Source organism: Ixodes scapularis, unplaced genomic scaffold (assembly GCF_016920785.2).
Source record: "Ixodes scapularis isolate PalLabHiFi unplaced genomic scaffold, ASM1692078v2 PGA_scaffold1__304_contigs__length_218370807, whole genome shotgun sequence".
Classification (NCBI taxonomy): domain Eukaryota; kingdom Metazoa; phylum Arthropoda; class Arachnida; order Ixodida; family Ixodidae; genus Ixodes; species Ixodes scapularis.
In genome coordinates, this window is record NW_024609846.1 from 71615475 (window position 1) to 71687563 (window position 72089).

General features: G+C 42.1%; 2 protein-coding genes and 4 non-coding genes across 6 annotated transcripts; 1 reads left to right on the forward strand and 5 right to left on the reverse strand.

The window, feature by feature from the left end:
* Nucleotides 1-709: 709 nt before the first annotated feature.
* On the reverse strand, nt 710-1399 carry LOC115331376 (the record flags this gene model as incomplete). Its single annotated transcript, XM_029993498.2, has 1 exon — nt 710-1399. A coding segment is annotated over one exon (690 nt), but the record flags the coding sequence as incomplete, so codon positions are not given.
* Nucleotides 1400-22583: 21184 nt separating this feature from the next.
* On the forward strand, nt 22584-26487 carry LOC8043689 (keratin-associated protein 19-2-like). Its single transcript, XM_029986980.2, has 3 exons — nt 22584-22779; nt 24962-25439; nt 26354-26487. Coding segments are annotated over exons 1-3 (663 nt in total). The 5' UTR covers nt 22584-22596; the 3' UTR covers nt 26356-26487.
* A 9679-nt stretch (nt 26488-36166) lies between these two features.
* Trnag-gcc lies at nt 36167-36237 on the reverse strand. The gene has a single exon. It is a non-coding gene; the product is annotated as a tRNA-Gly (tRNA).
* Nucleotides 36238-37231: 994 nt separating this feature from the next.
* On the reverse strand, nt 37232-37302 carry Trnag-gcc. The gene has a single exon. It is a non-coding gene; the product is annotated as a tRNA-Gly (tRNA).
* Nucleotides 37303-38487: 1185 nt separating this feature from the next.
* On the reverse strand, nt 38488-38558 carry Trnag-gcc. Its single transcript has one exon. It is a non-coding gene; the product is annotated as a tRNA-Gly (tRNA).
* Nucleotides 38559-64743: 26185 nt separating this feature from the next.
* Nucleotides 64744-64816, reverse strand: Trnag-gcc. The gene has a single exon. It is a non-coding gene; the product is annotated as a tRNA-Gly (tRNA).
* Nucleotides 64817-72089: the final 7273 nt, after the last annotated feature.

The window sequence follows — 72089 nt, forward strand, 5'->3', positions numbered from 1 at the left end:
CCGACATCCTGGAGTTTATTATCTTCTCTATTACTTTTGAAAATACTGGCAATACTGATATAGGTCTGTAGTTGTTTAAATTATGAAGTGGCCCACCTTTGTGTATTACTGATACTCGGGCGATTTTTAATTGAGCAGGAAATATCCCGGTGCTTAATATTTTATCACAGATTGCTGATAGTGGTTGACATATTACCCCAGCAATTGCTTTTATAGGTTTAACTTTCAACTCATCATCGCCGCATGCGCCGCTGTTTCTTAATGAATTTATTACGTTAAGCACTTCAGTCTCTGTAGTTGGTGACAAAAATATAGACTGTTGTAAACATACGCGGGTATGAAATTCAAAGTTTCTTTCCTGTTGTAAGGAGAAGGTCGGAGCGCCCGAAAGCAAAAAATGAGCATTAAATAGATTTGCAAGTTCTCTACCAGAATAATCCACGTCATCTATTCTAAGGACATTGGGGATGGTACTGCTTGACTTGGACATCAGTTCTTTTGCCGTCTTCCATACTTTCACTGGATTATGTTGAATTGTAATGAATTTATTTTTATAATAGTTTACTTTCGCCTTTTTTATGTCGGAGTTTAACTTGTTCCGTTTCTTTTTGTATTCAGCCAGTATATCGAGGTCTTTTGTTTTTATGAATGTGTCGTAAAGTTTATTTCGCTCATTAATTCGTTTGGGAAGTGTTACGGTAATCCAGGGTTTCCGTGATTTCTTGTGTCTTTTGGCTTTCCTAAATGGGAACGCATCTTCATAGGCTTCTTTTATCTTTTCTATAAACTTATCGTAGGACTTACTAGGGTTTGGCTCATTGTATATATCATTCCAGTGTATGGCCGATACAAGCGTAACGAAGCGTTCGATACTATAATCGTTTATGTCTCGATAATAAGGGTTAGTTATATTCGTTTTATTGTAGCCGACGTTTGCGCATGGAAGAAAGCAAAAGAGAGGTAAGTGATCACTTAAATCCACCGTCAGTACACCAGATACTACGTCATTTCTCATTGCATTGGTCAAACATAAATCAATTAAAGTTTCCGTCTCAGATGTAACGCGGGTAGGACAATCAATTACATTTTCATAACCATGTGATTGCACGAGATCTAAAAATTGTAATTGCCATAAGTCAGACAACATCAGATTAATATTAAAATCACCAACTACTATCATAGGAAGTTTACTCTCAGATGCATACTGAAAAATTTCTTGTAAGAAGTCTAGAAAAACACTAGGTGATCCGGATGGCGGTCTGTACACAACACCTATAATGTAATCACGACACCCTACAAGAAGACACTCATAATTCGCAGAGACACGAGTATATTCAGAGATAACACTGCATGCCAAGTAGCTTTTATAGTAAAGGGACACTCCTCCACCTTTTTTCCCAGTTCGAAATATTTCTGTATGGTAGTAACCGTTAAATTCAGGAATATGTGAATCATTCGTAAGCCATGTCTCAGTGAATGCTAGGATATCAAAGCGTAGTTCTAGGCAGTCAAGTAACTGTTCAATTTCGTCACATTTGTTTCTAATGCTTCTTGTGTTTAAATGAAATACAGATAATCTATTGTCATTGCGTGCAATGTTTCCATTAACAAGATTTCTGAACGAATTGTTATCATAATAACTGTGTTCTGTGGAACAACTACCCATTATCGAGAAAATAAAAGTAAAAGTGAACTTCGCGTTTCTGATTAACGTATCAGTTCCAGGTCATCTTCGCGTTCTATCCTGATAAGACGGTCACCGGCAGCTTTTCTCACGAACATCTTTCCTTCTTTGTGCCATGCAAATTGATAGCCCTTTTCAGCGGTTTTGGTCCTAATCTGCCAGAATAACTTTTTGTTTTGAGCTGTCGGGTTTTCATAGATTCGCACTGTTGATTTCATCTGCCTTAGGCGCGCATTTCCCTGTAGCCACTTATCTCGGGTGAGACGTGACGCAAATCGCACTAAGGTGACTGGAACTTTGTCGGACTTGGGGGGGAGTCTGTGTGCTGCCTCGATATCTTGCTGGAAGTGACGACTTTCTTACACTTGCTGTTTCTCAAACATCAACATATTATGTTAAAAAAAGAAGTGCAAATAAAAAACGAAGATTAATAAATACCTCTTAGATTCTAAAAGAAGCTCCCGAAACAGCACACGCACCATGTGATTAGCGGCCCCCAGGACTGCTATACTCCGCGACAACTTTTCTTGGCAATGCAGTGGAAGGTACGTCCCGCGTCCCCTCTCCCATTTTGAGTGTATGTAGGCTCTCCTCCTCCCCCATTTCCGGGGAGTGGAAGAGAGCCTTCGTACACTCAAAATGGGAGAGGGGACGCGGGACGTACCATCCACTGCATTGCCAAGAAAAGTTGTCGCGGAGTATAGTGCCACTTTTATTCTTGCTCCCGCTGGCGCCAACTGCAAATTCGCTTTACGCCGTAGTTATAGCTCTATTTTTTATTGTAAATTTATTTTATGTCTTTTTTTCATCTAGGTTTCTTTCATTTTTTTGTCCTTTACACGTGTCTTTTAAAAGGTGAAGAGAGCTGGAGTAGTATATTTCCGATCTTCTAGTCCAGGGAAAAGAAACGGCGCCCTCGTACATCTTTTGAACAAATGTTAGTCTTTACCCGAGTAAAGGTAGTGCGTTATAAAGTAAAACATTAAGTAATAGTCGTTGAGAGTTCACTAACGTAACATAATCTTTTAAGAAGATAAATCATTTTTACTTTTGATGTGGCTATAGCAGGATTTGGGCGATATTGCTAACTTAATTAATGTTTCATGAATAGGAAAGTAGTAGGTTGCCATTCTGTTTAGGTAGTTTTAATTCGATCGTCAATTATAACTGTTTTATGGAGATGCTTATAGAACTTGAGGTTAGACAGCCCCAATTGCGAACACGTCTCTCAGCAGTAGATGAGCATTTTAGCCACTGCAGTACAACCGCTGGCCCTCTGTCTTTAACTTGAACCGCGCAGTAGTGATACACGACCGCACGCCGGTACGACGTACATCCAAATGGAAACGGGCAGGGGTGCGGTTGAATATTCCTGGGTTCTGCAGCGCGAACTTTCGCTCCCCGTAATCCGAGCTGGAGTGCGACTCGGCCACCGCTTCCCCCTTAAGCCCCTCGATGCGTTTGTGGTTGTCTTGGAAGTAGCGTTATTTGTAGGGCCCAGAAAATTGCATTTTGAAGCATGTATGAATTCATGATTCATGACTTTCCCAGAGGGCTTCGTTTTGTGAATGCGATGCAATATTGAAGTCTGTGGAACACAGGGAACAAGTTATAAGCGTTGCTTTGACATATAGGCATGGTAATTTTATACTGGACTGTTTGTTGAGTCAAGCCATGACTAAACATCTCTTTACCAACTGTGAAAAGTTAAGTCAGTGAACGTTCCCATAATACAATGTCATGACTTCACGACCAATTTCAGAAAAAACTGCAACGAAGCTTAGTTCCTTTGTACTAGAGATGTAACTGGCACAAAAACTTGGAGGACGCGTAAGCTTCGCCTTTAAGAATGGAACGCGTTAGAGTTATCAGGCCCCGTTCGCAAAGCCTACTCATAAACCCGCGCCCGTTCCCAAGCAGGCGCAAGCGTGTGTGCGTGTCCTAGTAAGTCGCGTCACGTGTCTGTGTGACGTCACGTGTCACGAGACATCACACAGATACGTGACGTCACACGGGACCGTTGGGGGTTGTTCGAAATCTCCGCGCCAGATCAAATGGCTTAACGTCACACGTGTGACGCCACACCTGACGTCACGTGTGACGTCAGGTGTGGCGTTACACGTGGTTGTGACTCCATAACACTATATACCCGCTAAATTAAGCGAAAAAGCTTCCTGCCAAATTGTCCCGTTAAACTTCCCGGAACAACTTCCCAATATATATGACGGGTAAATGGTCCACCAAGTTTAGTTGGGAAATATTTTGCTAAATTTCGCAGGAAAATGTTCGGCTAAATTTAGCGAGAAAAATTTCCGCTAGATTTGGCGGTAAAAATTTCTTCTAAATTTAGCGGATAATTTCCAAGAAAATTGAGTGGGTAAATAGGGTCATCACGTCACAACCACGCATGACGTCACACGTGACGTCACGTGTGGCTGTGGCATCAGGACCCTATCGATCAATCAAGATTTTCCAGTCCCACCGACGCCGACGCCGGATTTCGTGTGACGCAAGCTTCTTAACGCTGTCGCGTTAAAACACAGTAAAGATATATACTCATGCGTAATTTTCTCAAATTTGACTCTTGGAAGTACAGTTGTAATTGAAGTATTCTGAACGATTATTTAACAACTCTTTTTGAAGCCTTGCATGTAACTCGTTGGCAGTGCCAATTTATAAAACTGCTTAAAATTTCACGAACTACCGGATCGAATTACGGAACACTTTAACGTGAAAGTGAATTTAAAACCCGCGAATCTGTTATTATCGGTACGGCGTCCCATAAAAATAAAAAAAGCGTATTGAGCGCTGCGTACTTGGTTTTAGTTGTGTCAACATCTGCTATTTCAGAATAATTAGTGACAACTTATGTAAGAGGATGCCCAGTACACTAGTGGCTCTATTTCCTCGGCCGGCGACGTGAGGGGTTATAAAAAATAAGAAAACAAAAACGCTTTTCAGCGTGCACTGAAACCAGAATACCCTGGTATTGCGGATTCTTGATAAAGGTGTGGACCGGAACTCCACCCCGCAGTAAAACTCTAACACGAAAAAAAAAAAAACATGTGGAAACTACTTCAAAATTAATTTAAAATTTGAAGGTCGAAGGATTTCATCAGGGGAGGAAGTTCTGTTATTGGTTAAAGCAGACCGAATGCATTTGCAATTTCTTATATAAAAAGCCTTTCGTCGATAATCAACATCAGTTCAAGCCTCTCAGCTAGACTAGAAGACTCAATCATGGTAATTTCAGGGGTGATCCATTAGCTTATTATATTTTGTCGTGGCAATTCACGTGTTTTATTTTCATTGATGATACCACACGCCTGTATTTTATTATCATGTTCTTACAAATAAAGTACTCATCCTGTAATCTTAGAAAAGTGCATTAGCAATCTAACTGGATGAATTATCTGTATAATATTTGAGCTATATCGGTCATGTCGGAGAAAGTAAAAATAAGTTTCGCTAAGCGCACCTTACCTATGAACTGGAATACTATAATTCTACTCAACTAAAGAAAAATAAACTTAATGAACAGCGTCGCCTATAGACATTGAATTACATAAATTGAGCCATATTTGGCTGAGAACTGTTCAACTCTGTTCAGCTATTTTGATGAAAACAGCGTTCAAATTTGAGCCTTTTCTACACCAAAAAAGGCGACGAAGATTGTATCTGCTCTTTACCCATTTCTCTTTCCTCCTCGTTTTGCAGTTCCGTTGCGTTCTTGTCCTGGCCCTGGCCACCTGCGCCTTCGCCGGCTACCTCGGGTACGGGGGCTACTCCGTGGCTGCTCCCCTGACCTCTTCCTACTCCACCGTCCACCACGCTCCAGTTGTTTCTACCCTCGGCTACGGTCACAGTCTTGGTTACGGACTCGGTTACGGCCACGGCCTCGGCTATGGATACGGACTGTCCGGCTATGGCCTTGGCTACGGCCTTGGCTACGGGTATGGACTCGGCGGTCTCGGCTACACCGGCTTCTACAAGAAGTGTAAGTGCAAAGAAAAATGTTAAAATATTTAGGTTTTTTTTAGTCTAGTTCGGTTTTATAATTCTCAAAGGCACTCAAGGAAGTGGTCTACACGAGAGGGGGTTCCGTACAAATATTAACAGTGAAGTTTGCGGAATAAGAATTCTGTTGAGGATTTGATTTGCTGATTTCAGTTGAGAATATAATACGAGTTTAACGAACAGGGTGTGTACTCACTGTTCGTTAAACTCCTATAATATATGTCACAATTTGATTACAGGTATACTTGAAATATAAACGACGCCTTGACTTTCATTTATACTGATGACGTCAGTAAATAAAACTTGCTTTGAGGTTGTCGACGTTTTTTGATATCCTTGCATCGATTCCCTAACGACAGCAGTAACACTGAATTGTTTTTGCTTCGCAGAATCTGTACACCTGACAACGCCCGATACAATCTTCTCTGGGCCTGCACCACACGCCATCTGGAGGGCTAACGAAGGAATGTAAAATAACTAATAAAATGATCTACATGTTCTATTACTCCGTGCGTTTGATATTTTATGAATAATTAGATTAACTTTACCAGTAAATCTAACTTCTCAGATTAAGAACATTAAGAACGAGAACACGACAACGCTCTGAACCAGTCATTACCGCTAAAAGATTGGTCGTCAATTATTAAAATTCTTTAAAATAAATTGTTCAATTTTGTTTTGCAACAGAAAAAAAATATGAATCAAAACTATGTATATTTTCCGGAGGCTAGCCTCAGCGGTGAAATCCGGGTGAGATGCCGACATTTTACATCTTCGTGATTCCAAGGGCCAAGCTAATGTGTGCCCTCAAAGCAGCCAGTTACGCCAGCCGAAAATAGAGACTCACAACGAGTACCATCATCATGTTGCTATCATCAGCAATTGCTCTTTAGGATTGCGCCTCTAATTTAGGCCTTTGCAAAAGCTAATACGAGGAATTAGTACTCTGTAAGGAAAGAAGGTAAGAGTTGTTGATCTTGTATGGCCAACCTTGTCCCCTATAGCGCCAGGAAACGTCATGAACAACCGCCGTCTTATTGACGTGGCCAAGTAAGAAGGTTCGGAATCCCTCAAGGAAACATTCCTGGTTATATCGAATAAATAAGCTAAGCTACTCTCTCGCGCAACACAGCACCGGAAAACAACCTTTAGTGTCTGTGACGGTTTTCCTCTATCCGAGCATGGCTCAGTGCGTACCGGATCGTAACCACGCTGTCTTCCAAGCGTGTTTGGTGTTGCCGGCGACACTAGCGGGGGCACATTGCAATTCTTGCCAAGCGCTTCTTATGCTTGGCTACAATGACGGCACTTCTATACTGGGTAAAGTTTGTACCCTCAGCTTTAGCATGTAACGGCAAATGTTAGGAAGCTTTTGTAGATCGTTTTCGCCGTCCCGCAGCGCTCTCCGCAACCCGCTATGGTACCCGGAACTCAACAGCCAAGGCAATCGGCGCTCAGGCGCAGTAGCGGCTTCTTCGTTGCGGAGAGCTTAGCGGAGAGGGAAACGCGGTCTACGAATTCCCTACTATGAGCAAGTCACGCCATCTATGAGCTACCAAAAAAGTTTACGACAGCTGCCGATGGAGCACGTAGCTTTGTTACTCAAATAGTTGAAGAAATTGCTAGGCTCTTTTCATAGAAGTCATATTTTATGGAGAAGAGCTCAGCCACTTCAAGCTGCAATACTTCATTTGGATTTGGCACTTCATCTTGTCCCGATTTGCTTTGGAGCTCAAATAATAATATCTAAACTTCGCATTTCAGTCCCACTATAGACGCAGGATTCACAAAAGACTTGTGAGCAGGTGAAAGGAACGTCGAGCGCTGTTGCAGCTTATGTTGACCATGATAATACACTCGGCTATAGTGAAGAAGTTGCTGTGTTATTAGAGCTATCATTCTTCGCCATCGTGCTAAGTAAGGTCATGCCGGGTTTTATATATACACTATACCCTGAGTTGCCTCAAGAAGCACTGGCACTCTGCAAAACGAACACATTTCACTTATCAGGTAGAAGATAGTATATCTGTTTATGGACTCGGTAGACGCCAGCAACATAGTGTTCCGCCAAATAAACTAAAAAAAAAACAAAAAAAAAAAACACCAGCACCGTTTACAGAAAATGAAATTCAGTGGGAATTTAGGCTTTTTATTATCAACTATTTCAACCTCCGACATCAACTATTTCAACCTCCGTAGTGATTTGTTAACTTGTTATTGCCATTTAACCTTTGTACCATGTTTTTCTTTTTTTGTGTGATATTTACTTTCGTGTTCAAACAAGTGCCTTTTAACTAACCCACCCTTGTGTAATACCCGGACACGGGTCCTCAAGGTAAATAAATGAAACAAAATAAAAATGAAAGAGATGGAGAAGTGCAGTCGGAAACACGAGAACACAACAGAACAGAAATACAATCGGAAACACGAGACAAAAAAAAAAAAACAACATGGTAGGGGCTGTTGGTCCTCTGCGGTGTAGCGGCTCTCCTCAGCCAAAAAAGTTATTATAATGATTAGTATTATTATTGTTGATATAAAATGGAATGGAGCCATCGTGTTCGTGGTGACTTGACACGTAATTTGATGCGGATATTCAACTAAACAGAAAAAGTGGGGAATGCAGACGTTCAGTGGGACATATGTAATAAAAACATACCAGTAAAAAGAATGAACTATCTCCTTGCTTGGCATTGTGACCGAAGTTTGTCTAATACAACCATCCCGTTCTTTTTTTTTTTATCGCGTAAGTTTTTAGCATCTTCCTTGTCATTTTATTTGTGTCGCTTCCTATCATGGCGAAATGTTAGAAGTTACGATGACGCCTGAAATCTGCAGAGTGGGGCGTTAGTGACCCTCAGTCTTTGCTTACACAGACCAGTCATGCTCGCAATTCTCATCGTTAACACATCGGCTTGTTTGTCCGATGTAGGCTCTCCTGCACGTAAACGGGATCTTGTAAACGATGTCATCTGCGTGGGTTAATTACATGTTTATTTATATTTTTAGCGAAACATAAGTCCCTATTCCTGCGATTCTTAACAACTGTTCAACACCGTTGTGCGAATATGACATCGCTATGGTAATCTCCCCAGAGTTGTGGAGATCCATAGTGTAATATAGGGTGACTTAAAGAGAGGCCAACCCCATAGGCCCCAGCGGCTCACTCGACTCTCAGCGCAACTAGCGGCTGCTGTGAAGTTGGTCTGAGCTTCCTTATTAGGCACTTCCGTCCACCACATGACTAGAGAGAGAGATGGCTGCTATACCAACGGATGGATAGCTAACATCTGTGCATACATCAGAACTAGGCGGTAGTATGAGTCACCTGGTCTGCCGTGAATAATTCTAATTTTAGATTTACGTATGAATTATTGTTGAAACGCACGCGTAAATTCTACAATTCTGAGCAGAATTGGAACCATACGGAATTTCCAATATATAATTAAAACAGCTTCACTTATCCGAAAAAAAAAGATAGGTAACCGAATAGAAGATTTTATTATTTCACAGATACTTTCTGTGACCAGAAAGACAACCACACAAAAACAACTGGTCCGCAGGCGTCCCCAGACTCTATTTCACCGTATCCAAGCAAAGTAGCAGCTACGTGAGCGAGCTCGTCGCATTAAACGAAACCTACAGTGCACGCACGCTTGTGAAGTTGCGTTTGTAGCGTCAGCTCAGTTGAATGTACGGAAACCAGAAAATAGCTTTTCAGCGACGGAGCTGACGCTCAAGAGACGCTTAGAACACTCTCCACATGGTTGCGCTTTAACCTTCAAACCTTCACGACAAAGAAAAAACGACGAGAAATCCACATGACGGCAACAGCACGCCGCATCCCCCCCCCCCCCCCCCCCCCCCCCTTCGGCACCTTGGCGGGGGGCGGATGCGGCTTGAAAGCCTTCATAGCTACCGCTCTGAAGGCTTTCAAGCCGTGCGTGTTGAGAAAGTTGATATTATTGACAACTTTCGAAGCTACTATTAATTAAAAAAATTGTAAATTAATGTAGAATTATTTCTTAATGTTAGAAATATCACGAATGCGTAAATAACTAGGCAACACGGCGCCAGCAAGCGAGTGTTGTGAATCCTAACAGCTGGCCCGCTATAGGGCTTCAGTGGCAACTTTTCGTGTATTTGATATTACATTACGGAAATCCTATTAAAGATAGCGTCCAACTTGCTGCCTCTTCCTAGTATTTTCCTTCTGATGGTGTGGTAATTTCTTAATCTCCTTGAGCAAAGTCTCTGCTATGGCCACCAAAGCTGTAGATGCAAACTGGGCTGACGTCAAGTACCCTTCCCAAATCCCGAAACTGTCATGCACCGAATGACGGCAAGGCTTCTCCAGGGCCGCCTGGAGAAGCCTTGCCGTCAATCACCCTTTGCCGAACGCGGCAAAGGGTGCGATATTTCTCTCGGAACGAGGGTGGTAGGACAAACCTACAAGTCCAGCTTAGAGCTCCAACCCACACTATTCGAAATAGTCAAGGGTGAAGCGGCACAAAATGGGACAAGGAAAAAACTGCCACATTTTGTGTTAAACGCCATATGTGTTTGGGAATTTTAAAATTTGGTTAATCGGTTACTTTGACGACATGTACTGGCGTTTGTCCTCTGTACTTCAGAGACAATATTTAATGATCGGTGAAAAGGAAACACGCTGGAGATCAAAGAGATGTGGAGTCATTCTTCGTGGGTCGAGGAGCAGCAAAGGTGTGGTAATATGTTGAACTCGTGTACTTTTCGAGGCGTGCAGCTGACTTATGAAAAGCGAATGTACCAGGATAAGCTGTATTATCTATCTATTTTTTGGTGCAAACTTTGGATAAAACTTTATTACTCTAGGTTCTAAATGTTATGACGATAAAAGTGTTTATGTAAGTGAGAATCCAAGGGAAAAACGCAAAATATTACAAAGTACGACGTACACCAATGTTATGAAAATTCAATAAATGCGAAAACCCATCCATAACTTTACAAAAGTTAGTCAGGATTCAAACGACCAGTCCTTTCCGACTAGCAAGATAAGCAACTCATCTGGCATAAAGGGCGTATGGAGAAGTTCCTTTTTGGGTTCACGCGCAAGGATGTACAATGGATAGCTGGGGTAGTGTACTCCTGCTGTGAAACAAATCTCACCGTAGTGGAAGTCTATTCAGGCTGAATGAGATGGTCAGCAGACCCTTCGTTCACTGAATAAGCCGGTCGAGCGAAAGAGTTCTGGAAACCGCGCGACGAGAGTCAAGTGTGACTGGCAGCACCGGGTGTGCAAAAAACTATGAACTAAAACAGCACTCCGTTTCATGCGGATCCAACGCACGCCGTGAGAAGAATGGGCTCATGCAGATTGCGTAAAATATCACCGAGAATATTGGAATTTTTATGAGTGCAAAAACCAAGCTCTCTTTTTTTTTTTTTTTTTTTGGCAGGGTGTATTATTTTGGATCACCTGGGTCTGGCTGTCTCGTTTTGCCTTAGCGGTCGGGGCAAAATGAGATATATGTTACTTTTAATTATCAATTAATATATTTTAGTTCTACAAGGTCGAGCCTAATAACGTTTGTTGATTGTATGGAGAAGGCGCCAACCACAATTTCCGTACAACTCCTTCTCAAATCGCAATAAAAAAATAAGCTTTAATTTGCAAAATTTCGGTTTACTTTGCTCCGCCTTACCTATATGCTTCACAACATTTTATTAACTGTCGGTTCATGGATTATATGAAACTTCATAGTCATATACATTTTATGCAAACGCAAACTGGTACGCGGTGTACTCTAACGGCAATTAATTTGTCACTACTCTTTGTAGGAGAAGAATATTTCACACGTTATATTTCATATATTTCGCCCAGTCTGCCTATTAGAGAGAAACGTTTTAGACGACTCTTGGAATGTACAACTTTTATTTATCTTCCCTCCATTAAAATGTACAAAAAATAAAAGGAAGCATAACATATTTATTTTAAAATACTTGCTCTAAGGGATTATGACATTCATCAGCTGTCTCACAGTGTAGACAAATATTCTGTGGAAATATTATTCGGTATAAAGTTTTGCCATTTATCTAAGCCGACGCGCTAGATGAAGCTTTTTTTTAATAAAAAATTATATTTCTGCGTGGCAAATGAAACTATAAATAAAAAGGAAAGAATGCTATTTTCTTTGAAGGAATTATGTGTTCATTCCTATTCTTTAATATATATTACAAATCTTCATCGACACAATATTTGAAATATTTTCGTTTAATTATTAACAAATATAAATTAGTTAGAAATTAATAGATTTAAATCGCAATTTACAACGCTCTAGGGACTGCCATTATCGTGATCCCCGAGGACAGCTGCAGTAGGCAGAAAAGTACCGACAAAAGCGGCTATGCATGGGAGATATATCTAATCATCGTTTTGCTTCAAGTCCGGGCGCAGTCAAAATCACGAGTTGGTGGAACCAACGGAACGGGCCCGGAAACGAAAGTCGAAGAGTCTTTCTTCCCTGTACACACGATTGGTTCGGCGATGAAAGAAGATGTAGCGCACGACGAACACCACGTGTCACGATTTTTTCGCCGTTTGATTCGTTTCATATTAGCTCGACGCGTCGGCCGAGTCTCGACTTACGGCAAAACGATGCATAGGTGAATATAACGTCTATCTACATCCGTTGCACAAGTCGAACCACAGTGGACGCGGCGACGCGACAGAGCCATTTATAAGCGGCAGAAAAAGTTCGTCCTCCTGGCGCCCGTTGCTTTTGTGCGTTTGCTATCCGTGAACACACACGAATCACGCACAGTAAAAACGCCGAAATCCCGCGTGTTTTTTTTTTTTTTTTGTCTTTTTCTTTGCATGACTGGTTTAGCCGGTAATCGGAAACTCACAAAGACAGCGAGCGCCGAGGCGATGGCTTTTTCGCTTAGAGTGAAACGAAGTTATATATACGTTTGCATGTACGACCCCTGGACTTGCTGCAGGTGTGAGTAGATCGTCTGATACCCTCCGTTTTCAAACTGACACCGAAACGAAGCGTTTTCTTGTTGTTGTTTTTTTTTTTTCCTTTATCCACGGAGGCCAGGCCATCGCTCGAAGCACGGGTGCTGTCAAAGGTCTATATATAGTTATCGCTTTCTCACCACTAACGGGCTTTCGCCTGGGTGAGACAAAAAATAAATCGATAACTTAGCGCTGCTTTACTCTATATGCCATATTTCCGTTCGAAGAAGCGGTGTGTTCGCCGGAAAATTCCCGGCAACGTACCGCGCATTGCACACGCTGGTACCGCGTCAAGTTGAAGGTCAGGGCGTTTCTGTATGAGCAGTCATGCGATATGGCTTATCCATGTTTATGATCGGTCCCCTCTTCGAATAGATATTTCTGTTGATTTTATAAATGTTTTGAGGAGCCCCGGGTTGCTGGAATGTGGTCTGCTGCGCTATGAGCAATTGAGCCCTCGCACCCGCCAGCGCGGGCGTGTGTGTGTGTGCACCCTTGTAAGTGAGTGCTCGAAAAATAGAAAAAGTACAAATAATATCAAATAAAACTACGCGCAAAAAAAGAAAAAGAAAAGGGACGATATTATTTTATATTGCACGTGCAAGAGGCGAATTTTTGTGTATAAGTTTATAACAGCCGGAAGTTAGTCTGCCTCAGTGGGCGTCTGGTCTCTCCGCTGTAGATGAGCAATTTAGCCAGTACTTTATAACCTCTAACCTGGGGTCTTTAACGTGCACCACGCAGTGTTATACATGACCGCACGCCGGTGCGAGGCTCATCCAGATCGAAACAGGCAGGGGCGGGGATTGGGTGCGAGAGGCTTGTAACATGGTGTAGGTGGAATTCTGTCTGCACGCATTCTGATTTCATTTCATCGCTATTAGCGTCAATACGTATAATCTAGCCTGAACAACGAAAGATGCACCTTAAAATGTCGTAGAGCCATTATATATATATATATATATATATATATATATATATATATATATATATATATATATATATATATATATATATATATATATATATATATATATATATATATATATATATATAAGGTGTTTCACGAAAAGTGGACAAATTTGGTATTGCGAAAACTACGCTTTGCAACAAAAAAGGCATCTGTCATTTTGGTACTTATTAGGTTCTTAATTATTTTTGCGGAATTAACTTTTTTACGACGCTTCGATGGGGACCACTCTTCATCAGATGATGAAGAGCGGTCCCCGCTCGAAACGTCGTAATAAACTTCGATTTAGTAACTCCGACAGTACGCATCTTTGACGTATAAATAAATATATATATATATATATTGGCAACCGGTTATATATCAAGGTCAAGACCGGTCCACGTTTCGACCGAGACCATCAGCGCCACCACCGCAAACAGCCGAAACGGAGCCTTGGACCAGCGGCCAGTTTTTTTTTGGCAGCGGCGGCAGCGAGCTGTTCGGAGGGCTTATCATCCTACTCTGTTCACAGGTTGGAAGCAAACGTTCTTTATTTTTGTAACTTGCATGCCTAATTCTGTATTTTGCGCCATATTGCTGACGCTGCTGCCATTTAGTGTGCTGTTTGCTTAACCGTTTGTGCAATGACTGCTGATTTTGCTAAACTGTGTGACGACCTAAAAAAAGAGATAAAACAAGAGTTCAAAGATTTCCGTAGTGCTTTCGAGAGACAAATTCGGAAAGAGCTCAGAGAGATCAAGCTGAGTCTCGATAATTTCAACAAAGACTTTGAGGATCTGAGGGCTGATGTCGCCATGCTAAAAAAAGAAAATGCAAGCTTGAAAAACAACAAGGGTGACCTCCGAGAGGAATGTAAAGCCCTAAAAAGCCAAGCCGAACAGCAAGAACGTCGGCTCACGGCCTGTGAACAGTACTCTAGAAATCGCAACATAGAGATTAAGGGTGTTCCCTCAGTCCAAAATGAAGATCTGGCAGCAATCCTACAAAAAATTGGCAATTTGATTGATGAACCAATCCTTCCGTGTGATGTCGACGTATGTTATCGCGTTCCTGCTGGCAATTCATCGTCATGCCCGCTCATCATTGCACAGTTTAAGTATCGTTCGAGACGGGACGCTGTAATCGAGAAAGCGCGGAAGAAACGGGTATCAACGGCCGATCTAGGTCATGCTACACGCGCCCCTGTCTACGTCAACGAACACTTGTGTCCGGAGCTAAAAAAACTGCTTGGCATGACAATCGCCAAAAAGAACGAACTAAAGTGGAAATCTGCGTGGACGAGGGGAGGAAAAATCTACGCACGAAAAACAGATGAGTCACGGGTTGTCCATATCTGTAGCACTAGCGATCTTGCCAAGATGATGTAGCAACTTTAGCATATCTTTTCTTGTAGTCTTGTTCCTTCATCATGGCTGCTCACACACATCTTACGCCAAGTGAAATAACCGCTCTTTTTACACCCACTAAAGGAAAATCGATATCTTTCTTTCATTCGAATCTGCGTTCTGCGCGTAATAAAGAGGACGAACTGTGTGCATTGTTCCAAGACTTTGGATTCTCGTTCGACGTAACTATGCTCACCGAAACCTGGTACCAAAGTGAGGAGGAGGTACTGAAACTGAATAAATACATTCACCATTCTGATGTTAGCCTGAGACTGAGGCAGGAAAAGAGGAAGTTTCAAAGTAGAAGAAAAAGGAACAGTCGAGGATACGTCTCTAACACAGCTAAAGACAAGTTTATTCGGTCACCCTCTTATATACACTCCACAATCTTCACCACAGAACCTTCGCGACCTCCAAAGCCAAAAGATAACAAAGAACTCATCTCTTTCCACCACAATAATCAAACGACCTTGACAATCCTACAAAGCCCCCTCATCAACACAACCTATCTCCTCTCTCCCGGAAGACGATCGACCTTCGCGTACATAGCACACCCTCCTCCTCTCCTCCCCGGCCCACAATCCCGAAACAACCCGGCAACAAAAGATACCAATCCACCTGATCCAAACCAAAAACACAAAGGAGGAAACCACTTACACCCTTTCACAATCAACAACCACTTAACAAAACTCTCAAATCCGCAAGAAGGTTTTTGCACTGCTGCTAAGCTGTAACGACACTTGACTAATGCAGTTGCCAATTGATTTCATTCTTATTGTTTCCTTTACAACCCTTTTGATGTCGTTTACTTCCCTGTGTATTATTTCTGTTTCGGACCAGCGTGGTATACAATTATTACATTCTTGAACATGTTTCGCTATTTCCGAATCAGTCGCGTTGTTTTTTACATTTCTTTTGTGTTCAGTCAATCTATCATTTATACACCTCGACGTTTGACCCACATACTTAAAACCACATTCCAGGGGAATTTCGTATACCACTCCATTATCACACGGAATAGACTTTTCTCGGTGCATTTTTGTGCATTCCCTTACACTCTTGTGGAAGGGCGTGAGCTTACTCAATTTATAGTCGGAACTAAAAACCAGATCAACATCGAACTTTTTTGCACAAGCCTTCAAGTTGTGAGAAATTTTGTGATAGTACGGAAGTACAGTAGTTCTATGTTTTGGCCTTTGCTTTGGTTCTGCTCTACATTTGTCTGCGAATTTTACGGATAACTGTTTCCCTACGAATTCATCCTGATAACCAGCACTGTTTAGCCTTCTCCACTGCCTTTTCACTGATTCAGCCAAGAAATGAGTACATGATCTGTCCATTGCATTTGTGATTAAAGACCTGACAATACCTGCTTTGACTGTTTTTGAATGGCAACTGTTTTTTGATAGCAGCGGTTTTGCGTTTTCTTTTCCATATTCCCAACATAGCCCTTTTTCATTGTGAATCATAAGCTCTAAAAACTGCAGTTTACCATTCATGGGTCGTTCGACTGTAAACTTCAGTTCCGGGGCAGCCGATCTGATCAATGCTTCCAGAGTGTCAGATAATCCCTCCCGAAAAAAACAGATCAAAAGATATTTCGATGACATTTTGATCTGTTCTTTTATGTGGGTCAAACGTCGAGGTGTATAAATGATAGATTGACTGAACACAAAAGAAATGTAAAAAACAACGCGACTGATTCGGAAATAGCGAAACATGTTCAAGAATGTAATAATTGTATACCACGCTGGTTCGAAACAGAAATAATACACAGGGAAGTAAACGACATCAAAAGGGTTGTAAAGGAAACAATAAGAATGAAATCAATTGGCAACTGCATTAGTCAAGTGTCGTTACAGCTTAGCAGCAGTGCAAAAACCTTCTTGCGGATTTGAGAGTTTTGTTAAGTGGTTGTTGATTGTGAAAGGGTGTAAGTGGTTTCCTCCTTTGTGTCTTTGGTTTGGATCAGGTGGATTGGTATCTTTTGTTGCCGGGTTGTTTCGGGATTGTGGGCCGGGGAGGAGAGGAGGAGGGTGTGCTATGTACGCGAAGGTCGATCGTCTTCCGGGAGAGAGGAGATAGGTTGTGTTGGTGAGGGGGCTCTGTAGGATTGTCAAGGTCGTTTGATTATTGTGGTGGAAAGAGATGAGTTCTTTGTTATCTTTTGGCTTTGGAGGTCGCGAAGGTTCTGTGGTGAAGATTGTGGAGTGTATATAAGAGGGTGACCGAATAAACTTGTCTTTAGCTGTGTTAGAGACGTATCCTCGACTGTTCCTTTTTCTTCTACTTTGAAACTTCCTCTTTTCCTGCCTCAGTCTCAGGCTAACATCAGAATGGTTAATTTCCACCAGCTCGCCTGCGCACTCACTACAATATCATTGAATAAATACACAACTTTTTTCTTAAATTGGTTGCAAAAGGGGTGGAGGAATATTGATTTGTGTAAAGGCTACTTTTGACTGCGAAATTGTTACTGAGTTTTCTAGGATATGTGCTGATTTTGAGATTCTAACGCTGAAGTGTGCGCAAAATATTTTTAGTGTGATGTATAGGCCCCCAAGTGGAAACTCTAACAATTTTTTTGTGTTATTTCGATAAGTTTCTAGATTTTTCAAGTGTAAACAAGCATAATCTTTTTGTGGGTGGGGATTTTAATGTCAACATGCTTACTGCCTCAAGCGTGTAATGTTCATTTAAACGTGTCCTCGATTCGAACGACTGTGTCAACGTCATTACATCGCCAACACATGTTACAAGTGTCTCATCCACGCTTATCGACCTATTCATAACCAATACCGATTTAGGTAGCGCATGTGGCGGTGTCATTGGTGTGCAGATAAGTGATCATTTGCCAATATTCATGATCGCTAGTAACGTCAATGTTATTGATTGTGATACACCTGCGGGCATTCGTGTGTTTCGAGACATAAATTCTCAGACACTCGAAACCTTTTGGTCCTTGATTGGTGACGTAAACTGGAACCCAGAATACAACACAAGTTCCGCTGATGACGCGTATGTCTATTTCCTAGCTCTTTTTTTTTGAAGCATATAACAGTAGTTTTCACTATAAACCAGTCCAAGGAAAAAAAACACTCATAAGCCGTGGCTAACCCAAGAATGTCTCAAGGTGATTCGTATGAAAAATAAATTATACCATAAATTCATAAATACTAGGAAGCCAGGTGATTTAAAAAAGTTTAGGACACATAGAAATAGACTGACTAAAATGCTTAGGGAAGCAAAGAAAAATTATTTGCACTCTTTATTTAATGTAGCCACAATGTCAAGAGTAGACAAAACATGGAAAATAGTAAATCAACTCCTAAATCGATCCCTTGAAAACAATAGCATTTCAGAAATTAAAATTGGTGATAGAATATTGCGCGGACAAGAACTCGAAAAATCGTTTAACAACTATTTCGCTAACAGTGTTCATAGCAGTCATAACCCTTTGTCGACAAGCTACCTAGAAACTCGCAATGAAAGCAGTGCCTTTTTTCACCCTACTGACGAATACGAAGTTTTCAGTACATTCAATTCCATTCAAAATAGTAAATCAAGTGACATTGACGATATTCAAATTAGGCCTGTCAAATACGTTCTGAACTTATTAGCACCGGTATTATCAGACATTTACAATGTTGCAATTTCTTCGGGTGGCGACAAGAATGATCAATCCAATTACAGCCCTATTTCCATTTTACCCGTCTTCTCTAAGTGCCTGGAAAAACTCATCCACACCAGAATTTCCTCGTTTTGCAACCAATTCTCTATTCTGAACCCCCTCGCAGTATGGCTTTCGAAAGGGGCGTTCGACTGAACTTGCCTTGCTAACCCAGAAAGAAACAACCTTGAAATCATTCGAAGAAAAGTGTACCACTCTGGGTATATTTGTGGACTTTTCTAAGGCATTTGACCCCATTAATCATATCACTCTACTTAAAAAGCTTGGGTTTTACGGCTTTCGTGGGGTAACTCTTGACGTTGTGGCTTCATATTTAGAATTTCGTCAACAGTGTGTTGTCATCGACAATCAGCGTTCAGGTTTACAGTCATTAGCTGCCGGTGTTCCTCAGGGAAGTATACTGGGTCCTCTACTTTTTAATATATATATCAATGATATTGTCGAAATTAGTACGGAGGCAACTTATGTTATATATGCCAATGACACTAGTTTATTTTTTTCTGCTCAAGATAAGGAAAAGCTCGCGCTTGTCGCAAATCATACTCTTAACTCTCTCCACAAATGGAGCTCTGTAAAATCGGGCGGCGGAGAAAAGCTCACCGGAGAAAAGCTCACCGGAGAAAAGCTCACCGGAGATAAGCTCACCGGAGAAAAGCTCACCGCAAAACCGGCAGATGCGGAGAAAAGCTCACCGATGTTGTTTTTGTTGTTGTTTTTTTGTTGTTGTTTTGTTCAACTTAGCGGATTCTGCGTTAAACATGACAATTTAAGACAATTCGCATTCGCCACTTCATTAAAATTATGGGTGATTACTAATTCCTCAGAAATTAGTAATCACCCATTCTGTATATTAATTAAGCCGCAAAAATGATATCAAAACATCGTACACCGGTAAAAAAGACAACAATTTATTAACAACTGAGGGTGCGCCGTCGGTAGCTCTGTCAAATAAAGAGGTTTTTTCTATGTGAGCTAATATGAATAGCGATGTGTGAACCATTTCAGCTTCAAATATTTTGTAATGCCTAATAGTTAAGTAGGTATTTGTTGATGCAATCAGTGTCGGCTACGCTGTTTTCTTTCTGTTAATTTCACTGAGAAAACTTCAGTTGCGACAACAGCTTAAGTAGGTATTTGTTGATGCAATCAGTGTCGGCTACGCTGTTTTCTTTCTGTTAATTTCGCTAAGAAAACTTTATTTGCGAGAACAGCTTCGTCCTGTCGTGTTTGTTTTCTTCAATCCGTCGTCGTCGTTTGAGCGGTTTTCATCATGTATAGCGTTTACCAACTCGCCCTATTCGCTACCTTGCAGAAGACTATTTCTTATATAGGTCACGAGTAACAACGGTGCCAGTGTGCAGCTCTGAAAGTCATGAGTGGCTCACCTTAGAAGGGCACTATCATACAAAGGCAACGTGCGGAAACACCAGCACGAACGGCTAAAAAACGTGCATGTCTGTGGAAGAAAGAAGCCTCAATATTCTACTGACTGTTTTATCCCGTTTTCAAAGGTTAATAAAAGCTTCGAAGAGAATTTCAGGCACCGCGTTGTTGCGCATGCACTTTCGGATTTTCGGTGTTTACAGCTTTGATTTTTAGGTTTTGGGGAGACATAAGTTTTCGAACTTTTTCATGTTATTCAAGCTCATAAAATTTTCAGTTAGGCTTTAGTTGCCTAGAGAGTAAGCCGCAGGAAACAGTGGCCCGCCATTATTAATTTGGGAGCGATATACTTAACAAGCTTGGCAAATAATACAAAAAAGGACATTTTCTTTTTGACAAAGCTGACGAACTTTAATGATAATAAATTTATGTATGTTACGCATGATCCAACAGCCTCCATATAAAAAGAAAAAAAGAATCGGTGAGCTTTTCTCCGCATCCGCCGGTTTTGCGGTGAGCTTTTCTCCGGTGAGCTTATCTCCGGTGAGCTTTTCTCCGGTGAGCTTTTCTCCGGTGAGCTTTTCTCCAGGATTCGTAAAATCACTTCCTATTAACACTTCCAAAACTAAGGCAGGGCTCTTTAAACCGAAGAATAAGTCTGTGGTTTTCGACTACAACCTTGTTCTTGGGCCCTCCATCATTGAACTAGTACCTAGTACTAAAACCCTAGGCGTAATTTTTCAGGAAAACCTGTCATGGGATTTTAACATTGAAGGTCTCATTCGCAAGATTTCGAAAGCCGTTCGCATTCTTAACAGGTTTCGCTTCAATCTCCCAGTAAAAATTAAACTCCTTTTATAAAACTCTCTATTTTCTTCACATCTAAATTATTGTCATCTGGTTTGGGGAACCACAACATTAACCAATATAAACAATCTTCATGTCTCTCAGAAAAAGGCCATACGGAGTATCGTTAATGCCCCATATGATTCTCATACGCAGCCCCTTTTTAAAACTCTGCATATCATTCCAGTTACCAACCTGTATGACTACACAATAATTTTAAGATACACAGCTGGCATTAAACTGAACAATCCTTTATTTCAAGAGATCGCTGGTCTAGCACGAAGTATAAATTTTTATTCTACTCGTAATGAGGATGTCTGGAAGGTACCATACAGCAGAACAAACTATGGAACGCAGATGCTGAGACACCACCTCCCATCATTATTGAACAATCTAAGGAGCAACAACTTCCTTATAGAAACACTAACACCTCGTGCCATCAAATATATGTTTCTGTAGCTCACTTATTTTTGTATTGCGCCTCATAATATCAATGTTCAACTTCCCGGCTACAAGTGTCTACATGTTCTTTTGTTTGTTTTTTGTTATTTTTTTAAACGTCTTCCTGCTATATAATTATCGAGTTTGTTTACACTGTCTTACAATTTGCTGATCGGCCTCTGTCAAGAAAACGGGGGTGGGGCCCAGTCAAGCCAACATGTGTTGGCTTTTTGCCCATGCCCCTGTGGTCTGTACATATAGACGAAATAAACTGATTGATTGATTGACATATGTGTGTTTGTTTGTGTGTGTGTGTGTGTGCATGTGTATGGAAAGAGAGAGAGAGAGAGGACGTGGCGCGGGTTTGCAAGGGGGGGGGGGGGGGGGGGGGACGGATAGAGTGAGGAGGCAGCTCGAAGCGCGTTTTTTCAATCGCTGTAAGCGTTTCTTTTTTTTTTTTTTCTCAAAAATTTGGCGTTTCCTGTTCCTGTAGCTGCCTCCCTCTGCCTACTCCCCTCCCCTCCCTCCCCCCCCCCCCCCCCCCCCCCCGATTTCCTCTCGTTCTCTCCGGCCATGTTTACGATGCGGGGCTCATCCTTCGAATGTGTCGGGTGTTTCGTGAGGTCTTGAAGGAGTCAAGGTGTTTTGAATTGGTATTATCTCTTGATGTCATGGGACACGCGATGTAGCCAAAGTGTGTCAAGTTTTAATATCATGTAACCACTCTTGAAAAAGGACTGTATAAGGCCGAAACGTCGACTGACTCTACGAATAATATGTTATAAAACTCCAAAGCAGCGTCTCGAGTATGTTTTTCTGCCGTTTATATATATGTTAATGTATATATATGAACTTAACGTGTTTGGTTTGGCAAAGTCACAAAGTTTAGCTTTTGTTACTCAAGCCGGTCGTTTCGAGAACGACGAATCCAGGGACGCTCTAAAATTCAAGGACGCGAAACGTCCCTTTCGTCATTCCGAAATAAATCGATGTGCGTGCAGTCAGACATGACTGTCTTCCAGCCGAGATATCCATAGCAGCGACAAAAAAAAAAAGAAAAAACACACACAATTTCTCTTCAATTGATCATAGACTTTCGAAACCATCTTAAAATGCGCCTCCGTATCGTGATACTGAAGCATTAGGTACTTGAGGCTAGACGTGTATAGCAAAGCTACAATGACTTTCTCAGACAGCCTGTTACGAGAATTTACATTGCACGTGTTCGGTTTCTTGCACAACCTGAGTTATAGAAGTTTCTCCGAATGTTGTCTGGGTCTTCACTCTTTCCCACAAATGCAGTATATAAGAATATTCTCTTACTGTGGACCTGTTAAGAACACCTTCCCGCAGACTACAATGGTAAGAAACGTTCTGAATGCTCTTGGTCTTCTCCGCTTAGAAAATGATTCGTTAGATTGTGAATCTGTGGACGATTTTAGCTATAATATGTGACTTTATAATATGCCTTTTAACGTTCTTAAGAGGACCAAAATAGGAATCTTTCCTCTTGTGATGTATATACCCGAGATGTGTTCGGCGGATCAAACTGCAGCTTAGCATGAATTATTTTTTTCTCTTTTGTGCCTATATGACATGAACACGGTAAGCGTCTTTAAACGAAAATTTCAACAGAAACATGTGTATTTGGCTTGTCATTAGCCTTTGTCCCAGTTCTAGAATGGGTATGTATATTCTCCAGCAGCTGGCCTTTATTCTGTGTTCAACTTGGGGTTGCCTATTTCGTGAATATTAGGCAGATTTTTAATTCTTGAATCAAGCATTCAAACACCCTTTTTAAATATTTTAATCTTAATATTCACACTTTTCTCTTTATCACGTCTGACTGATATCTGGCAGACGTTGAATTATACAGCGAAAGATAAACAACAATTTGAAACTTTCGCAAATAACAATGTTCGACATAACAATGAAACATATGACATGAAAACATATGAAATGAAACATAACAATGAAACATATGAAACGTTTCAAGCTCATCCCCATAACTTGCCCCCCCCCCCCCCCCAACAGTTATCCAATAACTTTATGCTACAACCATGTATAGATTTATGTTCGACGTAAATAATGTTGCCATAAACGCACAGAATGTGGACAATGGAGGAGCCAAAGTTAGCTTAATTTTTACTCAGTAACGCGTCTGTTCCGAAGGCATTCCGGTTCCAGATTGCGTGTTTAATTATTAGTTCTCAAAGATAATAATTTTACCATTCATATGCCTGATCTAACGTTAGCCTACCTTTATTCACAAGTTAGATACGATGGAGTTATGTTCCAGTGGAAATAAGTAAGCAGATGAAGTCACTTGCGAAGCACCGACCTCTTCGCTAAAATAAATATCTTAGAACTAGCTCGTTGACTCAGCTAAATCTGTCATTTAATATGTTAATTCAGTCAGTCTTTTTCTGAACGTTAAAGTACCAAACGCAAAAAAACTATAAAAGTTTTCTTTTTTTTAAGTTGCAAAAATTGATTGTTCATTGCCGAACGGCCATTCTCCGCCCAAATGTTTGCCTGGCGGTTCGAGCCACATGCCAAAGTTTCAGAACTAAGCGATATATGATTTGAAAGTCAATGAAAATTTTCAGAAAATCCCCTATAACTTTTCACGCAGATAAAGGTTAGTTCTTAAACTTTGTCATCTGGTTCGGACCATTAGAGCTACATTTGGGCGGAGAATCAGCATTCAGTGCTCCTTAGTTTCTTTTTACATAAAAGGAAACAGTAGAATTTTTTTTTGAAAAATCTCTATGCATAGCAAAAAAAAAAAAAAAAAAGATTAGGACAAAGCGGAAGGTGGTGACGGCGATATGGAAGAAAGAGGTTGAAAAAACGGAGCCATTCAAATGCACGTATTCAGTGAACAATTGCAGGCTACTACAGTCACTGACAGCTGAAGAAACGCAGGAGATAGCCGATTATGTTCAAGTTTCTACTATTGTTATTTGTTTCCGGTGTATATTTCGACCGACGTTGTAATCACATCGGCTTCGAAGCGAATGAAATATGCTATAGACTTGCCACGACCTGCATTCTCGAAACTGTAAAGGGCTATGGAAATATTCGTTTCCACTCGACAATTTAAACGGTGTAAAGCAACTCTGGAATCAGAGGAAAAAAAAAAACACATTACTTGCCATTCTTTGATTTTTTTTTTTGCATTAGCATTTTTACTGTTATCCTCTCACCATTTGGGCATGGTCAGTAAATTCATCGCCGCCACCAAATTTATTTTGTATCCAACCAACAAATTAAAAACAGCAATGCCAGAACCCCCCCCCCCCACCCCCCCCCCCACCCCCCATCCCCCCGGTTCTTGTAGAATAGTATTTGTTACCACATGTAGTCACTAATACACTATAAAAAACGCAGGGCGTCGACCATTATGATCCGGCTTCTTACTTCCTCATTCCTCTGGCGTTCTGAACGGCCAATGCCGCAGCGCATCGTAGGGTAGTTAGAGTCTTGGGACTTGCCGCGCTCGACGTTTCTTAAGCTGTCCTTGACTTTAAACACCTTTCAGATTCGTACTTGCGTGATCCTCGTCCTGGCGTCCGGTGCGTTCGCCGGATATCTCCGCAATGGCTACCCTCCCGGACATGGAGCTGTCTACGGAAGTAGCCTAGGTGGCTACTCGGCTGCTGCTCCGGGAAGTTACGTCCTGGAAGCGCCTGCGGGCTACGCGGCGCCGGGTTACAGCGTAGCTGGCCCAGCTCTTGCTTCGTACGGCGGCGTTCCAGGTTTGGCCGGTCCGGCACTGGCTTCGTACGGTGGCGTTCCAACCGTGTCTGGGTACCATGGAGTTCCCGCAGCCTCAGCGTTGGGCCACGCTCCAGTTTACGCGGTGGACCCGTCCTACGGTTACGGCTACGGTGTTGGGGCTCTCGGCTACGGAACTGGTTCTTACGGTTACGGGCACGGCCTGTCGGGATATGGTCTCAACTACGGCTATGGTCTGGGAAGTGCCAGTGACTACAGCACGCTCCTTCGCAAGAAGAAATGTAAGTGACACGTGGATGTGTTTTAGAGGCTCTTTTCAACCGCCGTATCTTCAAACGGAGCAATCTATAGCTATATGGCATCTCTTAAACTTGCATATAAACATAAATTGTTTTTGTAACCTGCGATAAATAGGTTAGTATGTAAATATAAAATACTTTATAGATGTCATTATTCGCTTCTGACATGTTTTATTTCATCTCTCTCTCTTGAGTACAAGTAACAAGTATTAATATCGTAATATTTAAACATGATTTTTAAATATACATTGTGTAAGGCAGTAAAACCAAGCAAATGAGGGTAGTTTCTTGGTTTTTTTTCAATATTGAGAATGATTTTTTATCAAAATTGCTAGTGTCACGGAATGTGTTAACGGGGCTGGCAACATATCTTGTAATATTTTTTTAGAGAGTCGTTGTCCTGGTTTCGCGAAATTAGTAAATTAAGAAGCGCTGGTATCATATTTTCTCCTATATCCTATTGAGCAGTAATCCCAGCCCTGCAATGATGATACCTTAAAGGATATTCATAAAGTGTATATTAATTTTAAAAAATGTCTGAATAAATTACTGCTTTGACGCATTATTTTGTTAGATAGCCTCTTCCGTAAGTTCTGTAGGCAAGGGGGCGGGGATATGTAGGAAATAAGCTGTTTTGATGGCAAGCAATATTCTCGTTTTAAAGATACGAAATACCTCACGTCTGACGCCTTTGGCCCGGGACCCTTTTTTCTTAGCGTTAATGTAATGTCGCAACTAATCGACAGTATTTTATGCCAGTATATGTTAAAATTGGATGTAAAAAAATAAACGTCCGTTAAAGTATGAGCTGTCTGTTTGCCATTTGAATTTTGTGTCTTTAAACATTATTTTATTTGCTTCTTTAATGCTGCGCTTCACATTTTCTCCATACATAGGATTCAGAAGAACCCATAGGAAGTGGCTCGCGCTCTTGAAGCAAACAGTCACATATCTTCTCCGAAGAAGACAGAACTACCGCACGTTCCTGTTGTAAAAGAGCAATTTTAATAAAGCAAACAAGCAATTGGCACTCTTCTTATGTCTTGATTTTAAGGGAAGTTTTAAAGCTACCCTAGCAACTGCACCAAGGGGCATGAGAGTGTTTCGAATTTATGTGGCACTATATATGAGACATGATTTCTTTTTCTCTTCAACATATGATACCGCTACAACTTATAAAACGAAACTTCAAACATTCTTGTAATTTTCGTTATTCAAGTGTATTTAACAAGTATATAAGGCACGCGCCAGGAATCATTGCTACGAAGCTATAGGCCGTGTAAACAGCCAATTGGGAAAGACTTCGGCAAATTAGAGAGATAATAAGATAGCATCTTTTAAGACATCCTACTTAAAAATATCTAAGAGTGTAAACATTCTAGCCGGTTAAAAGGAATGTATTTAAGTACTTCAAAGCCCGACTGATACGTTAGAGGTAATTAATTTATTGCAATCTCTGTTATTTTCGAGCTCATGAGAAATGTTGCGGTGAAACCAACATTCCGTAGCAAAAGGTTAAAATTGTCGGAATGCGGTTGTTTTCCCTAATTTCTATGGAAATATAACGAAAACGAAATCGTGTAGTATTATTTATATCGCGCGTTTCTTAACCAATGTGCAATAAAAATTCATTATTCTAATATATAGCATGATTTAAAAAAAAACAAAAAAAGTTTAGCTTAAATATGCCTCAAAATATCTGGTACTTTAAGAAGCTTAGAGAGAAATAAGTGGCTAAACTAACTACTTTGCGAGAGTACAGCGAAAGAGGGAACCCGATAAGTATGTCGTGTAATATTTTAACAATATGGATAATCATTACAATAGATAAGTACGAAATAAAAATCAACTTGGAATAAAAGACATGGAAATCTTGAAATTTTAGGTTTAGACCAAGTTGGGAGCAAGATATATTTTTATATAACTATTACCCTCAGGTACAATGTAGGGTAAAAAGATATGTTGATTGGTGAACAATAATAGTTATTCCATGTCATACTGCTCAACGATTCATGTATTAAACAAATACAATCTGAATTTGACGCGAAATTGCTCCGGAAGCCCACTTAGTGGTCTTGTACAAAAACTATTGTGAAATCTAAGAATAAGCTTTATCCTTCTAAATATGGTTCGTAATAGATCCCGATATGTGATTGAACGAGCAGTATCAAAATGGCGTGAAGAGTTAATGAATAACGGAAAAATTTGTGATAGAACCAAATGAGTGTTTTTTGTTTTCTATAAATCTATTGTGTTCTCGTTCTTAAAGTGCAGTTTTGTCCGCACTATAAACTGGGTTATCCAATAGATTGCATTTAAGAATATAATAATCACCAGAAAATCTGATTAAGTTATTTATGTATACCACAAATTTGAACTTATAATAACGTATATTTAATAACAATAATCTATTTTAATGAGCAGTTTCGTTATTATCACAAACGAAGCTTTCTTATACATTGCTTGTAAAAAATGTAAAGCCCTCCCCCCCCCCTTCGGTAGCACGCCAGAAACGGAATCATAGGGGACCAGCTATGGGCCTCATTCGTTTTTGATTCCAAGGTCTCTTCCAAAGGACTTTTCTACTGCGTTTCTCCGATTTTTCTTTGGTTCACCCCGTAATTGCCAAAGTGCGAGACATGAGCCAGATAGTCCGTCACCTATGAAATACGTGACGGCATATTTTCGTCGCGTAAATAACATTAAGGGAAGTGCAACTCAGGCCTTTGTTTTGTGAATTAGCGCTAAGGTTATAAGATTCTGGACAAAGAAGGTCAAGTTGGGCTCTACCCTAGCTTGTTCGAGCTTTTGAAGTCCCTAAATTCCCAGACAAAACCTGAATTTCGGTCCAAAATACTGTGCTACACTGTCCGCCTTTCCCAATAAGTTTGATGCATTTCAAGCGAAATCCCACTGTTTATTCTTAAGCAACTCTATGGGGTAACGCTGTTGGGACTTAGCGGGAGGCCCTTATAAGGATCTACTAACTTAGTTTCTTTAGCCAGTGAGATCCATTAAGGGTCCGGGTGAAATGATATGGTACATTTTTCGTTAATATTTTTTTCATCTAAAACTTCGTGAGTGTCAAAAACTATTAAAAAATTTAATATTATAAACTTGGGTTACACCTAGTTTGCCTCGAACCACAAATGACATGGTGGACCTTTCCGGCGTTTATTTTGGCCAAATAAAATGTATCAGGTATAAGCGGATTTTATTTATCTCTGACCTAATCTTTCTTAATTTTCAGTGCCTCTTGCCCCCCAATGCTATTGGGCGGGTCATCGTGGTAAGTTTGGTGCAAAAACATTGTTTTTTGCTGAGGTTAGCTTATGTAACAAATATTATATTCACCACCTATGAATATCTCCGTTCAAAATAAAAGTGCGATACGCAAGCAGTATATATAGGATTTAGGATTAACGAGCAATCGAATCATAGTAGAGTCTATTGCTTAGAAGGAGGAGGATGCTGGTGCATAGTTGGTCTTCCGGGAACGGTCATCTTCTTCATCCCTCTATGAAGGAAGTGGAGAGACACACTGAAGGAACACATGTATCGAAGTATTCCCAATCTTTGACAAAAAATAGCCGACGTGATTTTCTTGAGATAAGTTTCCTTTCCTTCAGAAATTTCGAGGAGTCGCTTCCGTGGGCTGAAGAGGAGACGATCTCGTGGTCTGAGGAGGCGGTCTCGTGGTCTGAAGTCTGTTCGGGTCGGTCTTGAAGAGCTCTTGTATTGTTTTGTTTGTTTCTATGGCGGGCCGTTGACGGCCCTGTTATCTTGCGAATGAATAGAGCGATGCAGGATTATCTTTTACCACTTTCTATCAACTGCTGTGGGCTCTATTAGTAACAGGATGCCAACATCCGACTGAGATCCGTCAGCAACGGCAAATAAATATGAACAAGTGAAGTATTAGATTTTGGGGACGTGTTTCGTCGAATGTCACCTTACAATTAAGCGCTCGGATGCCCAGGTGTCGGATTCAAATCACGTCCGATGTGCTCGCGATCTGACGACCGCTTATTGCGGAGAAGTTGTAGGCGCCATCATAACCGTGCTTTCGCGTGCACGTCAAAAAAAACAAAAAAAAAACCGAGAGCAGAAATTATTCCTCAGACTTCCGCCGAGGCATGCCACATGCCATTGGTTTTTTTTGAAATACATATAAAAAAGTTTGCACTGAGGTCCTGATATAAACTAGGGAAATAGCGTTGCCCCGATGTGATAAATTTCTGTTTTTAATTTGTCTTTAATTTTTTTTTCGTTGATATTAGGAAGCACACTGTCTGTACACTTTAAATGTGGTATCTGGATTATCAGCATACATAAGTAGATTTGACAGTTATACAAGGCACTGTCAGCAAAACGAAGCGTTATACGTGGTTTAGTATGTTCACGCTTCTTTCTTTGTCATTTGTTCATTTCCGTTTTGTTTTTGTTTTTTGTTTAGTGTACTGCCTGAATTTTTTAGTTTGCAGAGCGATAGTATGGCGCCCAAGACTGGCCACGCTCTTTGTTTCTTACAAATGTCAGAGAACATAAGATGCTCAAGAATATGGCGTTTGTTATACTTGATACGGTTATTACCAACATACCATAACCTTCTTTATCACATAACCCGTGCAGTGCAGAATGTTCGCTTTGAGTGACGCCGCGCTCGAAAGCGCCGCTATTTGTAGGTTACTAAAGTGCGCAAGGCAGTAGACGACGTCACTTTCAAACACAATTTATGTGCTTCGTTACGTAATATGACAACAAAATGTGCACTATACGCGCGTCACCTTTACCAGTAACCTCCCCGAATATAATTAAACTTCCGTATGCATGCTGGTGTGGCTAAAAAAACACACGTAAAATAATTTTACAATTGTGGGTAAAAGTAAATATTCGATACGGTAAAGACGTTGCGCAGAATGAGCATAAAAAGCAAGCATAACTTGGATTTTGCTTTTCAACCTGACATTTATGGCGTTTAGAGGGTTTTACTACCGTTAACTTCCAATCTTTTTAGTAGTGATTAATCCAGTTTTTTGTGGTTTGCTATTACGTTTTCCAATAGGTAATATTACACCTAGACCTTGCATTTCTTGTCAAAAAACTACTCATGCATTCGCTACGTCAGACAAAGAAGTTTCTTCGAACTACTTTGAAAACCCGTTGTCAAGCCTTCTATCATTAGATTACACAGTGGTACCTTACGTGTCAAACTACGGATGAAGGAAAAAGGTGTAGCGCAGCGTCACTAGCTGATACCAGATCAGCCTTGTCATCGTCAGCCTTGTCATCGGCACAGCAGCTGCGCCGCTAGGGCATACTGTATATAAGGGCTCACGATGCGTGCAATAAACGTTGTTGAACTCGCTACTTGCGTACGAGCCACACAAGGGTTATTTGTTCACTCGTCGACTGATTGTTTAATGTGTACGACGGCAGGAAACTATCGAGAACATTTGCATTTATCGTTGGGACAGGGTCTTTTCTGGGAATATACTAAAATGACGTTGGAAAACAACTTTGGTTATACGTCGTGCAAGTGCGTCTGCTCATTGCTCATCTCGTGCTTTTGTTTACCGCCGACCTCAACCAAGGACAAGCGACGGCGCGCGCTTTGCTGCATCGTTATCGCTCGTTCAGTGCTCCATTTCTTTGTTGTCCTTTGATTAGCGTGCTCCTCCTTGCTTTCCGATGCGCCAAAGACGTGTTTTGGAGCACTTGCTCGCCGTATAGCCCACGAAACAATTCGCTTCCTTTCAGTCATTGAGGTCCTTGTCCTGTTTATGGTCCTTGACCTGGTTAGCTTATAGAAAACCCATATGAAACTGCGTCATGCAGATCTGCGCATGAACCCGACGCTTATTATCTTATCATTGTTATAACGCAGGTCCATGCTGTCCGCTGAAGGATACTGCGCCTCAATGGGCATACTTCGTTGAATCACTTAAAAATATCCAGGACTTTCAGTTAGCCCACGAGTTGTTCGGGCGGTTTGTGTGAATATTGAAGTTGCATTTGTGTGGTGTACACTGTGACCAATAAAGGAACAATAAGAAACGCCTTGAGAAGTAGGTTGTTTCGTTCTTTTTAGGCTCTCCCATTCCACCTACTGCATTATAGAATATTTGTAATTCCTCGAACACTCTAGTTTGGGTGACGCAAATTATAATAATGCTGCCCAACTGCCCGCAAGCTTGGCATGGGAAGTAACCGTCGCCTGGAAGTGACTTCTTAAAGTTTTATTTTTGCAAACACCTCAACGTATTGTGCGCGCATGCGCAGTTACATTGGAGAATCCTCAGAAAACAATAAGCTCGCGTCAAAGGGGCTCGCTAAAGATCTTTAAGGTCTGAGCGAAATTTAGGTACTTCCAAACCGAAAGCAGTACACACTTCTTTCAACACGCTGTGCTCGGAAATCAGTCAACCGAAAGCAGGCAGTATACACCTGCTAATATTTCCTTCCTGAACACAAACGGCCTCCACAAAAATCACTTCCTGTGTTAAAAAATATAGCGAGATTTTCCTAGATTGAGCATTCTAACGGACTTCGTCGCGCTCTGAGAAAATGTAATATATTAAGTGTCTGGAAGATTGACCGGGACAGCATAGTAGAAAGCTGAGACAGTACGTACAAGGTCACCAGAATCACACTTTATTTTGTTAAAAAAAAAACAGTACTATATAAGTCATTTCAGTTTCAGTTACTCAAGATCCAGACGGAGATGGGTTTCTGAAAAGAAAGATAATTGAAATTCGGTGAAACAAACGTACAAATCAAGCATCTCCAGGAACTAAAATGAATAGCCAAAACTAAACGTACATATGACAAAGCTATGTAAGCAGTTAAAAAAAGTTACTTAGTGAAAACAGAAATACTCACACTTCTTTTTGCGAAGAAGGGCAGTGTAGTCAGCGTAACTTCCAAGACCATAGCCGTAGTTCAGACCGTAGCTAGGAAGGCCGTGTCCGTAGCCGAAGTGACCAAGACCATAGCCAAGGTGGCCTACACCATAGCCATATCCGAACGCTGGGGCATGGGCGACGGTGTGGACAGCTGGAGCAGTATGCAAAGTGGACAGCCGGGTCACCGCTGGGGCAACGGAGTAGGTGGCGACTGAAGCAACATTGTGTGGGTGAACCACTGGAGCAGCGTGGGCGCTGGAGATTTCAGTTACAGCTGGAGCAGCTGCGTAGGAAGTGACGCCATAGGAAGTAACAGCTGGGGCAGCGTGGACAGTAGACACTCCGGTGACCGCTGGAGCAGCTGCGTAGGTGGCAACTGGAGCGACAGCGTAAGGGGCAACAACGGGGGCGGTGTGTACGGTAGATACCTTAGTCACAGCTGGAGCAGCCGCGTAGGTTTGAACAGCTGGAGCGACGGCGTACGAATTAACAGCTTGGGTAGCATGGACAGTAGACACCCTCGTGACGGCTGGAGCAGCGGCGTAGGTGGCAACTGGAGCGACAGCGTAACGAGCAACACCTGGAGCAGTGTGGACTTCGGAGACCCGAGTCACAGCAGGAGCAACGTAGGAGGCGTGAGCTGGAGTAGTGTGGACGGTAGAGAGCCTGGTCACAGTAGGAGCAGCTGCGTAGGGGGCTACAGCTGGAGCAACGACGGGATATCCAGCTACGCCGGGGTAGCCAACCAGGCCGGGGTAGCCAGCGAGACCGGGGTGACCGAAACCGAAGCCGACGCCGAAGCCGTGCTCGTGTTCGTGGCCGATGTCGCCGTAAATGTGTGTAGCAAGAGAGCTTGTGGCCAGGGCCAGGATAAGGCAGACTTGAAGCTGGGCGTAAAATGATAAACATTAGTTCAAAATAAACCTTATGAATTGACCGATTTATTGCAATTTCAAATGAGTCATGCTTTACACGTTTCAAAAAGCGTACAAAATGTGTTCTTAATTTAAATACGATATGTAATATTACATTGTTTAATTTCAAAAGTAACGCTGGAATATTGCATCCACCTATGGAGTTATATTTATGTGGGTTTGTATTTAGATTTTTACTTGAAAACTTTAAAATAGGTTTACTTTAAAAGTGTAGTCTCCTGAAGAGTTCCACTTACCATGATGCAGTGTGGAGTTCGAGCCGAATAATGATCAACTGAGGCTGATCTTCTCACTCTACCCCTATTTATACTGGAAGAACCGCAAAAGAAGTTTAGAATCTGTCGGTACATTCGGGGATTTACCCAGTGTTGGTGCTGAATGCAATAAAAATGCAAGAAAAATCAATCCCATCTCGGGCACTCACGTGGAATAAACAGAGATGTCGTCTTTGGAGATAAAATGCTTGCCCTTCCTTGACTTTCACTGGCGCCTGGCATTCGAGAAGAGCAGGTGATTTAGCTGTGATTAGACTTCATCATACGCGTAGGTCCTCGCGTTCTAAAAGAAATGCTTGCTGCATTTAATCCTATGCATCTTCTATTTTTATTCACATTTTATTCTAATCATTCGAAAGTGGTTAGTGTGCCCGGCCTTTCACTGCAAATAATGGGTGTCCTTAGCTGGCTACCTTTCATTACACTTGAAGTCAACTTCCAGTGCAAGATAACTCTAGGATCACGTTCAACTTAAGAGGACTTACTCGTTGTGTAGAACTTAAAATGGAAATGTAGAAACGATCAGCTTCTCGCATATTGTCATGGAATGTATACAAAACGTCGTACTTCAAGGAAGGGTCGACCACCTCACTCAAGATACACATAATAACTCAGAAGTAAATACACCCCAGAATACTGAAAATGTTCTGCGAAACCTTTCCGGCGTTTTTATTTTCGATTAGCAGGAATTCAATCACGATCATTCTGACCTGTAGCTCACGATCCAGGCCTCGTCTGCGTCTGCGGTCCTCAGATGCCCTATATTCTTTCAATTTGTCAAAAGGTCCGAGGTAAGGGACTTTAAGATCAATTGACATAATAGTTAAGAGTCAGGACCAAATCTTTTTCAAAATCTTGCAGCTACGCCAATCAAACATGAAGGACTGTTTCCGCTCATATTGAACGCGATAGTACCAGTGATTTGGAGAGCTCTGAAGAAATGTTGAATTTGGAAGCTGATCAATAAGAAAATCAATATGATTTCCTTACCTATAAAGAAGTTTTGAAATATAGAAAAGACGGTTATTGATCCTTTTAGTGTGATGAACAGCAATATCTTTTTTGTCCTGGGACCGAACAAGAAAATACAGAGGTGCGTGGCGAACGTATGACATTCTCTTAGTCACACACAGACTGTTAAAAAGCCGCTTAGATGCTGCAGTCCTGTGTAGAGAATCAAATGCTCTTTTTCAATACCAAATATTATTACAAAAAAAACTCATCAATTATCCAGGGTGTTGCTTATTCGTATAGTGAATGGAGCTACATTTGTTTCAAAAACAAACCTCTACCTACCGCAAGGCTAGGCCAGTTTAACTGTATATTAGAACACGTTCGTTTCGTTACAAGTTAATTCAGAAAGTGTCAACGTGACTACGAAGGCACGTGAAGGGTAAAGTGAAGATTGATCTTAGTCCTTGTTTGCATGATTTATTTACTGCATTTTGGTACTGTAAACAGTACTAATCGAGGAAGCGAGCGTTGTGATATCCGCTTGGTGTTTCTACAAAAGGTACACTGAGAGGGTCTGACCCAAAACATTTACATTTTGAAAATATTTACACCTTTAACTTGTGCCTTCATTACATACATACCGTAAGAAGTAGACTGTAAAATATATTTAACAAATATGGCGACGCGTTGCGCATTCCATGGTGTCATGTTATGTGTTATTCACCAACTGTATTATACAAACAGCGCAATTACGATTAAACTTTGAAGACTGTGACAGTATGTTGTTGCAATTACTGATATTTCTGGCGATTTACGCCACTCCGTGACAGTCTTTTGATTTAAATAGAACATTTGATTGGGGTAAATAATTGCAAGTTGTGTTGCATAAACACGACGCCTTTAGTTTTGTTTAGAATGTTTCTCCTAAGTGAGACAACGCACTTTCTTGGTCTTGTGACTTGAAAATAACACACTCAATAGCTACTCGCTCTAAGGAGGCAATTAGTTTAATTGCCAAAACAATGCTGCGTTTTTTGGTCTAAGCATATATTTCGGCATCGTAATTCGCTGAGCTGCCTCCGTAAATTGGGGTGATACGTGATGCCTTTAAGAGTGTTGTACAGGGAAGTAGACGCACGGGCTTTTTTTAGTGTGTAGTAAAGGCGTCTCCACAGACAGCTGAAGCAGGGCGTGGTGTGTCCCGTGCATCTCCATATCGCCCCATAGTCAATGAGATTGCTGCACCGGCCGAAAAGAAAACAGAGTAACCAATCACGAAGCAAGGAGCGTAATCATATTAATCCACGCCCTGTGCGTTTCTGAAGCTGTCACACACTCAACACAAAAGCGATTTCGGCAGGCCATAAAAAGCCACCAAACCCAATGATGCAAGTCCAGAGGAGCATGACGAAAATCTGAACATTTCGACTTGCCACTAACTTACCGGTAACTGCAGCTAAATGATAAAGTGCAAATATCGATGTTACGCTCCTCGTAGAAGCTGACAAAAATCATGTAGCGAATCACAGCCGCGTCTTGGAAAGTAAAACGGACGGCTGGTCGGTGGGCACCGAGCTTGTGTCATGTAAGGACTGCCAATACATCTAGAATAACCAGGCGCCAGCAGTAATAAAAATATATGCGTCGGCCGGGAATCGAACCCGGGCCACCCGCGTGGCAGGCGAGTATTCTACCACTGAACCACCGACGCTTGGATTTCGGGACGCAGGCAATTCATTTGAGCCGCTAGCTTTGAAGGTGACCTCGTTTGAAACAGCTTTGCTGCGTTTTTCCGCGCATATGCGCAGGCATCCCGCACATATGCATTGTCGAGGCTACAGCGTTTTGCTCTATTGAATAAATAGCCTTATTTTTTTAAAATACGAGATTTATTTGGCATACGCAACCTCCGAGACCAAGCATGATTCAATTGAATAGTACGTGCTTAGAGTACGTCGCGATGAGTGACTTTTTGGGTAGCCCTTATATAAATTTAAGATTATGGCCTATTACACTTACTTCTAAATTGTATTTATGAACTTGACCACAATTCAGAAGGGTCATAAACATGATAAACACACACACACACATTTAAATTTTTTTTTCAAGGAGCTTTGAACGTATTGAGTAATTGTTACGTTGCAGTGTCCTGGAAGTATAAAACAATTATATCACTCCTGCACGCTTTAAATTATGCGTTTTTACTAAGAGGTTTGGCAAAAGTGAGGCTTTCACATTTCGTTCGAGTTTAGTGAAACTTGGAAAGATATCATCCTTATAGGTTCTATGAGAAATGTTAAAGATTACAGTGGTGCTCGATTCCGATATCTTGTTTTTAGTATTGCGTGTCCTTAGAAGGCAAGGGTAGTCAAGTGAAATAGAGGACTGTCGTATGTTTGCAACGATTTATAATTTAATGCTCTTAAGTGAGATAAACGGTCATGAGTGTATGTAGATGAGGACGCCTGCTACAGACCTACGATTGTTATCACTCTCTCCTAAAAAGACATGGTGACAAAATAAAACAAAACGACCCATGTCAACTGCTTATCGACGAGTGATTTTACTTGAAAAGATAGGTTGATACGAGCGCAACTTTTGGTGAAACCCACAAAAGCTACCAACGTATTTTCAAAAATATGGCTCGATGTGCTCCTATGGGGACCTTTTTGATTTCACATATCTAAAGAATGTGAAAAAGAAGTTGCGTCGGCCGGGAATCGAACCCGGGCCACCCGCGTGGCAGGCGAGTATTCTACCACTGAACCACCGACGCTGCAATACGCATATATCCGCGACCGATTGCACGGCGAAATGGTACCCGTTTTACAAGGTGATCTCGTTTGAAGCTTAAAGCAGGTTTTGCTCCGTTTCCCTTCCGCCACGCTTGCTTACAACCAGGTCGCGACGTTCAGTTTATGACGTGGCGCTGAAATCGACTCAAGAAGTGCCTGGAGTCTTGAACACTCTGACAATTGGCGCAATTAATAGGGTTTTGTGGAGAAAACGCGGTAATCTCTCTTGTACCCAAGGGGAAAAACAGCGTAATTATAATATGTCGCAGGTGTAGTCGACTCAGCACATTGTAAGGAAGTTCAACATTTCACCTCTTCCATTTACCTACCTCTTTCTGCACTAAGCACGCAAATGGCCCACAACGTTTGTCTTCACTTTGACAAGACGCAGGCTTTACTCAATAAAGAATCCCCCTTTTTGTATTTTCTGCACTTGAACTCTTCTCAAATCTTTTCACAAATCAATTACATATCTAGCCCCCAAATTTGCCGTAAACTAAGGCGGCGGCATATTGCGAAAGCAAGTGATGTGAATTATTTAAAGTGGACTAAGCTTTCTTTTACCATAAACAAAAACGCAGTCAAAGCCTATATAGTGAATGACAGCATAAAAATGGCGGGTTCGACAGGTCCTAAAGATCCCGTGATCACTCCTTGGCAAATGACCTTGAAGCATTAGCCGATAAATCACGCGGCAAGGCATATCACGAAGGGAAAAGCCTGAACGTCGTAAGTCATGCCCTGCGCTTGTCTTTTGCACTGCGTGAGTTTTAAATAATCCGTTTCATGTGAAATCTATCACGGCAGGAGCTACGATCTCAGGGAGATAATGAAGTATAGAGTTAAATGTGCCTCGTCGTGGTGGTAAAACCAATCACGTACAAAAAAAAACACACGATCACGACGCTTTTACTGTGCGTGGTTGGTGCAGCTAGTGATAGAAAACATACTACAAAAGAAGGCGAACGCCCTCTCAAGATAGCCTGCTGGCGCTGATGGATAGCCTCCAGCAAATCGGAGCGCTGGCTGCGGTCGGACTTACGTATACCGGAGTTCATGAGACCCGAAATCTGCCCACTTTCTGATAGGCGCGTCGGCGCCTGTCAGAAAATGGGCAAATCATGCAAAAACCATGACGGACATGCTCGAACGATGCAAAAAATTATTGCGCCGGCCGGGAATCGAACCCGGGCCACCCGCGTGGCAGGCGAGTATTCTACCACTGAACCACCGGCGCTGAGCTCGCAAGGAAATCCTTGACCCAGTGCAGCGCCATAGGTTACTCCGTTTTCAAAATGATCTCGTGGGGAGGTTTGAAGAAGGTTTGCTCCGTTTCCCTTTCGCCACGGTTGCTTACAACCGGCCTGCTATGCTCTTTTTATGGTGAAGCGGTGGAAAGTGTTTTCAGAAATGTCGGGAGTGCTGAGCGCTGTGACAATGAACGCAGTCGTAGGGTTTATGAATAAGGGGTAGGCAGATTCTTTTTCATGCTGAAGTAAAGAAACGTTAGTTATAATTAATATAAATATAATATAATATCAAAAAATTATAAAGAGAGAGATATATCTCTCCCACTTCCCTACCATTGCATCTTTTTTTCGCAACAAAAGCACGAATCGGCCACGACACTTATCCTTCACTTTGACGACGAGTCGGCTCGACAAAAAAAATGGTAACTTATTAATAATTTGTGTGTATATATTTATTTTTGATTACTTAACAAAGCAAGTGCCTTACCAAGCCACAAAACTGTTAGAAATCAACGCGGCAACATATTGAAAATAAAAAAAAAAAAGCTTTTGTTACTGCTGTGATGTAGACTATACTTCGTTCCAGAAAATATCAAACCGCTGTCAAAAACTACAGTCACGACCGGTTAAGAGGGGCGGGTTCAAGCAATACGAAAAACCTAAGAACGCATTATGATCTATGAACCCTCAACATGATAATCATGTGTTATGTTTAAAGATAAAGATAGCGTTCTTTCATCAGCCCACAAGCTTAAAGGAACTCGCGTAGCCATCAGCGAAGACTTTCCAATTTCTGTACGGCTCGCACGCCGTCACCTTCTTGATTTTGCAAGGCCAAAAGGAACCCCTTACAGACTGCGTCATGATAAACTTTTTATTAATGATAAGTGCTACGTATTCGATGCCGCTCTTGGCGCCGTTAAAGAAAAAGACACATAGCCACGCCAGCGCTTCTTCTCGTCGCCCTCTAGGAGTCGACCGGCAAAGCACCATGTTATCACTAACAAATCTTCAAGTCATTCTATCCTATTTACTAACATTAGAAGCCTAATACCAAAGAGAGACGAAATAATTTCAGTAATTGAAACTTGTAATGCCGCTTTTGTTGTACTTACTGAGACGTGGCTAAGCCCTGATATATCTAACGTTGAGCTATTTCCCCCGCACCTAAACTTTCGAGTGTATAGGTCTGATAGAAAAACTAGAAAAGGAGGGGGCGTACTTTTGGCCATAAAAGACCACATACCATCTCGGCTAATACCGCTTACCACTGACCTAGAAGTTGTTTGGGTGTATCTTTGCACAACGCCTTCCGTAATAATGGGTGTGTGTTACAGGCCGCCGGATAATAAAAGATATTTTCTTATTGAGCAGTATAAATGCCTTTCTGAACTCGCATGTAAATATCCTAACGCTTTAGTTACCCTTTTTGGTGATTTCAATTACCCAAATATTAACTGGTCTACTATTTGTTCTAACTGTGCATTTTCTCAGGAGTTTATTGACCTTTGTTTAGATTTTGGCCTATCTAATGTTATCACTCAACCCACTAGAATTACCAATCGCTGCAGCAACGTACTCGACCTATGTTTAAGCAATGACCTTTCACTCTTCAGCAACGTCACATACTTACCCAGCATTAGCGACCATCTCGTCATTGAGCTAACATTCTCCATCACTACTCCTAAGAAATCACGTTATTGCAAATTCATTCACGATTACGCGAGAGCCGACTACGCATCTATCAACACCAACCTCGAAGAATTTTATCACACATTCTCAGTTAATTTCGCAGAAAGGACGGTCAATGAAAACTGGATTCTGATCAAAGATAGACTAACATCCCTAATCAAACGTTTCGTTCCACTCACTCGAATTATATCCGATAACACTAACCCTTGGTACGATAAAACAGTTCATTGTCACTCCAACAGGAAAAAAGAGCTTATACAAGGGCAAAGGCTCATAACACTAACGCATCTTGGAACGCCTATCACGAATGCCCTAGGGCCTACAAATCCGCGATTCATGATGCCAAATCCAAATTTTATACTCATGACCTCCCAAACATTTTAACCAATAAACCTAAAAAGTTTTGGAAAGTAATTAACCCAGCACTCTCCCATTACAATTCGTTGACGAGTACGGCCTTCCACTTTCTGACGAACATAGTGCTCTTGAAACTAACAATTTTTTTAGCTCGATCTTTACCAATGAAGACTTGTCAAATATGCCCAACTTGTGCCAACCCCTTCATCCTCCTATGAATCCTATCATGATCGACCACTCTGGTGTACTAAAGGCCATTGATCAGCTGAAGGTGTCTTCTAGCTCTGGCGACGACCAAATAAACTCGAAAATATAAATAAATACTAAACTCGTCTCTTCAACTTTTCTCTGCGACATTTTCTCGCAGTCTCTTCAACTTTCTGAAATTCCATGCGATTGGAAAATCGCTAACGTCATCCCCGTTTACAAAGCAGGTGATCGCCAACTCATCAACAACTATCGCCCCATCTCGCTCACTAGTGTGTCGTCTAAACTCTTAGAGCATATACTCTATTCTAACATAATAAACTTTCTAGACTCCCACAACCTTCTTTTCGAGCATCAGCACGGCTTTCACAAGTCATACTCATGTGAAACGCAACTAACAGCTTTTCTTACTGACGTTTACTCAAACTTTGATTCTAATAAGCAAACTGACGCCATATTTATTGATTTCTCCAAGGCATTTGACAGGGTCCCTCATCAACGTCTCTTACTGAAACTTAGAAATATTAATATCCATCCCTCCGTCGTCAAATGGATCTCCGAATTCCTCACAAATCGCACCCAGTATTCATCTATTAACAACACCAAATCTACCACCTGCACTGTAACCTCCGGCGTCCCCCAGGGAATCGTTCTTGGCCCCCTTCTATTTTTAATATACATTAATGATCTCTACCTCAACATCTCCTCTTCAATACGTCTGTTCGCCGACGACTGTGTAATTTATAGACCTATTAATTCAAACCACGATAATCAAATTTTGCAGAATGACCTCGCACTTATAACTCAGTGGTGCCACAAATGGCAAATGACTTTAAACTTTAATAAATGTAAATCTCTATCATTCACCCGCAGTTCGCATGTTTCATCCTTTTCTTATCACCTTTCCACTATCCCAGTAGCTACCTGTTCCTCATATAATTACCTAGGCGTTCACCTGACCTCCGATCTGTCATGGACTACTCACATAAATGCTGTCACTGCCGATGCTAACCGTACTCTCGGATTTCTTCGCCGTAAACTCAGACTAGCAACACCTTCAGTAAAACTACTAGCTTATACGACCTTGGTCAGATCTAAACTTGAATTTGCTTCATCGATATGGTCACCATGGCAATCATATCTAACAACCTTGAATCCATTCAAAACAGAGGTCTTCGTTTTATTTACTCTGACTACTCCCCATACACTAGCATATCAGGATTACGCAAATCAGCTAACCTTGACCTACTTTCTTTACGTCGAAGGGTGTCACGTCTCACTCTTCTTCAAAAAATCTTTTACCACAACAACCATCTAAAAGATTCTCTACTATCACCTCCCACCGTATTTTCCCTCGTTTTGACCACTCGTGTAAACTGCGCTCAATTACTTCGTCATCTGTCTCTTATAAAATGTCGACTATAACATCTGCTATTCACGATTGGAACTCATTACCTGACCTCATTGTAAACATGACAGACACTAACAAGTTTGCTGCAGCCGTTAACCTCTTTCTTTCTGAAATACAAGTATAGGTTACAGCGTGTTTTTTATTAACTATTTTTGTTGATGTTTTTATTGTGTTCACTCCCTTGTATAATGCCCCCTGGGGCCCTCAAGGAAAATAAATGATGAAATGATGATGATGATGTGTTTCCTAAGCTTTCACTGGGCTTGATTTGCCGAGCCGATGACACATAAAGAAGACGGTTTAGGTAACTTGAGGTTTTAGCGTTGCCTTGTTGGCCTCATCTCGTGGCATCCCTTTGCTGTGCTCCAATTAGAGATGTAACGATCGAAGTTTAAAATACGCTTAAGCAATTTCAATCCTTCCTCTTAGAAAACTTATATCTATAAAAGTTATATTATTGCGAAATAAAAAGACAGTAGTATGAATTTTCAAGCAACAAACATGGGCGACAATAAATGACAATAAACGTGACTATTAAGGAGTACATGTTGTAAGTTCATAAAATAGAGCCCACGACTTAATTTTCCCGTGGACGTTACTTTTGTAAAATTCGCTACTTGAAAAATATTAAAACAATCGGTCGTGAAAATGCATCATCCTACGGTAACGATTTTAAACCATACTGCACACAATCGCGGCATTGTGCCGGCGATATGTTCCCAAATTCTACAGTTCGCAAAATAGGGAAATATTGAACCCGCGAAAAAACAACGTAATGTACAGTATACTTTTACCCGGATATATTATGGATTCACAGCTTAACAAATTTTACAGAGGTTGTCACCAATGCACTGACTGGACATTTTAAAAAGAGTAAAACTGTGGAAACAATTAACGTAACTAACGAACCATTTTATATTTATTATTTTTATCTTTGGACACATATGCTTTAAATTACTTTGAGAAGTTTTATATTATGTGGTCGCTTATTTTTATTTAATAGATTCATTAGTTTCATATTATTATCATTTTTTACTATTTGTAGGTATTTATTATTTCATTGGCCCTCTTCCCCCACCCTTAGCACGACGTAAGAAACCAGCACCACTAATGGGATGCTGAACCAAAATCTGGATTCCCCAAAACACGCGGCAAAAGCGTGATACGGGATGCTACTAACACCAAAACATCACTCATACAGCGATATCTCGAACGGATGACCGTATTTTTCAAAAAAAGAGGCGCATTTGGCTGGAATATTGACGTCATGTTTCTCCGAGAAATAGAGGGAACGGCCTCGCGTCTTCTCTGCCTCGCGGCCTTGATGGAGCGAAACGAAGAGAGGAGGAAATTGTAGTGAGTGCGCAAGCGAGCTGGTGGAAATTAACCATTCTGATGTTAGCCTGAGACTGAGGTCTGAGACTGAGACTGAGCTGTGTTAGAGACGTATCCTCGACTGTTCCTTTTTCTTCTACTTTGGAACTTCCTCTTTTCCTGCCTCAGTCTCAGGCTAACATCAGAACAGAGAGGAGGAAACTAGGTATCTTGACGGTCACGCGCCTCGTCGGCCTGGTTCAATCTCGACGTCCTTCTCCAAAAATACGGCCGTTCATTCGAGATATCGCCTTACGAGTAGTGTTGTAGGGATTATAGCGTCCGCCTACATCTCAGGGATTGTTTTTTTTTCTGAAATCCGAATTTCGGTTCACCATCCCTTTAAAGGTGCACTAAAGACTTTTATGAGATCGTCTGTTCTTGGTGATAACTTATCTGACGGGCTCCAAGCATCCTAGAAATTCAAAAATTATGCTTGCGCGACGTATATTTCCCTACTAAGACTGTGATCGACGTTTGTGCCGCACTTGTTTCGGAGCAGAAAAATCTGGAACACACTGCACAGAATCCAGCGGAGGCCTCCGCTACGGCATTTCCGCTTGCAATTTGATGACGCTCGTCCGTCATCACGCCGCCGGAGCCTCCGCTGAATTCTGTGCTCCAGATTCTTCCGCGCAGAAAGGGACACGAACCTTGATCACATATTTAGTATGAAAATAGACGTCGCACGAGCAAACTTTTTTTTTATTTCTGGGATGCTCAGATCCCGTAAAATGAGTTATCACCAAGGACAGAAGATAGCAGAAACATATTTAGTTCACCTTTAAAGTTGCTTGCTCATGCATGTTTCACCTCTGAACACGCATGAAATATGTCTGATTCGTAAAGGATTGAAGATAGTCTCACTAATATTGCACTTTTAAGAAAAGAGTCGTTGAACGGCACTGTGACGTCGGTGCGTTGGAAACGGAGATTGAAACGGTTTCGACTGGCTCTGTTTTCTTTTGGCGTGGATGTCGTTCGAAAAAGCAAGAAGGGTGCAAATCAACGCCGCAAGATTTATTGCGGACGCAGCGTTTCAACGCGCCAATGAACTCCGTCCAAGGTTTTCCTTCGAACGACTCTTTCCTTCGAACGACTCTTTCATACTCTTTCTATCACTCACCTCATAGTGAGAAATTTAAAGCTCTTGTTTTGTTTTGATTAATTTTTCATTTTTATGTAACATAAACTGCCTAGACATTTTTTTTATATCTTCTATCTCAACCAACTTTGCCTCCCACGCAATTCGAGACATGGCGTTTGTTTGTCGTATTTGCAGACCAAGAGAGGAATGTACTGATAAAAAAAATATCAAGCTATTCTAACCCAAACAATTTTCAATAAATATTAAAATCATATTTAAGCCCTTTTTATTCTAAAATATCCTAACATATTTCTTTTTTTTTTGTGCTAGATTTCACAGTAATACGTATTTAATATTCACGTCAGTCAGGCGCTTACTTCCTCGTTCACTTAATGGGGATAACGGTTATATTTGTTACAGCAATGCACATGGGAAGAATTCCGTTCTCCTCCTCCAATTTGGGACAATTTCAGGTAGTACGCCAAGTTAAAATTGTCAATTTCTGTATTTGAGCAAACAACGATAAAATATATCAGCAGTGAAAATCAAAAGACAAGGAATCTGTTAAAATAATTTATTTCATCATTTGCAATAAATCGGGAAGACCCGGCAGGATTCCTAAATAACTTCACGTTGTCACGTGGCTTCTTGTTTCTGAAACATGAAGAATAAACAACAGATCAGTTAATGCACTGGTTCTAAAATATTTTTGCAAAAAAACTAGGGAGGAGACCAAAATATCTCACGGATTTAGAAATACTTACACTTCTTCTTGCGGAGAAGGGCCGTGTAGTCGGAGTACCCTCCAAGACCGTAAACATAGTTCAAGCCGTAGCTAGCAAGACCATGTCCGTAGCCGAAGTGGCCAAGACCGTAGCCCAGGTGTCCAACTCCGTAGCCGTAACCGAAAGCTGGGGCATGGGCAACAGTTGTGACAGCTGGAGCGTGAGCAACGGTCGTCAAAGCTGGAGCAGCGTGGTAAGAAGTGGCGACAGTGCGGGTGACGGCTGGGACAGCAGCCACGGTTGCGACTGGAGCAGCTGCGTAGGTAGCAACCTTGGTTACAGCTGGAGCGGCGTAGGTGGCAACCCTGGCCACAGCTGGAGCGGCGAAGGGGGTGACAGCTGGAGCAGCGTGGTAGGAGGTGGCAACGGTACGGGTGACGGCTGGAACAGCAGCCACAGTGGTCACCGGGGCAGCAGCGTAAGTAGCAATTCGGGTGACGGCTGGTGCAGCAGCGTAGTGGGCGACGGCTGGAGCGGCGTGGTAGGACGCAACCCTGGTCACAGCTGGGGCGGCGACGGCGTAGCTGAGAGGGGCGTAGCCGTATCCAGCGAGACCGGCGTAGCCGAGGCCGTGACCAAAACCACCGTAACCGAGGGCGTGGCCGTAGCCCAAGCCATAACCGTAGCCAAGTCCTCCGTTGACGAAGCCGGCGAAGGCACTGGTGGCCAAAGTCAGGACAAGACAAGCGCGGAACTGCATAAGAAAGAACAAAACAAAAACATTATGAGCTATTTCACTCTACAAAAATGGATGACAGGCGAAGCTGTTTAGCACAAGAAACAGACATGACGCATAATTTTGAACAAAGGTACGAACTATGGCCGCTCCGAGGAGCCGGAGGAAACTAGACACGCTCAACGGGACCACCACCCCGGGAGGGCGGAAAGAAGCTAGGAACGAAAGTGCTCGGAAGGACGACAAAGAGCGGGCAGAGCGAGTTTTTGTTGACGCACAAGGCGATTCCACGGAACCCTAACCATAAGGAACTGAGCTGTCGAAACAAATGATGAGCAGGTTACATAAATAGCATTAAGACAAATACGTCTTCCTCTTTCGAATAAGCCTCTAACCTTATGTTTTTTTATACTTCAAACGCTTCGTACTTGGAAGCATTGTAGCTGTACGTGAAATGGATAACACTAATAATTAATAACTGATAACACAAATTTGTGGTGAGCACATACCATGATTGCAAGCGTTGGTTGTGGCGGCAAAGCTGCAACAGCTGGATAGAACTTTCGGGTAGCTGTATTGATACAGGGCTAATTGGGAGAGAGAACGTGTGAACTTCTGGCGAGGAAAGTATCGATATCAGCCTTTTAACGGGAAAGTAGAATGTCACCGGTTGACCTTGGGTGGTACAAGCCGTTTGTATTTTCCTGCAAAACTATTGCAGCATCTTTCTGGCGGTTTTGAAGAGCCCTAGATTGCGTGCATTAAGATCGGAACATGTGTTTTCGTACCTCATATTTTTATTCAAAAATCTAATTATTTTTGTTTCGTACATGGGAATATGTTGGCATAGCTTTTGCACCTATGTAAAATTGTATACAGTTCATAATATTCGAGCACAGCCTCATTCTAATTAAACATTAATTATTTTTATATAATTATATAATCGATACCACATTTTTTTGTTTTTTTTTAAGGATTCCTTGTTGCCAATTATTTGTTGCAGCAACACGCTTCGTTTCGTCTTATTATTATATACATCAAACTTTTTCGAACACCTCTTTTACATCACACTTTATCCTTGTTACATTATAAGAAGTGTCTCCAAACTCCGGCACATGAAAGTGTTCAGACAGCCCCACGGCTGGCCGGTGCCTTTTTAGTGAAGGCCGGCCCTCGGTCCCCCTCCAGCAGACCCTACGTCGGAAAAAGAAGAGCGCGCAAAGAAGTGGGGGCGCGACACGCTTCGAATGCGCGAACTAATATACCAGGCATAACAAGAGAAATTGCGTCCTAACACGGTTACTCTCACCTTACTATTATTCGAACATTATCATCACCAGCCTTACTATACTTAGTCCCCTGCTTTATGTCTGCGTTACTATATTAAAATACCATTGCGTTTTTATATATTTTGCGCTAAGTACCCTCTGTCACAACTATTGCACATTGTCATACACACTGGTTCACACCTGCTGAGCTTTATAGGACACAAGTGCTGTTTACTTTCATATTTAAGTGAACAATAAATTTCAAATTGAATTATATCTATAACTCTGCTTTAGGGTTTCTTTAATAGTTACTCTTACATAAACGTATCTTCTTGAACCCCTATATACGTTTAGTTGCATAGTTTTTCTTCATTTATACTCACTTTTTCTTTCTCCGGCCCTCGAGGCTGCGACTGCTTACGAATCCGGCCCCTAAACCAAAATGTTTGGAGACCCTTATTTTAGAATAAAATGTTACTCTAATGTTTCCCACTACGAAAGTGTCATAGAGTGAGTAAGTAATAAAGTCGTATTGAGAGGAAATCAATTTCTAATAAATGTCGCCCAGAACGCAATAGCCGGTCGGCAAATGAGCTGCGCTGGGATGTTAAAAAAAAGGGGGGGGGAGGGACTTAAAAAGAGGGAAAATACTGTATTAAAGTCTGCATTCTCTTTCCCTCGGTCCTTCTTTTCAACTTTTTTGTGGAATAATTTATACATCATTGAACTGTTTTTTTTTCTGGGCATACTTTACCTTGTAAAGTAATTTTTCGCAAAATCATTTTGATAACCGTTACCTTCCAGCTGATTCAACTGCCTTATTCCCTATTTAATATATTTTAATTCGTGAAATTTCTAGTGTTTGCATTTCTAAACACGATTGCTTTTTAGAGACTGAACAGGATTTTATCCCTCGCAAATACCTAAAGCTATATATTATCTAAAAAGTGATATTGCTGGGTGATTTCAGATAAGATCGACCAAAGGGTGGCTGGTCGACATTTTTAAATCAACTGATGTTTTTGTATGACATTGTCTAGTGTCTGGTATAAACGATTGCACACTTAGTTTTGACCAGAAAAAAAATTTGGAGACAAGAAAAATCGTAAGGCAGGGAGAGGTGGACAGTTGCAGTAACGCGCACTGATGGAGGGGGCAAGTTTGAAAGTGAATAATTAAAACAATAAAATTAGGAGAATTTTAAAACTTTTTACAAACAAACTATGGGTACAACTTGCTTGTAATATAGAGTAATAATATTTATTAAAAATTTATTTAGTTTTCTAAAAATTGCCAAACATGCCTGCTCGAACGACAAATGGCAAAATTTAGAAATCTGTATCTCATGAAATAATTTAATCATTATTACATAACTTGCAGACATTATTTTACTAATATATGGCTATTATTGAAAAAATAAATAAGGTATCTGAGTGACACAATAGTTACAATATATTTAGGCAAACATGGGAAAAAATCAAACAAAGAAAAATTCCAATGCGAATAAAAAAAAAACACCACCCTCGATTTTTTTTAAATTTAGGTAACCTGTTATACTCTATTTCGGCATTCATTTCCATTAAAAACATGTTGCATCATTTTATTGAGAAAGAAGATACAACTCCCCAAAGTAGGGTCCTTTTTCAAAGCCTACACTTAGCAGTGTCCTATACAAGAAGTGACTCTGAGTTCCAGTTTCATGAAACTTGCACAAATCTTTTATATACATTTATTCAGATGAGGTCATTGATAAAAAAAGCGATCGGTCACACAGTAAAAGGGAGGAGAAACTATATACAGCATTTTAGATAAGCGTACAAAGTGGTATCATATTAGAGACTAATGATTTGAGAAAAGATGATGCAGTGTGAAGTTGTACCTTCCGGTATATTTTACATCTAGAGTAAAATAAATAACTTTACTTCCACACACAAAAACAAAGATATAATAGTAAGATATTTAGGTTGGCTGTGTATTTACGATTACAAACAATTTCAGGTGACGGATGCCATAGTGCCTAACTGGAGCAGCTTCGATGCTCTCGGTGTATGAATGAATCGTGGCAAGCCGATATATTTTATCCTGCTCGAGGATAACATTTTGGGATTTTTTTTATAGTGGTCAGATAAAAATTATTAGTAACCACCAACAAAAACAGTAGGTTAAATACCCCGTGAAGAAAAATGTGATAAATAAGATGTCCCTGCATTCAAAATGAGCAGTCCTTGGGAAATCAAATTCGGCACTTTACGCTAAGGTTTTCCTCGCTGTACCCATTTAATAAAGTTGCTTCCAAGCAGATCCGACTGTCCGTGCTACATATACGTCACAGGTCCCTTCTGTTGATGACTTGCTGAGCCGCCACGCGTGCCAAGACTGAATGCCAGGGAAGGCGCGCACCGTCAGCCACTCTTCTTTTTTTTGTTCACGATACCGAACAACCTCATTTTCGTCCAGATATACAAGATGCACGCCTTTCAGTTTCTTTGATAGAACGCTCACCATTGTCCTGGCCGTCTGAATTGCGCTTACTGAACGTTCTTTCAGGTTGTTCAGCGTGGCCTGGTGCTTCACGAGTCCGCCAACTCCGTCACATGCATTTTTCCCATGTCCAGATGCAGAAAATAACCACTGGGCTTGTGGGCAATCGTCCTTTGCAAATTGGTGAAGCTGGTAGCGATTCTTGAAATGACTGGCGGCGCCGTCACTTACGTACGTCACGTACGAGTATACCGCAACGTTGTCTTCAACCCACTCCTTCACTTTTTCTAGAGCCAAGCAAGCGTGAGCGGCGTCGTGACACAGGTCCTCACTGATGATGGCAAAGCTGTTTGTAGATTTTCTTGTCGTCACTACACATGTAAATATCGAAACTTGTTTTTTTTTCAGCGATATGCTTGCACTTTGTCAGGAAGCACGATGGTCCAGTTTTCAGCAAAGTCAAAATGAAAGACAATGCTCCCGCGTTGCATGCACTGTTTTTCATCGTAGATCGCTCTACCTTGCGTTTGCCGGATATGGTTGTGAAGTACCCAACTTCCAACCGTCACTTGGATGCCTTTTAGGAAAGTCTCAGGTTCCAAAGTTTTTTTCACAAGGTCGCCGGACTCCCATGTTGCAAGCACAATCTCTTCATCCTCCGGGATATCAAGTTCCTGGAGTGTAAGAAACTGGCCTTTTGGGCAGTGATCACAGTCTCCTTGAAGGCACAGTTCTGTTGCTGGGTCGCACAGAAATGCCGAGTTCATTTCACCAGTGTTGAATGTTGAGCCTGTAACGTTCTCTAGAGCGGCAATACAAAGATAATAATTGGCGCAGCGCACACAAACGCACACTTCCTGGTGTGGAATACATTGGACCCATCTAGGGCGCAACGAATAAAATTTCGTTAGCCCAACGCCGGAATCGGGATGCTTGTCTTTGTATATACGGAAGGCCTCTCGTATTGAGCGTGTCATGGAGCGCTTTGGCACGAACGTTTTCTCTCCATTGAGCATGACAGAGATGACGTCCTTCTGGTTGGGACTTTGGCGCGAACACTGTAGCTCGTCTTTCGTGAAGTACTCTAGGGCAGCAGACAGGTTCTCAGGGCCCACCTTGCACCTCGTGTAAGGATCCGGCTCATATCACACGCCATGCTTTTCCTTGAGTTTTCGGGATTTACTGATGAGGTACATTGAGGCCTGTGGAATCATCTTTTGAACCTCATTCTTCGTCAGTGTTGACGGCAGGAGTGTAAGCAGTTGACAACGTTCCCGGTGAGAGGTGGCGGTTTCAAAGGCCTGCCGAAAGTTGTCCACCCACTCAGTGCATGTGGAGCATGTTGGTTCGGACGACCCCGATGGTGCGTCCCTGTCGTACGCAATACGTAGCCTTGAGCGTATATTCTTGACAGCAACCTGCTCCAGTTCTGTCTGCTTTCTCTTGACATAGGCAGGCCTGTCCCGACTTCTTACGACGCTTGGTTGTCTCAGCGGCGACACATCTGTAGGTAGTATGCTGCTATTTAGATCTTCAATTGCTTCTTCAGCTGACACAAAAATGTCAGGGCACTGCTCTGAGCTTCGCATCGAGATCTCCTTAGTGATGTGCATGAAGCAATGGTAGCACAGGTAGTCCGTCGCACTCACTTTGGTGGAACAGTCAGGCGGAAGAATTTGCTTCAACGAGTTTAGGTCCAACTCGCCAACACTTCGAAAATTCCGCTGCTTTGGTATAGTCTTTTTTGTGTTTGCAAAAGTAATCTGCACAAAACACTCATTCGGAGCTCCAGGACGTCTTCATAATGTATACATAAATAATAGAAATTAAACCCCAACTGATGGCATATAATTGCCAAGTGAAAGAACTACTGGGTGCACAAGTGACAAGTCCGAGGCTGAGGAGCTCACTCACTGCAAACGTACATTTTAAAAGAGAGGTCACAACTGAGGCTGTCGGCAAAGCTTGATCCACGTCAAAGGAAGAAAGAGGGAAGTCTCTAGACAAACAATTGTGGTCAGCGGCCTTCGAAAAAGACTTTCCGGAATCGCACTGTCGTCCCTCCACGCGCTGATATGAAAGCACCCGAGCTTCTACCACGTGGTTCATGACACAGCCTGAGCCATGTCGGCGACCGGTTCGCGAGGGGTTGGCGGTGGGGTTACGTTGATGGTCACTCGGATTAGCCCTTGCTGTACTGAGCTAGCGCCTGCAGTGCCTTATCGCCGGCTGGTGTCAACAACGAGAACACACACACCCTGTCTACACCAAAACTACAAGCGTTCACCGCACACGCGTCGCCGCCGCTTTTAAGCTTTTGTGAAATTGCTTTCTTTTGCCGCGGAGAACCGCCTTATCTTAACTACGCGCCTGAAATCCTTCCAGGCGGGCGTACACAATATCAAGCGTTTCGAGAAAATGCCCGTGGAGTAGAACTATGGGAAAATTCGGAGCCCGCGATGTCGATATCGTCGCCGTTGCCCGTGACGCCAGCGAGTGAGATGGCGACAGGCATGACTGCTCAGTAAACAGGCGTCGGCGGCCATGTTTTGCTGGTTGAAGCGAACCCCCTTGTCCTTGACAGCGAGCGGGGAAATGCGAAAAAAAGATTGTATCGGCCGTTTTGCCAGAACTAGCGACGAGTGTCGTCTGCGGTTTTCGGCAACTATTTTGCCATAATCGTGAGCTTAGCGAGGAAATGATTTTTGCTAGCCACAGAACACTACCACGCAGAAAGGGAATGCTTGAACATGTTTTTGTTCTGGATATATATCAGGGATATATATGAGAGAGAGAGAGAGAGAGATGAAGGTAGAGCGGAAGAGGGAATAGCATATAGTGTCGCAGGAGAATAAAGTAAACAAAGTTCCTAGTGGCCGATGGCTGCATGATCTTTTCTCGGATCACTAGTCCGTAATATGATACCTCTTTGTACACAGCAGTTTCTCCTTAATTTAAGTGTGTAAACGATTTCTTTAGTTATCATTGGCCTCATCTGAATAAAAATATATAAAAGATGTGTGTTGGTTTCATGAAACTGGAACTCAGAGTCAGTTCTTGTATAAAACACTGCTAAGTGTAGGCTTTGAAAAAGGACCCTACTTTGGGGAGTTGTATCTTCTTTCTTAATAAAATGATGCAACATGTTTTTAATGGAAATGAATGCCGAAATAGAGTATAACAGGTTACCTAAATTTAAAAAAAATCGAGGGTGGTGTTTTTTTTTTTTTTATTCGCATCGGAATTTTTCTTTTTTTGATTTTTTTTTCCATGTTTGACTAAATATATCCTAACTATTGTATCACACAGATACCTTAGTTATTTTTTAATTTTAGGCTATATATTAGTAGAATAATATCTGCAAATTATATCATAATGATTAAATATTTCATGAGATACAGACCTCCAAATTTTGCCATTTGTCGTTCGAGCAGGCATGTTTGTCAATTTTTAGAAAAATAAATACATTTTAAATAAATATGATTACTTTATATTACAAGCAAGCTATACCCATAGTTTGCGCCAAAAACGTATTAGAGTTCTCCTAATGTTATCGCTTTAGTTATTCCCTCTCAAACTGGCCCCCTCCATCAGTGCGCGTTAATGCAACTGTCCACCACCTCATGCCTTACGATTTTTCCTGTCCCCAAGTATTTTTTCTAGTCAAAACTAAGTTTGGATTCGTTCATACCAGACACTAGACAATAACATATAAAAACATCAGTTGATTTGAAAATGTCGACTAGCCATCCTTTGGTCGATCTTATCTGAAATCACCCTGCTTCATTTTTACGTTAGGCAAAACATATTACCAATATTTATCACTAGTTTTATATATTTTTCATCTTCATTGCTAAACATATCCTTCAACAGTTTGTTTAGCTTCGATATAATCAATTTATTATAGATTATATCTCTATAATACTTTTTTGCAGTCTTGGGTAGTAACGCGTTACTAGTAACGCGTTACTGTAACTTCGTTACTTTTTCGTTAACTTGTAACTGTAACGAGTTACTTTTTGAGAATGTAACTTGTAACTGTAGTTCTATTACTTTTTCTGAGGCAACGATGAAAGTAACGAAGTTACTTTTGTCGTTACTTTTCAGTTCTTTGTGAATAATATATCATTAAACGAGTATAATCTAGCTATTCCTTGCACTTTCCATAGTGTCTGTTCCGTCATTTTGAGTGTCAGTTGGCCTTGCACAAACTTGAAAATACGTTCTTTCTCGCGAGTCCCTATCCGAATATAGCCACGTGTAGATTTGATGAAGAAAAAAAAAAGAAGAATGTAGTTATCTTTACGCACTTGCTTGTACTTTGTGACTGAACACTTACATCTTAGTATATTGAAGCACTACCTCTGTTGCGGTTTTTCTTTTCTGCGCACGCATTTTAATCGGGTGAATCAACCGTGAAACAACAATACACGCGGAGGGAACTTCGTATGTTTCGTATTTTGATTAGCGCCACTACCCCGCACTGCGCATGTTTCGAATTTTGATTTGCGCCACTACTCCGGCGTGGTTTCAACGGTGGAGGCAAAATTTACTGTTGTTTGCGCAGGGCTTGTTTCTGGTTTGCCGGGTACGAACTGAAATATATCAAAGGAGTCCACGAACACAGCGCAACCGTCAACGAGCCAGCAATTTGCTAGTGCTACAAGGATAGGGATGTTGATGAGAACAGAACAAAGAACAAGCATGGCCGGCGTACAGAGTATTTTTCTGTGGTAAAGTTGGTTGCTAACTATTTGACCGCAGTAGGCAAACGTTGCAACAAGGAGTACTCCGACAACAAGTCTTCGTGTTGAAATCTGAGAAAACACATCCAGTTCAATTTTTGTCTTTATTATTTTCATAATGTTGACTAATTTTCCAGCTAAATTATTAAGTTTGCATTTACCGCTATGGTGAAAGCCCGACTGATTCGTGTCTATATTTTTTTTCTTTCAAACATTAGTTTTTCCTTAATTTTTGTGTTATAGAAAAGTAACTGAAAAGTAACGTCGATACTTTTTGAAAGTAACTGTAACTCTAACGAGCTACTTTTTTTGCGGTAACTGTAACGGTAACTTCGTTACTTTTTTGTGAAAGTAACTGTAACTGTAACGAATTACTTTTTAAAAGTAACTTACCCATGACTGCTTTTTTGCGTGGATTGTAATGCGGTCTTTTCTCTGACCCTGATTACGGCATGTTTAGATCGAATTGAATTGAACTTGCCTACCGAATACAGTGTTTAAACCCGAACTATTTCGCACAAACACGCTTATATAAAATGAAATTAGAGAAGCTTTCAGAACACTAATATTTCATTGAATAAATATCTTAATATCATTACGTAAAACGAATAATATAATATTGAACTATAGGCATGACCTGCGTATATATAAATTAAAAAATCCTACTTTAGAGGCCTTCTTAACATGCATTTCTGAAACTTTAACAATCTATTAAGGAAGTAAATAAAATAACTTTTTACAAATTTTAATTTTTTTTTATATTTAAGTTCTAGCGACGCCACTCTCCAGGGATACAAAATATAAAAAAGAAAAACTAAAAGCCATCAAACACATCAGATATAGTTAATGTAAATCATTTTAGTTTGATTCGAATCACTGTAGCTAGAAGAAAGAGTGATTCATTACCGTAACATGCATTTTTCAACATGACAGATTGATTTATGAATTCGTCAGGTCACAAATAACAGTGCATAAGAAATAATTCGTCTAAATGTTGAGAACACTTTAATTCAAAGGAGATTGAGACGGTGCTGTTTACGTCCTCTTTGTTTCTGTGTCTTCTGTTTTATTATGATGGCTAGTGCAACTTAATTAATAACCTTTTATTGCTGTAATTCCCGCCAAACCAGCAGCAGAACGCTCGGTTTCTTTTTCTCTAGTTTAATCCCTTTATATTACCGGCTACAATTCGCCAAACAAAACGAAAAAAAACAAAACAACTATAAGTAAAGTCAAAACTGAAAGATTTCTTGGACACAGGAAACATAACCCTTAACGAACATGCTGTGATGAAACCACGAAATTCAAAACCAGGCCGCTTCAACATGCTTCCTAAAATTCATAAAACTGGTAACTCAGGGCGCCCAATTATATCAGGCATAGGTACATAACCGAACCTATCTCCGGCTTTATAGACAAATTAATAAGCAATATTCCTACAACCCTCGATTCGTATGTCGAAGACACCACCCAGTTTCTAATAGAAATCTCGGATATGTGCGTACCTAAGGGACTATATCCGGTCACTCTCGATGTTTCTTCTCTATAAACAAACATTCCCCACGACGACGGAATAGCTGCTCTAATTGACATGTACGAACCTCATAAGAAACCAGATGCCCCGGATTGTCACGTCATTGCCTGTTTAACGAGGCTGGTTTTAGAACTTAATGGATTTACATTCAATAATGAATATTTTAGGCAAGTCAGCGCAACCGCTATGGGCACTCAGATGACCCCCAGTTACACCAACTTATTTATGGGAACGCTAGAGACCAAATTTCTTTCTGAATTCCCCCTAACGCCCACTTTCTACAAGAAATACGTAGACAATATATTTCTTATTTTGAAACACAGCAGGGAGGAACTGCTGGATTTCGTAGACTGTTACAATTCTGTACACCCGAACATTCTCCTGACTTACGCCTAGTCTCGAACGGATATCAACGTCTTAGATGTAACCGCAGAAATTGAAAATGGTAAACTCTCCACAAATCTCTACCGTAAACCGACAGATCTACAACATTATCTTCATTATTAGAGCGACCACCCTCGCCATTGTAAAAACAGCGTTCACTACAGCCAAGCCCACCGTTTCAAACGAATTTGCACGAAAGAGGTAGATTTTGATGCGAGCGCCCAGAGACTAAAGACCATGCTGGGAAAACAAAAATATTCATTACGTGTAACTGACGACGCCAGTCAAAAAGCTAAACAATTGAACCACGAGGACTTAATTGCGAACCGCCCCCCCCCCCCCTCCCCCCACACACACACGCGACCTACAACGCACGAATTTATGTCTAGCATACAGCACGAACTTTCCTAATGCATGTAAACGGTATACTGAGACGGCACTAAAATATTCTACAACAAAGCGAACGTCTTAAACGTGCGTTTCCGTCCGCCCCCGGTGTGGTCTTCAGACGATCATGTAATTTAAGAGCCTCACTTGTAAACTCTCGACTGAATTCGTCATTGTCAAATAACGAATGCAAGCCGTGCACGAAACCGGGATGTCTGGTCTGCAAACAAATGCAACATAGCAGCGCTAGCAGCACACAATCGCAATTATCCTTGAAAATTTGAGGAACTTGACGTGTGACTCTTCAAATGTAGTTTATTTGGTTGAGTGCAGTGTCTGCATAATGCAATATATAGGGTGAACGAAGACAGCATTCAGGAAACGCTTTAATAATCCCAAATCTCATTCAAAATCGCTCCCAAGCCTACCTCTTTCAAAACACCTTAGCCTACCACATCATTCGTTCGAGGAACTTTCGGTAACGATCTTTGAAACCGGATTTAAGCCATATCGCGAACGGGAGCAGTCCAAATCGAAACTCATTTACCGATTCAACTCCATCGATAAAGGAATAAATGAACATCCAGGAACACTTGCAGCGATTAAGACGTTGTCGAAAAATTAACAGGGAACACTTATACTCACCCTGAACAATTGAGACTGTATTTGCAGTTGGGATTGGACCATTATTTTAGGTGTGTGTGTGCGCGCATGCGTGCGTGCGTGCGTGCGTGCGTGCGTGCGTGCGTGCGTGCCTGCGTGCGTGTGTGTGTGCGCGCGTGCGTGCGTGCTTGTGTGTGTGCGTGCGAAACAGGGAGCCTTCCACACGCGCTTCTGTACCCGCTGCTTACTTTTTCCTCACTTTACCCACTCATAGGCGTGATTGGTCAATATTATATTTTTTTCATTGAAAGGCGATGCAAATCAGTGCCTTCCCTCTGTGCCCCCTGCCCCGCCGAACTACTCCTTGCTCCCCTATCTCCGGGGAACAAGGCGGGTGAGCGTCGCGGAGAGCGGACGCCCATATCGGCTTAGCCTTACGGGCAATTAGTACCGAAGATGTCGTTCTAGAGCCTGTGCCGTCCGCTTATGACCTATTGTACCCACCGCAGTGTCAAAGATGTCATATAAGTCTCTTTAGCTTTTAAACCTGCCGCCCTACCGTCAAAGCGCGCTCAAGAAAAAAGTTTTGTTTTTTTGTCTGGGCGTTTGATTTTGTTTTCATATGTTTGCTTTTTCATATGTCTTTTTACTTTTATTTTTCCTGACGTCACCTCCTTCTCGCCCCATTGGCGGTTTACTGCTCTGAGCAATTCTGATGCCCTCACATGTATGTTATCTCCTGACGAAGCCGAGCCTCTGGGCGAGACTGTCGTAATACATACAATAAACTCCTAGCATAGCAACTCCGCAAGTACGGATTTGTGACTTATTACATTTTCCCGGTCCATTGCTCTCAAACTACTCTTACTCGCCTATATATATATATATATATCTATATATATATAGAAGTATTTTTTCTTGAATTAACTTGGATAGAATAGAGTATTACTTTACTAGTTCTCGTGTTTGTTTGTTTTCTTTCTGATTTTTGTTTAAATGGGACGTCAAGTAGCTGACGAATGGGGAAAATGTAGCTCAACCCTCCGATTGGCTTAAAAAAGCACTTCTCTTTACTCGTGTTCAGCCTTAAAACTATTTCTTCTTTGATTATTTCCTTTTCATTTCAATGCAAAAAAAAAAAAAAAAGTAACATTAAAAGCATGAATTGATCGACAAACGGGAAAAATTATTTTCGGGATTATCTTTGCGGGTTAGGTTTGAATGAAATCATCTTAGTAAAACTGGCGTGATTTAAATTTATTTAAATCAAAATCTAAATCAATTTTATTAATAATTAAACTCTTATTGATATTTATTCTCCACCATACAATGGTGTCAGTCAAGCTTCTCGGAAAGCACTATCCCTGCGTTTTCATGTTTCTATGCGTGTGTTAACTTCAACTGATTCAATCAAGCGCCAAGATTGTGTCCTGACATGTAGTTTCTAGTATGTGAGGTTCTGCCTGCATTCCAGCTAGGTTCTGGCCCCGCTTAAACATAAGATGAAACAGAGTATAGTTCCCTTAACATAATGCGAGGCGTCAAGGTCTTGTCGATATCCAACCGAAAAAGAACAAGACAAGCATTTCACTCTTTTTTTCAACATAGTATGTTCATAATAGTTATAACGTAGATACGTTTGGATTTAGATCTCCCACAATATATTATAATTATTACAAACGCCGGAGATACCAAAATCACGCTAAGCTCTCCGCTCTTGAAGAAAACATACCGAGAGGATTTTATTTTTTTGCAGCTCGTGACGCAAATATTTATCACAGACAGGTGCCTCATTGGTTATGCACAGCGCACTTGTTGCGCTCCAGACTATCTTAGATTTCGGCGGCATCTGTCACCTGTTGAAACTGTCCCCGAACGTGAACCCCTATATTCGCCAACGAAATGCTGATGAACTGTTACCGACCTCAAACCGGCCGGCGAAGCTTACCCGTATTCAATCCGTGAGCCGCGTTTGTCCTCGACGAGCGCCCGGCATCGCTTGAATGCCGATCCCGTTGTAATAAAGTCAGTCACCCGTGCTCACCCATAGGAGTAAAAAAAGAAAGAAAGAGGTTGTCAGGTTTCGGCTACTGTGCAAGAGGCCAAAAACGTGACTCTCGCGCATTGTGGAGACTGACAAGGCGAAAACGGCATGGGTGGGTCCTCTTCAGGCACGTAGCCAGGATTTTGTCTCGGGGGGGGGGGGGGGGGGGGGGGGCGGGGGGGGGGAGGCGCCCATGACAAAGTGCTGTATGAGGGGGACGGCGGAGAGGAGGTCCCGCAAAATGGAAGATTGGGGGGGGGGGGGGGGGGGGGAGGGGGGGGGGTCCCGGGCCCCATGCCCTCCGCCTCCCTTGCTACGTGCCTGGTTCTCTTTATGGACACCCGAGCCTCCAGCACCTGGTTGTTTCCTTCCGCAGTGCTTTTGCTGCGCGTACAAGCTCGACGCTTCCGAGACGACGAAGCGTTGCCGAAGGTATCGACGCGCGCTGGAAGTGTTGCAACTGAAACTCCTCTCTACCGTTCACATTCAGTCAGTGACCTTTGTTCTTCTGTTTCCCACCACGCAACCTACATTTATCCACCATAATCACTCACTGCTTAAGAATCGCAGGGCGTGGTGGGTCCGGAAGCATCTTATTATCGCTCCCTCAGCTACTGAGCTTGTTTCTTGTTGCTAGGAATTTTTTAATTGATTTTTTATCGTAAGTGTGTGAGGAACAACGTTCAGACATTTTGTCTCACAAAATTCGCGTACTCTGAGAACTGCGTGAAATATTCGATGAAGCGCAACTTACGCCTTCTTATTCAGTCAGCACCAACAACAAGGTGTGGGCAACGTTCCTTACGGTTTAAAATCACGCGGCAGTTGTACAAAAAAAAGATTAAATGAGACTGCTAAATTTCCGATCGCTCTCACCAATCCTGATATACGTTCTTACAATTTGTTAACTCTCCGTTTGTCGGATGTCCGAACAGCGTTCACGACGGCTATTTGCGCAAGAGGTCACGTGAGAGGCACACTTTGAATTGCTTATGGTTAAATTCTTATAAATCGTCGTTGCTGACATGTATTTTTGTGAATAGAGTAGTTTATCAATAAAAAACTACCAGCGAGCTCAGTAGGAATACGATGCGTACATTAGCTTGGAAAATGCCTACAAATATAGAGTATGACCTCATCGTAACCGCGCTAAATTTAGACGGAAAACAGCCGTCACGTGACCACAACATTAATTAAATTCCCCACTAAATTTAGCAGGGAACTTAAGTTTCTCCGCTAGATTTAGGGGATAAATTCAGTTTTTCCGCTATATTTAGCGGACAAGTGCAGTTTTTCCCCTATGTTTACCGGGAAAATGAACGTCACGTCACCTCAACACCAATTCAAATCCCCGCTAAATTTGATGGGGAATTGAATTGGTGTTGAGCTCACATGACGTCGATTTTTTACTTAGGTAAATTTAGTGAAAAGCTGTAGGAATAGGGGAGGGTACGTAGGAGGAGGAGGTGAGGGAGCGGAGGAGAAGGAGGAAGGGTGGGACTAGGAGAGGGTACGGAAGAGGAGGAGGGGCATACTCTCCCCTTCGTACCCTCCTCTCCTCCTCCTGAAAAGCGCCACTCTAATTTCGCATTACAAAAATTTGAAAACGTATTTCATTTTTTTTTTTGTACTTGTTCATTAGTATCGGTGGTTATAAACTCTCAATACGTCCCAGTCACAACACCAAGCCCAATTCTTGTAACCTTCAACTGATTACATTCGCGAAGGACGTCGTGTAAATAGCACGCAAGAAACATCTTTCTCAGCAACGTAGAACAGGGGTAACTGAATCAATACCTTTTTTATAAGTAAGGAAAACAATATTGGAAAATATTTATTGTGATAATTTTGATTGATTTTATTGCTCCAAGTGGTTGTTATTTGTTAGAGATAGAATGCAAGACGTTATAGATCACCATACCTGCAAGAATAATAATTTATCTATAGTCTTCATGGTTTTCGTAAAGAAAGTTGGTAGTTCGGAAAGCGAAGTTAGCCTTACATCTCAGTATCATAGCTCACGCATCGTACCCAGAAAGAAAAAAATAAAAACAAAAATATGTAAACGAGACAAGCCTGGAACACAATTTACACAATGCTCCATATTGCATCAATCGCATGTTCATCGATATTAAGTTGAGAATTTGCCCTGGAATTTAAATTCAGCGTTTAGTTAAATTGAAAATGAGGAACACCACTCGCAGACACAGACACCCTTGATCGTTCAAGATCCCATCGAGTTTGTTATATATCAGTTTTTTATTCATTTATTTGTCTTATATCCAGAAACAGCCGATACCTTAGTACAGGTACACACTCAGACACAACATACACTTTAAAAAAAACACGTACACCTAATGGCAGAGCACATACAAAACCCGAACAGTGCTGCTAGTAAATGTGAATGTTTAGCGCGCTTTTCAAATCCCTCTCAGTCCAATCCATTTATCAATCTATTTGACAACCTAATTCAATTTATCGTTTACCAGGTAATACTTACGTTTACGGTTCATTCCATATGAAAATACCCGTTTTTGTTTCGGTTAGAGCTACCGAAAAATGTTCACTTCTAAACGGTTTTAGGTTCGGGTTACTGTAAGGGCTTGAGTCCTTGCTTCTTTTTAGTGCGTCACACCCACGCCTGGACATCTGCTTTATTTCAGTGCTGTAGGCTTGACCGACGGAAAGTTACAAAATACTTTGCATGCTGCGTGTAAGTAATGGTCACGCGTTAACTACCTACTTTACCTCACAATGAAAGTAACGCATTACCGATCCCATTACCGATAAAAAACAAAGCAGGGTACTTTTACGTTACTCTTTTTAATTTAACGTTTTACTGTTTTGTCGGTCCAGGTATGGATGAGCTCATATTTCAAGAGACATTATGTCATGTACAAACTGAACATAATTACTTTATATTTTTTACGGTTTCACCTAAATACTCACGAAAAAATATAAAGAAAACTAAAGAGTTCACATAACTTGGCGCCTAAAAAATGAAAAAAAGAAAATGAAGTGTAATGTTTAAAAGTCTTGGGGTGAACAGGTAACAAGTAACGTAACTAAGTTACCGGTTACATGAAATAAGTAACGCAACTGCGTTACGCGTTACTGCCTTTAAAATGTAACAAGTGCTTTACTGCGTTACCAAAAAAAACGTTTTGCGTAATCAGTAACGCCGTTACTATGCTACCAACCCTTTGTTAAACGCGAAATACCGCCCCCGCAGGTTTATTGTTTACTGCATGGAATCCTTTTAAAGGACATATGCAAAGGAAAAAACATTTTTTTTAAACGGCTTAGATGGAAAAAGGACGCCCTAAAACGATTTTACAACGAAGAAAAAAAATTTTTAGAGCTATATTTACGGCGCAAAACAAATTTGTAGTTGGCGCCCGCGGGCACCGCGGAAAAGTGATCTGTATTTATCACGTGACTGGTCTTTATTTGTCACGTGGTGCTTGCACTCTTTCGGAAGCTTCCTATGGCCTCTAAAAGTAACTTATTCATCTTTGTTTGAAGTATAACAAAAAACCAAGACGAATAAGTAACTTTTAGAGCCCAAAGGAAACTCCTGAAAAAGCGCAAGCAGACGTGATAGACCTGTGCGCCGGTCAGACGACGGCGGCGGCGCCCCGAAGCAGACGAACTTGTGCGGCGGCGGCGACGGCGGCGTGGAGAAACGCGTTGAAGCGGCGTTCGCACAAGGCTCAGCGTGCGGCGGCGACGCAGCGCGGCGGCGCGCGGGCCTACCACGTGACCAGCGGCGGCTCCCGCGAGCGCCAACTACAAATTCGTATAGCGCCGTAAATATAGCTCTAAAAATTTTGTTTCTTCGTTGTAAAATCGTTTTATGACATCCTTTTTCCATCTAAGCTGTCTAAAAAAAATTTTTTTTTCCTTTGCATGTGTCCTTTAAGGGAAACCCCTTATCCCCGTAATCATTCCTTCCGTCCGTCGGTTCGTTCTTCCGCAGATTTCATCGCTGAATTCAACGAAGAATTGAGTCACCCAAACATCAATGTTGTTTTTCCCAAGTTTAACGGGAAATTGATGTCACGTGACCTATACATCAATTACGTTTTCCCACTCAATTTAGCGGTACAAATATCTCACGTAGCCCGTGAACAAATTTAGTTTCGCCGCTGAATTTAAAAGGGAAGTCGGTGAAAATGCAGGTTCTAGTCCAATTTTTACATAACCGGTAATTATCTCATTAAAGGGCTAATATAATCGCTCCTCCAATGCTGCATTCCATGAACTGTGGGACTTTGGAGACAAAGGTAGCGGCCGATTTGTTTTCACAGTTCCGAACAACTGATAAGTACTGGAGGCAAGGTTGAGCAGTAAACATGCGCGTTCAAGCGTCCAAACGCTCCTACAACGCTTTAGAAAGGATTAGCAAAGATGCCAGCCACGTACCAGCTAATTACTACATTTCGTAAACGTAAGCTATGCCGCGACCGGGTAGAACTTTGTCAGATCTGGCCGTTGGACATTTGGTCGTGCATGTGGGCGGCCAAACCTGGACTCCAGTAAGTATCACACGTTCGGGGATATGAATACAGAAACAAAACAAAAGCCGCGCAAGAGCTCATTTAACAGTCATCGATGGTTTGGAAGCAGCAGTCCATGTGTCTTTCTCACGCACTATAAAGCCAGCTTAAACAGGGCGTGGCGTGTCACGTGCATCTCATTATCGCTCCATAGCCGTTGAGATTCCGGCATCAGCCGATAAGAAAACCGGGGAACCAATCACGAAGAAAGAAGAGACATCATAATAATCCACGCCCTGCGCTTTGATGAAGAGTGTCAGTGACTCTACACAAAAATGATTGAGGCAGGGCATAAAACGCAGTCAAATCCAATGATCAAAGTGCATTCCGCTCCAGAGTGAACATACCGATAATGTGGACGTGTCGACCCACTTCTAATTTTCCGGTAACTGCAGCTAAATGATAAAGCGTAAATCACAATGTTGCGCACCTCATGGGGCTGTCGAAAATCATGTGGCAAATTCATAGCCGCGTCTTGGAAAGTAAAACGGACGGCCGGGCGGTGCGCACCGAGCATGTCACATGGAAGGTATGTCAATAAATCTAGGAAAAACCAGGCGCCAGCAGTAATAAAAATGTAGGCGTCGGCCGGGAATCGAACCCGGGCCACCCGCGTGGCAGGCGAGTATTCTACCACTGAACCACCGACTTTTTTTTTTTCTTTATTGACCACTGAACCACCGACACGTGGGTGTCCAGTCCAAGGCAATTCATTTTAACCGTTAGCTTTCCAAGTGACCTCGTTTAAAACAGGTTTGCTCCCTTTTCCCTTTTGCAAAGTACGACAAAAGTGCGGGCAGCCGTATAATCTTGGCGCGTATGAACACTTCGTCGTCTTGGGAATTTCGCAGCACCCAGCATATTTTCAATGTCGATGCCATCGCGTTTGGCATTATTCGTTAAATAGGTTTATTTTTTTGAAAATACAAAAATTCTCTAACATACGAAACCTCTGAGACCAAGCACGTTTCAATTGAATAGTACCTGCCTAAAGCACGTCGCGGTTGGAAACTTTGAGGTATCACTTCTTTAAATTTAAAATTATGCTTAATTAAACTTACTTCTACATTCTATTTATGAACTTTAACTCAACTCAGGAAAGCATGAACGAGATGAATACACAAACACTCTTAAGCAAGAGTTACAAACAGCATTCAACGTACGTATTGAGTTATTGATACGCTGGAGTGTCCTGGAAGTATGAACTTTGCTATCCTACTCTTGCGCGCTTCAAGTTATGAATGTTTACGAGAGCTTTGGCATAAGTGAAGCTTTCACATTTCCTTTGAGTTTAGTGAAACTTGGAATAATATCATTCTGATACGCCGTTTAAAAAATGTTAAAGTTTTGAATGGCGCTCGTTTCCGAAAACTTGTTTTCAGCTTTGAGTGTCCTTGAAAGACGTCGGAAGTCAAGCTAAATGAAGGACTTTTGTGTTTTCGCTATGATTTATAATTTAATACTGTTAGGGAGATAAACGGTCCGAAGTGCAGCTAGATGTGGCTCCCTGTTACTGATACACAGGTGTTCTCAATCTCTCCTGAAAAGAAACAAAAAAAAAATTTCGACTAAATAAAACTAAACGACGCACGTCAACTGCTGTTCGGCAAGTGATTTTACATGGAAGGATAGGTTGATGCGAAAATAATGTTTGCTGAAACGCACGAGACCTACCATCGAATTTTCAAATATATGACTCGATGAGCTCCTTTGGCGCCTATGTGACATCACATAATAAAAATATGTGAAAAGAAAATGCGTCAGCCGGGAATCGAACCGGGCCACCCGCGTGGCAGACGAGTATTCTACCATTCAACCACCGACCCATTTTTTTCTTATTGCCAGGTTACATATTATATACATATTGAAAAAATAAGGTGCCCCGAAAACTGCAACTTTCAGAAATTGCTTAACATAATGGGGTTAAAACCTATCAGCCACGCTTGGCTGAAGGTCGTTGCGATGGTTAATTTAAAAAGGTTTTGAGGACGGCCAAACCGTCCAGAACTGGTAACCATTCCACATCAGTATTTATCGTTTTGTAACATTCTCTTACCCATTTGATAGTTTCATTGAAGTACTAGCTGGGGGTTTCGTGCGTCAACATCAGCATGCCGCACCGCCATTCTGCTCTTCCATATGCCGTAGAGCCCCAGGGGCATGATTATGTCGTAGGGCAGAGGTTCACGCTCTATTGTTAAGAACCGGATTCCTTAAGGTGACAGTCGGAGCTCTTTTTTTATGGTGCGCAGAAGCACGCCCCAGAAAAAAAGAGCATCCCAGCAGCCCAAAAAGACATGCTCAATGCTCTCCGGTTGTTCGCGAAAATTACAATTTACCGACCAGTAGAGACTCATAGCCTTTTGCCTCCAGAAAAGTCTTTACTGGCAACGTTTCCCTGTGTAATTTAAAAAAAGAAAGCTTTAACCGCCGTTGGTACCATGGCGTTCTTGACTCGCTGTAACACATCATCTCCAGGGGCCCCAGGGCCTATGGACCTATACGTTGGCATGGGCAACAACATAGCACCTAGGTCACGTGTCAAATTTTTGCGTGATACACCAGACAAATAGTTCATAGAAAAACGAACGAACAGAAAACGGCAAATAGATACAACTTCGCGCGAAAACCCCGACAGCGGTCCGCACCGTGCCCGGCAGGACGAAACAACAAATCCCGGTAAAACGTCAAACAGCCTTGTCTGAATGACGGTTCGAAGGAAGGGATCACGCTGGTCACGGCTAAACATAAAGCGTGAGACGAGTTGTCGAACAAATACGTGGCACAGTTAAACACCCCCCGCTTTGGGCTTAAACAAAAGGTTGGTACGGCGAGTTCGCTCCCATTGGGACGCCCAAATAAACACCGCAAATACACGGTTAATCCGTTGAATGTTGATTCTCAAACACTGCAGCACTTGGAGGACATACCGCAGTTTGGACAGAAAAAACACGTTGCACACAGTTGCTCTCGCGAAAATGGATAATTCTCTCCGTACCCACATCTCGCCAGTGGCATTAAGTTTAGCTATTTCTTCTCGCCAGTAATCTGTGGGATCACGGTAATGTTCCAGAGGAACACATAGGTACTTTGATGGCGTCCGTGACCATTGAACATTCCCGAAAACAACTGGAGCAGTCGTTCACTCACCATGCCATAACCCCACGCACTTTGACCATTGCACCGCGCAGGGAGTGACCTCACAAAACCTTTTGGTCAATTCAACAGCTTCTAACACCCCTTGAGGGTCCGAGCAAAAACTGGCAACATCCTCTGCGTATACCAATATTTTAATGTCACATTCCTGTAATGTAAAACCCCTAATATTTTGAGATTGAATGACAGAGCGGCAAAACGGCTCTAGGTACATACCGAAAAGAAAGGGTGATAAGGGACATCCCTGCCGCACTGAAGAGCGGACGTTAATCCCCGCACTAACTGTTTATTAATTACTAGTTTAGTTTTGCTGTAAACATATGCCCTCCTTACCCCCTCAAGCAGCACAGATCCAACTCCCACATGTTGTAAAATGGAAAACAAATCATCGTGACACACCCGATCAAATGCTTTTACAAGATCTATCTGAAGTATAGCTAGTTTCCGATATTGCGCGTCACAGACCTCTAGGACACTTCGAGTATAGTAGTGTGTATGTTGGTGCCAATGATACGACCCTTTATCCCACAGGTTTGGTGCGGCCCTACTATTTTCCATATAACATGCTGCAAACTACTGGCTAAAACCTTCATTAGCACTTTATAGTCAACGTTGGCCAGGGTAATTGGTCTGCAATTATTACTACTACGAAGCTTATCGGCGTCATTACACTTGGGTACCAAGACCATGCGCGTGCACAAAAAAGAGAGTGGTAATTCTTTCTTTTATAGGATTGAGAAAAAACCCTATGCAGAACCGGTGCGATTCACGGCTTAAACTTCTTATAGAAGGCCGTGCTCAAACCATCCGGTCCCGCCGACTTGCCTACGCTTAGGTCATCTATCGCTTTTTCGACCTCTGTTAAACTAATCGGATCTTCTAAAAACGTCGTAGTATCACTATCTAGCTTCGGCTGACTTGGCGAAAATTCCGTATCAAGCACCTTTTCGTTTGGTACTTTCTTTCCAAACAAATGTGCATAATACTCAACAAAAGCATGCTGAATACTGTCCTGGTCTCGAATTACTGCGCCTCTGTACTCTATTTCTTCAATCCGGTTCCCGCTAGCATACTCTTTTCCCAACGAAAGTGCCCTTTTCGTGGGCGTTTCCCCGACAATCAAGTTCGTCGCACGGGCACGAACAATTGTCCTTTTATATCTCTCTTCACTTAATTTCTCAAGCTTAGCCATGATAGTGCTTCTGTCGTCTTTGAAGGATCCCGGCGTTTTCCCCTCCTCTACATAAAGCCTTTGTAAATCCTGTCGAAGACCGTTCTCTACCCTTCGCTATTCCCCCTTTATGTCTTTATGTTAGTTGCTCGTTCAATCGCATCAATCTTAACTTGCTGTTTAAATAGTTCCCACTCCTCACATGTGTTATTTTCCTAAACGCCTTCTAGTCTTTCTAGCGTACTTTCGATTTTCCCTATCAATTCTTGGTCCTCGAAAACGCTTTGCGTTTAACTTCCACGGCTCCCACGAAAAGCTAGTTTGTTCCTTACGCTGACCCAAGGTAAAACTCACCAAACTGTGATCGCTGAACGAGACATGACTGACCGTGAAGTCGTTACACTGGGGTACTAAATCCGCTGAAACATATACCCTGTCAAGCCTGGCATGGCCTCTGCCTTGGTGGTACGTGTAGAGGTGCCGATGTCCCGGTGTTATGCAGGGTGCCAAGTCCTCGAGCCCCTTATCTTGAATCAATAGATTTAAATCTTCACTAGACATATCACTATTTCGTCTTTGATTTATAATAACAGTTTATTTCTATTACACCTAATGGTGGAGCCAAGAAAAAATGCCGCGCTACGCGGCTTGACGAGTTCTCAGCCCCAGTACATTCTGCAGAAGCGTCGGAAATATCAATATACAAAAAATCGTGCATAATCACAATGAATACAGAACAACAACAAAAAAAACATGAAACTAGAAAACGCCACTGAGCACCATATTAGTTGACATTCGCAAATTAACACAAAACGCACTTTTAAACCAAGACACAATGAAAGTCTCCTAGCAAAATCGTAAATCGGTCACTGATTACCAAATCTGTCAATATATTCAAACAAGGCGCGTCGCTTACTCTCCGCGTTCGGTGCATAAATGCAAATAACCCTCCACTTTTGATTTAAAAAAACAAAATCGCAGAGAACAAGTGTTCCCGATTCACGCGATACAAAGTTCTCTTCGATGAGCCCAGCAGCTCTCCTCAAGAACAGACAACATCCCACCAGATCTACCGACAGCATGGCTGACGCAGACATTGTATCTCGATGTAAACGGTTTCACCAGGAACTCGGTCTGACTTTCACTCTCGACTTTCATCTCGTGAACCGCCAAAACGTCTAGGTCCCTCTCTAGGAGAAGGCAGCTCAGCTGACACTGTCGACGGCGTTCCGCGATTCCCCTGACGTTAAGGGTCCCTATGCGCAGACCAGACGTTAGTTGTGCCGTTTCTATTGCGTCAGACAAAGCTTCCGGCGATTACCCTTTGCGTCATATCGTACCAGGGTTGATACTCACTGCGTCAGGCACCCGTCGCGGGTCAGCGACGAGAACCGGAGTTTTCTGACGTAGCAACCTTTTTTTCCAATCAGCTAAACCTGCCCCTCAGACCACTGCTGTAGCGGTGCGACGTCTTTCGGTGACTCGTCGGCCAGTCGCCGTTTCGCCTTCGAGGGATCCAGTTCCATGGCTGGCTCACACTCGATGGCTGCTGCCTCGGTGCCGGTGTTTCCATGGCCATCACCGCCGCTGCCTCCGATGAAGGTTTTCCAGGCGTTGTCGCCGGCCCCCTTTTTCGTTGGCTTCAGAAACAGTCTGCGTGCGCTTCTCGCCCTGGCCTGTCGCCTCCGCCTTCTTGTTGTCATGCCCTTCGACTGTCACCTTGCCCTGCTGTGCCCTTGCAAACGTCGTCGACGATATTGGGGTCTCCTCTGCTTCCGCCTCATCCATGATAAGGTCGCATCCCTGGTCGCTCGCTCGTATGACTACAGCACTCGCGTACGTGCGTGCACAGTCTTAGGCCACACGGCCGAAGCCACGGCATTGCCCGGTGTTGTGATTAAAATTTACTGTATCGCGTATGTGGGCGGCGAGCTCGTGATATGAGCCGCCCATCCTGGCATGGGATACCAGATAATGTGAAAGGCGAAGCAATCTTGTTCTGAGCCCGACTGAGAGAGACGTCGTTTCCTTCACCGGTGGGTCCCAGCTTCAGACTACACCATGTTCCACGCGAGGTAGCCCAAGCACGTCCTCATCATCAGACGAGGCGGCCACGACCAGCCCAGGTCTTCTAGATACAACACCAAGACCGTTCGGTACACGGCGATCGCGCCGTATATGTCCTTGCCTTCGGCACCGCAGGCATAGCGGTGCCCTCCCGCGTGCGACCACGAGGATCGTGCCCCTTTGAAGCCTAGGTGATGAGGTAGGTTCTCCGGCGTCTTGCCTTCCTTGAGTGTCAGTTTAGCGATCCAGGTGGTCGACTCGATGTGTTCGAAGCCTTCCACTCGCCACTTCTCTTTGGTCACCTCGTGAACTGTGCCGTACTCTCCCAGTGACTTCCGGAGTGTGTCGTACAGCTTTCCCTTCACCGTGAGCCGGCCAAGCTGTCGCAGTCGTTCTTTCGCTGCCGCACTTTTTAGGCTACAGAGCTACACGTGTCGCATGTGGCACACACCTAGCCTTGCTACATCCTTACGAAGGTAAGCCTTTTCCAAAGGTTCCTTGAAGTCGACGATCCTTATAGGCCTGGCGTTTACATCGCAGTGAGGGTAAACTTGGTTTTTTCCTTTGTCTAGAGCCGGCAACGTCGGCAGCCCGATCCGATAGTCGGCAGGGTGAAAAAAGGCCTGTCATCTCGGCCGGTGTCGGCCGTTATAACCTCGCTATCAGCGCGAGCCATCGCGCGTCCGCACTCTTCGACTGCCGAGCGCTATCCCTGAACCACAGACGCTGCATACGCCCTAAGCCCGCGACCAATTTCACGGTGAAACGTTACACCTCTTACAAGATAATTTTGTTCCGAAATTAAAGCAGGTCTTGCTTTGTTTGCCTTCGGGCACGCTTGCTTATTAAGGTCGAGATGTTCTCTATGACGCGGCGGTGAAAACGATTCGAGATGTGCCTGGAAATTTGAATGCTCCGACAATAAACGCTATTACTAGGTTTTTGATGAGAAAACAGGTGAATTCTTTCTGTACCCGAGTAAAAAAACAAATACGTAATTATAACCGGACGCAGGTGTGCTTGGCTCTGCAAACTATGAGGACGGACAAAACTTGCTCGTTTTCACTTCTTTTTTTTTTTTTTTCACTAAGCACACAAATGACCCTAAACGCTTTATCTTCACTTTGACGAGAAGTAGGGGTTGCTCATAAAAGAATCGCACTTTTTGTATTTTCGACGCTAGAACTTTTTTTTATATCTTCGCAAAATCAATAACCTACCAGCCCACAAATTTGCCGGAAATTAAATCGACGGCATATTGCGAAAGCAAGTCTTGTGAGGTATTTAAAGTCGACTACACTTCATTTTACTATTAGCCAAAACGAAATGACGGCATAAAAACGGCAGGTTCAGCAAGTCGCAGACATCTTATTATCTCTCCGTGGCCACTGAGGTTGTAGCATTAGCCGATGAATGACGCCGAAAGACCAATCACGAAGGTGAAAGACTGAGCACCTTGAATCATGCCTCGCGTTCGGTAAAATGTCCGCGGCTATTGTATTATCCGTTTCCCATGAAGTCCGTTCAAGG

Excerpts from the sequence above, each read along its gene's own strand:
- LOC8043689 (XM_029986980.2), top strand. The coding sequence starts at position 22,597 with ATGACTTTCTCAGACAGCCTGTTACGAGAATTTACATTGCACGTGTTC. Across the intron at positions 22,780-24,961 it reads CCTTCCCGCAGACTACAATG|ATTCGTACTTGCGTGATCCT; the intron begins GTAAGAAACGTT and ends AACACCTTTCAG.